The sequence below is a fragment of the Triticum urartu genome, chromosome 5, assembly GCF_003073215.2.
Source record: "Triticum urartu cultivar G1812 chromosome 5, Tu2.1, whole genome shotgun sequence".
NCBI classification, from domain to species: domain Eukaryota; kingdom Viridiplantae; phylum Streptophyta; class Magnoliopsida; order Poales; family Poaceae; genus Triticum; species Triticum urartu.
The window spans coordinates 589642408-589714496 of record NC_053026.1 but is presented as its reverse complement, the minus strand read 5'-3'; the positions used below and the strand labels follow the sequence as shown (position 1 = coordinate 589714496).

Sequence of the window (72089 nt, the reverse complement as noted above, 5' to 3'; positions counted from 1 at the left end):
CTGCGCTCTGAAGAAGTTCAAGAAGCTCCGGAAAAAAGGATGAGGAGGCTGAGAGAATCCACGATCGATATGGGTGGCGAGGAGGAAGCACTCACCATCAAGAGGCTGGGGTTCGACTTCTTTCCCCGGGAGGCACGCAGATTCGTGGGGAATGAATCCCCCTCGACCAGATCATCGAGATCATCCTGCCGAATCACCGACGGCATCCAGTCGCCCTGGATCCAATCCTTGGGCAGAGCAGTCCTCGAGGAAGATCCGACCCGAGCGGACTTCTTCCCCTTCCCCTGCACCGCCGCCTTCTTCGCGCGCTCCAGAGCCGACGTCTTCTCCTTCACCATCGTCGCCGGCGAAGCTCGAACAGACCTACGGCACCAAGGTGGGAGCGGAGGTGGCGGAGGATCTTGTGAAGGAAGGGGGAAAAGTGAAGGCGCACTGTTCGGGGGTCCTGAGCCGGCAGCTTATAAGAGGTCGCTTCCGAGTGGCTGACTGGTAGGCCCAGGCAATCCCGTCAAATCCCGCAACAGGCGCGCGCGCGGTACGTGGCGAAAAAGGTGGCACGGGGATCGAGGAGCTTCCGTCCTCCCATCCGATTACTGCGGCCGCCCCCGTCCCGCGCGCTTCCCGAAATTCAAATCCCGCAAAATCCGCGGGCCGCAGAACAACTCGTCAAACAGAAGATCCCTTTCACACCGTCACTCGGAACTTCACAAGTAAAGAAATTCACTCGACAAGAGGCCAAGAATGGATCAAGGCGACTGAAATAAGTTGACAATGTCATCCGTGACAATTGATCCAAAACAAGACGTTCATATAACATGAAGAACCAGTCGAAAAGATCCCCAACTCCTTCCCCACTCGAACCTCGATCCATTCGGGGGCTAATGATGAAGCTATGTACCTAGGATAGGGGCATGGACCTGTCCTAAGTACCCTACCCAAGGACATCCCTAGAAGAAGTCACCTTTCAATCGACTTGGAGGTATCCCACTCGACAGATTCGAGACACTCGACCACGAAGCAATCACTCGACCAAATTCCAACCACTCGACTGCTAGGAGATCTAAAGTCACCCTGCACGCAAACGGTCGGTCATTAAGTAGCTTTTATGGTCATCATAGCACTTTATTAGGGGCGTTACCAGTAACCCCCAGTCTTAATGTACTTCAAACCTTGCATTACTGAGGGCTGAAGGGGCCTGGCGAACTCTATATAAGCCACCCCCCTCCTCAGTATCAAGGGTTGGCACCCCTGTTATTCATACACACATAATTCAGTCAACCGCCTCCGGGCACCGAGACGTAGGGCTGTTACTTCCTTCGAGAAGGGCCTGAACTCGTAATCCTCGTGTGCTTACAACTCCTCCATAGCTAAGATCTAGCCTCTCCATACATACCCCCCTACATCACTGTCAGAGTTAGAACCACGACAGCGCCCCCCACCCTCATGACCTCCTCTTTGACTCCTTGGAGTAGGGTCCAAGTCTCCTGGATCACGTTCGGTGAGAAAATCACGTTCCCGAAGGTTTTATTTGTTGGGTTTTGTAGTAATTTCAAAAAAAAAATCCTACGCACACGCAAGATCATGGTGATGCATAGCAACGAGAGGGGGGGAGTGTGATCTACGTACCCTTGTAGATCGACAACGGAAGTGTTAACTTGGTTGATGTAGTCGTACGTCTCCACGGCCCGACCGATCAAGCACCGAAACTACGGCACCTCCGAGTTCTAGCACACGTTCAGCTCGAGACGATCCCCGGACTCCGATCCAGCAAAGTGTCGGGGAAGAGTTCCGTGAGCACGACGGCGTGGTGACGATCTTGATGATCTATCGTCACAGGGCTTCGCCTAAGCACCGCTACAATATTATCGAGGACTATGGTGGAAGGGGCACCGCACACGGCTAAGAATATAATCATGCGGATCAACTTGTGTCTCTAGGGGTGCCCCTTGCCTCCGTATATAAAGGCTCAAAGGGGGGCTGGCCGGCCAATAGGAGGCGCGCCAGGAGGAGTCCTACTCCCTCCGGGAGTAGGACTCCCCCCTTTCCTAGTTGGAATAGGATTCGCGGAGGGGGGGGAAGAGGAGAGAGAGGAGGAAGGGGGGCCGGCCCCCTCTCCTTGTCCTATTCGGACCAAGGGGGGGAGGGGCGCGCGGCCCATCTATGGCCACCTCTCCTCTCTTCCACTAAGGCCCACTAAGGCCCATATACCTCCCGGGGGGTTCCGGTAACCTCCCGGTACTCCGGTAAAATCCCGATTTCACCCGGAACACTTCCGATATCCAAACATAGGCTTCCAATATATCAATCTTTATGTCTCGACCATTTCGAGACTCCTCGTCATGTCCGTGATCACATATGGGACTCCGAACAACCTTCGGTACATCAAAATGCATAAACTCATAATATAACTGTCATCGTAACCTTAAGCGTGCGGACCCTACGAGTTCGAGAACAATGTAGACATGACCGAGACACGTCTCCGGTCAATAACCAATAGCGGAACCTGGATGCTCATATTGGCTCCTACATATTCTACGAAGATCTTTTATCGGTCAGACCGCATAACAACATACGTTGTTCCCTTTGTCATCGGTATGTTACTTGCCCGAGATTCGATCGTCGGTATCCCATACCTAGTTCAATCTCGTTACTGGCAAGTCTCTTTACTCGTTCCGTAATACATCATCCCGCAACTAACTCATTAGTTGCAATGCTTGCAAGGCTTCAGTGATGTGCATTACCGAGAGGGCCCAGAGATACCTCTCCGACAATCGGAGTGACAAATCCTAATCTCGAAATACGCCAACCCAACATGTACCTTTGGAGACACCTGTAGATCACCTTTATAATCACCCAGTTACGTTGTGACGTTTGGTAGCACACAAAGTGTTCCTCCGGCAAATGGGAGTTGCATAATCTCATAGTCATAGGAACATGTATAAGTCATGAAGGAAGCAATAGCAACATACTAAATGATCGGGTGCTAAGCTAATGGAATGGGTCATGTCAATCAGATCATTCAACTAATGATGTGATCCCGTTAATCAAATGACAACTCTTTGTCCATGGTTAGGAAACATAACCATCTTTGATTAACGAGCTAGTCAAGTAGAGGCATACTAGTGACACTCTGTTTGTCTATGTATTCACACATGTATTATGTTTCCGGTTAATACAATTCTAGCATGAATAATAAACTTTTATCATGATATAAGGAAATAAATAATAACTTTATTATTGCCTCTAGGGCATATTTCCTTCAGTCTCCCACTTGCACTAGAGTCAATAATCTAGATTATACTGTAATGATTCTAACACCCATGGAGCCTTGGTGCTGATCATGTTTTGCTCGTGGAAGAGGCTTAGTCAACGGGTCTGCTACATTCAGATCCGTATGTATCTTGCAAATCTCTATGTCTCCCACCTGGACTAGATCCCGGATGGAATTGAAGCGTCTTTTGATGTGCTTGGTTCTTTTGTGAAATCTGGATTCCTTCCCAAGGCAATTGCACCAGTATTGTTACAAAAGATTTTCATTGGACCCGATGCACTAGGTATGACACCTAGATCGGATATGAACTCCTTCATCCAGGCTCCTTCGTTTGCTGCTTCCGAAGCAGCTATGTACTCCGCTTCACATGTAGATCCCGCCACGACGCTTTGTTTAGAACTGCACCAACTGACAGCTCCACCGTTTAATGTAAACACGTATCTGGTTTGCGATTTAGAATCGTCCGGATCAGTGTCAAATCTTGCATCAACGTAACCGTTTACGATGATCTCTTTGTCACCTCCATATACGAGAAACATATCCTTAGTCCTTTTAAGGTACTTCAGGATGTTCTTGACCGCTGTCTAGTGATCCACTCCTAGATTACTTTGGTACCTCCCTGCTAGACTTATAGCAAGGCACACATCAGGTCTGGTACACAGCATTGCATACATGATAGAGCCTATGGCTGAAGCATAGGGAACATCTTTCATTTTCTCTCTATCTTCTGCAGTGGTCGGGCATTGAGTCTTACTCAACTTCACACCTTGTAACACAGGCAAGAACCCTTTCTTTGCTTGATCCATTTTGAACTTCTTCAAAACTTTGTCAAGGTATGTGCTCTGTGAAAGTCCAATTAAGCATCTTGATCTATCTCTATAGATCTTAATGCCTAATATGTAAGCAGCTTCACCGAGGTCTTTCATTGAAAAACTCTTATTCAAGTATCCCTTTATGCTATCCAGAAATTCTATATCATTTCCAATCAGTAATATGTCATCCACATATAATATCAGAAATGCTACAGAGCTCCCACTCACTTTCTTGTAAATACAGGCTTCTCCAAAAGTCTGTATAAAACCAAATGCTTTAATCACACTATCAAAACGTTTATTCCAACTCCGAGAGGCTTGCACCAGTCCATAAATGGATCGCTGGAGCTTGCACACTTTGTTAGCTCCCTTTGGATCGACAAAACCTTGCGGTTGCATCATATACAACTCTTCTTCCAGAAATCCATTCAGGAATGCAGTTTTGACATCCATCTGCCAAATTTCATAATCATAAAATGCGGCAATTGCTAACATGATTTGGACAGACTTAAGCATCGCTACGGGTGAGAAGGTCTCATCGTAGTCAACCCCTTGAACTTGTCGAAAACCTTTTGCGACAAGTCGAGCTTTGTAGACAGTAATATTACCGTCAGCGTCAGTCTTCTTCTTGAAGATCCATTTATTCTCAATTGCTTGCCGATCATCGGGCAAGTCAACCAAAGTCCATACTTTGTTCTCATACATGGATCCCATCTCAGATTTCATGGCTTCAAGCCATTTTTCGGAATCTGGGCTCACCATCGCTTCTTCATAGTTCGTAGGTTCATCATGATCTAGTAGCATGACTTCCAGAACAGGATTACCGTACCACTCTGGTGCGGATCTTACTCTGGTTGATCTACGAGGTTCAGTAGTATCTTGTTCTGAAGTTTCATGATCATTATCATTAGCTTCCTCACTAATTGGTGTAGGCGTCACAGAAACAGGTTTCTGTGATGTACTACTTTCCAATAAGGGAGCAGGTACAGTTACCTCGTCAAGTTCTACTTTCCTCCCACTCACTTCTTTCGAGAGAAACTCCTTCTCTAGAAAGTTTCCGAACTTAGCAACAAAAGTCTTGCCTTTGGATCTGTGATAGAAGGTGTATCCAATAGTCTCCTTTGGATATCCTATGAAGACACATTTCTCCTATTTGGGTTCGAGCTTATCAGGTTGAAACTTTTTCACATAAGCATCGCAGCCCCAAACTTTCAGAAATGACAACTTTGGTTTCTTGCCAAACCATAGTTCATAAGGCGTCGTCTCAACGGATTTTGATGGTGCCCTATTTAACGTGAATGCGGCCGTCTCCAAAGCATAACCCCAAAATGATAGCGGTAAATCAGTAAGAGACATCATAGATCGCACCATATCTAGTAAAGTATGATTACGACGTTCGGACACACCATTACGCTGTGGTGTTCCGGGTGGCGTGAGTTGCGAAACTATTCCGCATTGTTTCAAATGTACACCAAACTCGTAACTCAAATATTCTCCTCCACGATCAGATCGTAGAAACTTTATTTTCTTGTTACGATGATTTTCAACTTCACTCTAAAATTCTTTGAACTTTTCAAACGTTTCAGACTTATGTTTCATTAAGTAGATATACCCATATCTGCTTAAGTCATCTGTGAAGGTGAGAAATAACAATATCCGCCACGAGCCTCAATATTCATCGGACCACATACATTTGTATGTATGATTTCCAACAAATCTGTTGCTCTCTCCATAGTACCGGAGAACGGTGTTTTAGTCATCTTGCCCATGAGGCACGGTTCGCAAGTACCAAGTGATTCATAATCAAGTGGTTCCAAAAGTCCATCAGTATGGAGTTTCTTCATGCGCTTTACACCGATATGACCTAAACTGCGGTGCCACAAATAAGTTGCACTATCATTATCAACTCTGCCACAAATAAGTGCCACGAATAGACCACTCTTTAAGGGTGCATGACCATAAAAGATATTACTCATATAAATAGAACAACCATTATTCTCAGATTTAAATGAATAACCGTCTCGCATCAAACAAGATCCAGATATAATGTTCATGCTTAACGCTGGCACCAAATAACAATTATTTAGGTCTAATATTAATCCCGAAGGTAGATGTAGAGGTAGCGTGCCGACTGCGATCACATCAACTTTAGAACCATTTCCCACGCGCATCGTCACCTCGTCCTTTGCCAGTGTTCGCTTAATCCGTAGTCCCTGTTTCGAGTTGCAAATATTAGCAACAGAACCAGTATCAAATACCCAGGTGCTACTGCGAGCTCTAGTAAGGTACACATCAATAACATGTATATCACATATACCTTTGTTCACCTTGCCATCCTTCTTATCCGCCAAATACTTGGGGCAGTTCCGCTTCCAGTGACCAGTCTGCTTGCAGTAGAAGCACTCAGTTTCAGGCTTCGGTCCAGACTTGGGTTTCTTCTCTCGAGCAGCAACTTGCTTGCTGTTCTTCTTGAAGTTCCCCTTCTTCTTCCCTTTGCCCTTTTTCTTGAAACTAGTGGTCTTGTTGACCATCAACACTTGATGCTCCTTCTTGATTTCTACCTCCGCAGCTTTCAGCATTGCGAAGAGCTCAGAAATAGTCTTATTCATCCCTTGCATATTATAGTTCATCACGAAGCTCTTGTAGCTTGGTGGAAGTGACTGGAGAATTCTGTCAATGACGCTATCATCCGGAAGATTAACTCCCAGTTGAATCAAGTGATTACAATACCCAGACATCTTGAGTATATGCTCACTGACAGAACTGTTCTCCTCCATCTTGCAGCTATAGAACTTATTGGAGACTTCATATCTCTCAATCCGGGCATTTGCTTGAAATATTAACTTCAACTCCTGGAACATCTCATATGCCCCATGACGTTCAAAACGTCGTTGAAGTCCCGGTTCTAAGCCATAAAGCATGGCACATTGAACTATCGAGTAGTCATCAGCTTTGCTCTGCCAGACGTTCATAACATCTAGTGTTGCTCCAGCAGCAGGCCTGGCACCTAGCGGTGCTTCCAGGACGTAATTCTTCTGTGCAGCAATGAGGATAATCCTCAAGTTACGGACCCAGTCCGTGTAATTGCTACCATCATCTTTCAACTTTGCTTTCTCAAGGAACGCATTAAAATTCAACGGAACAACAGCACGGGCCATCTATCTACAATCAAACATACATAAGCAAGATACTATTAGGTACTAAGTTCATGATAAATTTAGGTTCAATTAATCATATTACTTAAAGAACTCCCACTTAGATAGACATCCCTCTAATCCTCTAAGTGATTACGTGATCCAAGTCAACTAAACCATGTCCGATCATCACGTGAGATGGAGTAGTTTCGTTGGTGAACATCACTATGTTGATCATATCTACTATATGATTCACGCTCGACCTTTCGGTCTCCGTGTTCCGAGGCCATGTCTGTATATGCTTGGCTCATCAAGTATAACCTGAGTATTCCACGTGTGCAACTGTTTTGCACCCGTTGTATTTGAACATAGAGCCTATCACACCCGATCATCACATGGTGTCTCAGCACGAAGAACTTTCGCAACGGTGCATACTCAGGGAGAACACTTCTTGATAATTAGTGAGAGATCATCTTATAATGCTACCGTCAATCAAAGCAAGATAAGATGCATAAAAGATAAACATCACATGCAATCAATATAAGTGATATGATATGGCCATCATCATCTTGTGCTTGTGATCTCCATCCTCGAAGCACCGTTGTGATCACCACCGTCACCGGCGCGACACATTGATCTCCATCGTAGCATCGTTGTCGTCTCGCCAATCTCATGCTTCCACGACTATCGCTACCGCTTAGTGATAAAGTAAAGCATTACAGCGCGATTGCATTGCATACAATAAAGCGACAACCATATGGCTCCTGCCAGTTGCCGATAACTCAGTTACAAAACATGATCATCTCATACAATAAAATTTAGCATCATGTCTTGACCATATCACATCACAACATGCCCTGCAAAAACAAGTTAGACGTCCTCTACTTTGTTGTTGCAAGTTTTACGTGGCTGCTACGGGCTTAAGCAAGAACCAATCTTACCTACGCATCAAAACCACAACGATAGTTTGTCAAGTTGGTGTTGTTTTAACCTTCGCAAGGACCGGGCGTAGCCACACTCGGTTCAACTAAAGTTGGGGAAACTGTCACCCGCTAGCCACCTTTGTGCAAAGCACGTCGGGAGAACCGGTCTCGCATAAGCGTACGCGTAATGTCGGTCCGGGCCGCTTCGTCCAACAATACCGCCGAACCAAAGTATGACATGCTGGTAAGCAGTATGACTTATATCACCCACAACTCACTTGTGTTCTACTCGTGCATATAACATCAACACATAAAACCTAGGCTCTGATACCACTGTTGGGTTTTGTAGTAATTTCAAAAAAAATTCCTACGCACACGCAAGATCATGGTGATGCATAGCAACGAGAGGGGGAGAGTGTGATCTACATAGCCTTGTAGATCGACAACGGAAGCGTTAACTTGGTTGATGTAGTCGTACGTCTCCACGGCCCGACCGATCACGCACCGAAACTACGGCACCTCCGAGTTCTAGCACACGTTCAGCTCGATGACGATCTCCGGACTCCGATCCAGCAAAGTGTCGGGGAAGAGTTCCGTCAACACGACGGCGTGGTGACGATCTTGATGTTCTATCGTCGCAGGGCTTCGCCTAAGCACCGCTACAATATTATCGAGGACTATGGTGGAAGGGGCACCGCACACGGCTAAGAATATGATCACGTGGATCAACTTGTGTCTCTAGGGGTGCCCCTTGCCTCCGTATATAAAGGCTCAAAGGGGGGGCTGGCTGGCCAAGAGGAGGCGCGCCAGGAGGAGTCCTACTTGTTGGGGAACGTTGCAGAAAACAAAAAATTTCCTACTCGTTTCACCAAGATCCATCTAGGAGTTCATCTAGCAACGAGTCATCGGATGCATCTACATACCTTTGTAGATCGCGTGCGGAAGCGTTCAAAGAACGGCGATGATGTAGTCGAACACGACGTGATTCAAATCACTGATGACCAAGCGCCGAACGGACGGCACCTCCGCGTTCAACACACGTACGGGACGGGAGACGTCTCCTCCTTCTTGATCCAGCAAGGGGAAGGAGAGGTTGATGAAGATCCAGCAGCACGACGGCGTGGTGGTGGATGCAGGGCGTCACAGTAGCAGGGCTTCGCCTATACTACGAGAGAGAGACGTAACGGGGAGAGAGGGAGGCGCCAGGGGCTGGTGTATCAAGTCCCTCCTCTCCCCCACTATATATAGGGGTGCCATGGGGGGGCGGCGGCCCTAGTAGATGGAATCTACTAGGGGGGGCGGCGGCCAAGGGTGGGGGCTTGCCCCCCAAGCAAGGGGGCGCCCCCTTTAGGGTTTCCCCCCCAACCCTAGGCGCATGGGCCCTTGGGGGGTGGCGCCCCAGCCCACTTTGGGCTGGGACCCTTCCCACTTCAGCCCATGGGGCCCCCCGGGATAGGTGTCCCCACCCGGTGGACCCCCGGGACCCTTCCGGTGGTCCCGGTACAATACCGGTGACCCCGAAACTTGTCCCGATGGCCCAAACAGCACTTCCTATATATAATTCTTTACCTCCGGACCATTCCGGAACTCCTCGTGACGTCCGGGATCTCATCCGGGACTCCGAACAACATTCGGGTTACTGCATATACATATCTTCACAACCCTAGCGTCACCGAACCTTAAGTGTGTAGACCCTACGGGTTCGGGAGACAAGCAGACATGACCGAGACGACTCTCCGCTCAATAACCAACAGCGGGATCTGGATACCCATGTTGGCTCCCACATGCTCCACGATGATCTCATCGGATGAACCACGATGTCGAGGATTCAATCAACCCCGTACGCAATTCCCTTTGTCAATCGATATGTCACTTGCCCGAGATTCGATCGTCGATATCCCAATACCTCGTTCAATCTCGTTACCGGCAAGTCACTTTACTCGTACCGTAATGCATGATCCCGTGACCAGACACTTGGTCACTCTGAGCTCATTATGATGATGCATTACCGAGTGGGCCCAGTGATACCTCTCCGTCATACGGAGTGACAAATCCCAGTCTTGATCCATGTCAACCCAACAGACACTTTCGGAGATACCCGTAGTCTACCTTTATAGTCACCCAGTTACGTTGTGACGTTTGGTATACCCAAAGCACTCCTACGGTATCCGGGAGTTACACGATCTCATGGTCTAAGGAAAAGATACTTGACATTGGAAAACTCTAGCAAACGAACTATACGATCTTGTGCTATGTTTAGGATTGGGTCTTGTCCATCACATCATTCTCCTAATGATGTGATCTCGTTATCAATGACATCCAGTGTCCATAGTCAGGAAACCATGACTATCTGTTGATCAACGAGCTAGTCAACTAGAGGCTTACTAGGGACATGTTGGTGTCTGTTATTCACACATGTATTACGATTTCCGGATAACACAATTATAGCATGAATAAAGACAATTATCATGAATAAGGAAATATAATAATAATGCTTTTATTATTGCCTCTAGGGCATATTTCCAACAGTCTCCCACTTGCACTAGAGTCAATAATCTAGTTACATTGTGATGAATCGAACACCCATGGAATTCTGGTGTTGATCATGTTTTGCTCTAGGGAGAGGTTTAGTCAACGGATCCGCTACATTCAGGTCCGTATGTACTTTACAAATCTCTATGTCTCCATCTTGAACATTTTCACGAATGGAGTTGAAGCGACGCTTGATGTGCCTTGTCTTCTTGTGAAACCTGGGCTCCTTGGCAAGTGCAATAGCTCCAGTGTTGTCACAGAAAAGTTTGATTGGCCCCGACGCATTGGGTATGACTCCTAGGTCGGTGATGAACTCCTTCACCCATATTGCTTCTTGTGCTGCCTCCGAGGCTGCCATGTACTCCGCTTCACATGTAGATCCCGCCACGACGCTTTGCTTGCAACTGCACCAGCTTACTGCCCCACCATTCAAAATATACACGTATCCGGTTTGTGACTTAGAGTCATCCAGATCTGTGTCGAAGCTAGCGTCGACGTAATCCTTTACGACGAGCTCTTCGTCACCTCCATAAACGAGAAACATTTCCTTAGTCCTCTTCAGGTACTTCAGGATATTCTTGACCGCTGTCCAGTGTTCCTTGCCGGGATTACTTTGGTACCTTCCTACCAAACTTACGGCAAGGTTTACATCAGGTCTGGTACACATCATGGCATACATAATAGAACCTATGGCTGATGCATAGGGGATGACGCTCATCTCTTCTATATCTTCTGCCGTGGTCGGACATTGAGCTGAGCTCAATTTCATACCTTGTAACACAGGCAAGAACCCCTTCTTAGATTGATCCATATTGAACTTCTTCAATATCTTATCAAGGTATGTGCTTTGTGAAAGATCTACGAGGCGTCTCGATCTATCTCTATAGATTTTGATGCCTAATATATAAGCAGCTTCTCCAAGGTCCTTCATTGAAAAACTCTTATTCAAGTAGGCCTTGATGCTATCCAAGAGTTCTATATCATTTCCCATCAATAGTATGTCATCTACATATAATATGAGAAATGCTACAGAGCTCCCACTCACTTTCTTGTAAACGCAGGCTTCTCCATAAGTCTGCGTAAACCCAAACGCTTTGATCATCTCATCAAAGCGAATGTTCCAACTCCGAGATGCTTGCACCAGCCCATAAATCGAGCGTTGGAGCTTGCACACCTTGTCAGCATTCTTCGGGTCGACAAAACCTTCCGGCTGCATCATATACAATTCTTCCTTAAGGAAACCATTAAGGAATGCCGTTTTGACGTCCATTTGCCATATCTCATAATCGTAGAATGCGGCAATTGCTAACATGATTCGGACGGACTTTAGCTTCACTACTGGTGAGAAAATCTCATCGTAGTCAACCCCTTGAACTTGTCGATAACCCTTAGCGACAAGTCGAGCTTTATAGATGGTCACATTACCATCCGCGTCTGTCTTCTTCTTAAAGATCCATTTATTTTCTATGGCTCGCCGTTCAACGGGCAAGTCAGTCAAAGTCCATACTTCATTTTCATACATGGATCCTATCTCAGATTTCATGGCTTCTAGCCATTTGTCGGAATCCGGGCCCGCCATCGCTTCTTCATAGTTCGAAGGTTCACTGTTGTCCAACAACATGATCTCCAAGACAGGGTTGCCGTACCACTCTAGTGCGGAACGTGTCCTTGTGGACCTTCGAATTTCAGTAGGGGCTTGATCTGAAGTATCTTGATCATTATCATTAACTTCCTCTCTAGTCGGTGCAGGCACCTCAGGAACATTTTCTTGAGTTGCGCCATTTTCCGGTTCAAGAGGTAATACTTCATCAAGCTCTACTTTCCTCCCACTTACTTCTTTCGAGAGAAAATCTTGCTCTAGAAAGGACCCATTCTTGGCAACAAAGATCTTGCCTTCGGATCTGAGGTAGAAGGTGTACCCAATAGTTTCTTTTGGGTATCCTATGAAGACGCATTTTTCCGACTTGGGTTCGAGCTTTTCAGGTTGAAGTTTCTTGACATAAGCATCGCATCCCCAAACTTTTAGAAACGACAGCTTAGGTTTCTCCCCAAACCATAATTCATACGGTGTCGTCTCAACAGATTTCAATGGAGCCCTATTTAAAGTGAATGCGGCAGTCTCTAAAGCATAGCCCCAAAAAGATAGCGGTAAATCGGTAAGAGACATCATAGATCGCACCATATCTAATAGAGTTCGATTACGACGTTCGGACACACCGTTACGCTGAGGTGTTCCAGGCGGCGTGAGTTGTGAAACTATTCCACATTTTCTTAAGTGTGTGCCAAAATTGTGACTCAAGTATTCTCCTCCACGATCTGATCGTAGAAACTTGATTTTCCTGTCATGTTGATTCTCAACCTCACTCTAAAATTCCTTGAACTTTTCAAAGGTTTCAGACTTGTGTTTCATTAAGTAGACATACCCATATCTACTCAAATCATCAGTGAGGGTGAGAACATAACGATAGCCACCGCGAGCCTCAACACTCATTGGACCGCACACATCAGTATGTATGATTTCCAATAAGTTGGTTGCTCGCTCCATTGTTCCTAAGAACGGAGTCTTGGTCATCTTACCCATGAGGCATGGTTCGCACGTGTCAAATGATTCATAATCAAGAGACTCTAAAAGTCCATCTGCATGGAGCTTCTTCATGCGTTTGACACCTATGTGACCAAGGCGGCAGTGCCACAAATATGTGGGACTATCATTGTCAACCTTACATCTTTTGGTACTCACACTATGAATATGTGTAGCATTACGCTCGAGATTCATTAAGAATAAACCATTCACCATAGGAGCATGACCATAAAACATATCTCTCATATAAATGGAACAACCATTATTCTCGGATTTAAATGAGTAGCCATCTCGAATTAAACGAGATCCCGATACAATGTTCATGCTCAAAGCTGGCACTAAATAACAATTATTAAGGTTTAAAACTAATCCCGAAGGTAGATATAGAGGTAGCGTGCCGACGGCGATCACATTGACCTTGGAACCATTCCCGACGCGCATCGTCACCTCGTCCTTTGCCAGTTTCCGCTTATTCCGCAGCCCCTGCTTTGAGTTACAAATGTGAGCAACTGCACCGGTATCAAATACCCAGGAGCTACTACGAACACTAGTAAGGTACACATCAATTACATGTATATCACATATACCTTTTGTTTTGCCGGCCTTCTTGTCTGCTAAGTATTTAGGGCAGTTCCGCTTCAAGTGACCGCTTCCCTTGCAATAAAAGCACTCAGTCTCGGGCTTGGGTCCATTCTTTGGCTTCTTCCCGGCAGCTTGCTTGCCGGGCGCGTCAACCTCCTTGCCGTCCTTCTTGAAGTTCTTTTTACCCTTGCCTTTCTTGAACTTAGTGGTTTTATTGACCATCAACACTTGATGTTCCTTCTTGACTTCTACCTCTGCTAATTTCAGCATCGAGGACAACTCAGGAATGGTCTTTTGCATCCCCTGCATGTTGAAGTTTATCACAAAGCTCTTGTAGCTTGGTGGAAGCGACTGGAGGATTCTGTCAATGACCGCATCATCCGGGAGATTAACTCCCAGCTGAGACAAGCGGTTATGTAACCCAGACATAGTGAGTATGTGCTCACTGACAGAACTATTTTCCTCCATCTTACAGCTGAAGAACTTATCGGAGACTTCATATCTCTCGATCCGGGCATGAGCTTGAAAAACCATTTTCAGCTCTTCGAACATCTCATATGCTCCATGTCTCTCAAAACGCTTTTGGAGCCCCGGCTCTAAGCTGTAAAGCATGCCGCACTGAATGAGGGAGTAGTCGTCAACACGTGTCTGCCAAGCGTTCATAACGTCTTGGTTCTGTGGGACGGGAGCTTCACCTAGCGGTGCTTGTAGGACATAATCTTTCTTGGCAGCTATGAGGATGATCCTCAGGTTCCGGACCTAGTCCTTATAGTTGCTGCCATCGTCTTTCAGCTTGGTTTTCTCTAGGAACGCGTTGAAGTTGAGGACTACGTTGGCCATTTGATCTACAAGACATATTGTAAAGATTTTAGACTAAGTTCATGATAATTAAGTTCATCTAATCAAATTATTAAATGAACTCCCACTTAGATTAGACATCCCTCTAGTCATCTAAGTATTACATGATCCGAGTTAACTAGGCCGTGTCCGATCATCACGTGAGACGGACTAGTCAACATCGATGAACATCTTCATGTTGATCGTATCTTCTATATGACTCATGCTCGACCTTTCGGTCTTCTGTGTTCCGAGGCCATGTCTGTACATGCTAGGCTCGTCAAGTCAACCTAAGTGTTTGCATGTGTAAATCTGTCTTACACCCGTTGTATGTGAACGTCTGAATAAAACACCCGATCATCACGTGGTGTTTTGAAACAGCGAACTATCGCAACGGTGCACAGTTAGGGGGAACACTTCTTGAAATTATTATGAGGGATCATCTTATTTACTACCGTCGTTCTAAGTAAACAAGATGCAAAACATGATAAACATCACATGCAATCAAATAATAAACGTGACATGATATGGCCAATATCACATAGCTCCTTTGATCTCCATCTTGGGGCTCCATGATCATCTTGTCACCGGCTTGACACCATGATCTCCATCATCGTGTCTCCATGAAGTTGCTCGCCAATTATTACTTCTACTACTATGGCTAACGCGTTTAGCAATAAAGTAAAGTAATTTACATGGCGTTTCTCAATGACACGCAGGTCATACAAAAAATAAAGACAACTCCTATGGCTCCTGCCGGTTGTCATACTCATCGACATGCAAGTCGTGATTCCTATTACAATAGCATGAACATCTCATACATCACATATAGATCATTCATCATTCATCACAACTTTGGCCATATCATATCACAAACCACTTGCTGCAAAAACAAGTTAGACATCCTCTAATTGTTGTTGCAAGTTTTTACGTGGCTGAATTAGGGCTCTAGCAAGAACGTATTCTTACCTACGTTAAAGCCACAACGTGATTTGTCAACTTCTATTTACCCTTCATAAGGACCCTGTTCATCGAATCCGCTCCAACTAAAGTGGGAGAGACAGACACCCGCCAGCCACCTTATGCAACTAGTGCATGTTAGTCGGTGGAACCGGTCTCACGTAAGCGTACGTGTAAGGTTGGTCCGGGCCGCTTCATCCCACAATGCCGCTGAAGCAAGAAAACACTAGTAGCGGCAAGAAAGTTGACAAATCTACGCCCACAACAAATTGTGTTCTATTCGCGCAAGAAGAACTACGCATAGACCTAGCTCATGATGCCACTGTTGGGGAACGTTGCAGAAAACAAAAATTTTCCTACTCGTTTCACCAAGATCCATATAGGAGTTCATCTAGCAACGAGTCATCGGATGCATCTACATACCTTTGTAGATCGCGTGCGGAAGCGTTCAAAGAACGGTGATGATGTAGTCGAACAGGACGTGATTCAAATCACCCATGACCAAGTGCCGAACAGACGGCACCTCCGCGTTCAACACACGTACGGGACGGGAGATGTCTCCTCCTTCTTGATCCAGCAAAGGGAAGGAGAGGTTGATGAAGATCCAGCAGCACGACGGCGTGGTGGTGGATGCAGGGCGTCACAGTAGCAGGGTTCGCCTATACTACGAGAGAGAGACGTAACGGGGAGAGAGGGAGGCGCCAAGGGCTGGTGTATCAAGTCCCTCCTCTCCCCCACTATATATAGGGGTGCCATGGGGGGGCGCCGGCCCTAGTAGATGGAATCTACTAGGGGGGGCGGCGGCCAACGGTGGGGGGCTTGCCCCCCAAGCAAGGGGGCGCCCCCTTTAGGGTTTCCCCCCCCCCAACCCTAGGCGCATGGGCCCTTGGGGGGTGGCGCCCCAGCCCACTTTGGGTTGGGTCCCTTCCCACTTCAGCCCATGGGGCCCCCCGGGATAGGTGTCCCCACCCGGTGGACCCCCGGGACCCTTCCGGTGGTCCCGGTACAATACCGGTGACCCCGAAACTTATCCCGATGGCCCAAACAGCACTTCCTATATATAATTCTTTACCTCCTGACCATTCCGGAACTCCTCGTGACGTCCGAGATCTCATCCGGGACTCCGAACAACATTCGGGGTTACTGCATATACATATCTTCACAACCCTAGCGTCACCGAACCTTAAGTGTGTAGACCCTACGGGTTCGGGAGACAAGCAGACATGACCGAGACGACTCTCCGGTCAATAACCAACAGCGGGATCTGGATACCCATGTTGTCTCCCACATGCTCCACGATGATCTCATCGGATGAACCACGATGTCGAGGATTCAATCAACCCCATACGCAATTCCCTTTGTCAATCGATATGTCACTTGCCCGAGATTCGATCGTCGGTATCCCAATACCTCGTTCAATCTCGTTACCGGCAAGTCACTTTACTCGTACCGTAATGCATGATCCCATGACCAGACACTTGGTCACTTTGAGCTCATTATGATGATGCATTACCGAGTGGGCCCAGTGATACCTCTCCGTCATACGGAGTGACAAATCCCAGTCTTGATCCATGTCAACCCAATAGACACTTTCGGAGATACCCGTAGTCTACTTTTATAGTCACCCAGTTACGTTGTGACGTTTGGTATACCCAAAGCACTCCTACGGTATCCGGGAGTTACACGATCTCATGGTCTAAGGAAAAGATACTTGACATTGGAAAACTCTAGCAAACGAACTATACGATCTTGTGCTATGTTTAGGATTGGGTCTTGTCCATCACATCATTCTCCTAATGATGTGATCTCGTTATCAATGACATCCAATGTCCATAGTCAGGAAACCATGACTATCTGTTGATCAACGAGCTAGTCAACTAGAGGCTTACTAGGGACATGTTGGTGTCTGTTATTCACACATGTATTACGATTTCTGGATAACACAATTATAGCATGAATAAAGACAATTATCATGAATAAGGAAATATAATAATAATGCTTTTATTATTGCCTCTAGGGCATATTTCCAACACTACTCCCTCCGGGAGTAGGACTCCCCCCCTTTCCTAGTTGGAATAGGATTCGCGGAGGGGGGGGGAAGAGGAGAGAGAGGAGGAAGGGGGGCCGGCCCCCTCTCCTTGTCCTATTCGGACCAAGGGGGGAGGGGCACGCGGCCCATCTATGGCCACCTCTCCTCTCTTCCACTAAGGCCCACTAAGGCCCATATACCTCCCGGGGGGTTCCGGTAACCTCCCGGTACTCCAATAAAATCCCGATTTCACCCGGAACACTTCCGATATCCAAACATAGGCTTCCAATATACCAATATTTATGTCTCGACCATTTCGAGACTCCTCGTCATGTCCGTGATCACATCCGGGACTCCAAACAACCTTCGGTACATCAAAATGCATAAACTCATAATATAACTGTCATCGTAACCTTAAGCGTGCGGACCCTACAGGTTCGAGAACAATGTAGACATGACCAAGACACATCTCCGGTCAATAACCAATAGCGGAACCTGGATGCTCATATTGGCTCCTACATATTCTACAAAGATCTTTTATCGGTCAGACCGCATAACAACATACGTTGTTCCCTTTGTCATCGGTATGTTACTTGCCCGAGATTCGATCGTCGGTATCCCATACCTAGTTCAATCTCATTACCGGCAAGTCTCTTTACTCGTTCCGTAATACATCATCCCGCAACTGACTCATTAGTTGCAATGCTTGCAAGGCTTCAGTGATGTGCATTACCGAGAGGGCCCAGAGATACCTCTCCGACAATCCGAGTGACAAATCCTAATCTCGAAATACGCCAACCCAACATGTACCTTTGGAGACACCTGTAGAGCACCTTTATAATCACCCAGTTACGTTGTGACGTTTGGTAGCACACAAAGTGTTCCTCCGGCAAATGGGAGTTGCATAATCTCATAGTCATAGGAACATGTGTAAGTCATGAAGAAAGCAATAGCAACATACTAAACGATCGGGTGCTAAGCTAATGGAATGGGTCATGTCAATCAGATCATTCAACTAATGATGTGATCCCGTTAATCAAATGACAACTCTTTGTCCATGGTTAGGAAACATAACCATCTTTGATTAACGAGCTAGTCAAGTAGAGGCATACTAGTGACACTCTGTTTGTCTATGTATTCACACATGTATTATGTTTCCGGTTAATACAATTCTAGCATGAATAATAAACTTTTATCATGATATAAGGAAATAAATAATAACTTTATTATTGCCTCTAGGGCATATTTCCTTCATTATTCCGTTTGGACTCCGTTTGATATTCTGTTTCTCCGAAACACTGAAATAGGCAAAAAACAACAATTCTGGGTTGGGCCTCCGGTTAATAGGTTAGTCCCAAAGATAATATAAAAGTGGAAAGTAAAGCCCAATATAGTCCAAAACAGTAGATAATGTAGCATGGAGCAATCAAAAATTATAGATACGTTGGAGACGTATCAATTACTTAAGCAATACAGTTTTACAATCATCGGTAATGATAACGCTAATCTCCTGGGGAGCATTTGCAAGCCAACAAGCTGTGCGATGTTGTCCACGACCAATTGCCGCCATTGCATGCCCAGCTTTATTTTGCCCACGACTAATTTTATGGATTTCAGTGTGGCGTTCGTTGAGCGGATGCACTATCTCAGTAACTTGGTGCATATTTCTGGGTCGATCACCCCGCCCAGCTTTTACAAGGGTGATGATCTCAGCACAATCCGTCTCATCCTGAAGTGGGGCTTGAGACCAATGCAGAGCTAGAAGGAGACCTTCCTCACAAGCTGCTAGTTCTGCTTCTAGGGGTCCCTCGCAATCAAACAACCATCTGCAGGCAGCAAAGATAACCTGCCCTTCATGGTCCCGTAGAATCATTCCGGCACCCGCAACACCATTTTCTGCCACAAATGAGCCATCAAAATTAAGCTTCACATGTCCTGCTGGTGGGGGTTCCCATTTAACTTCAGGTTTTGGATGGGTCACAGTATGAACTACTGTTGTGGTATTTGCACTGAGGTTAGCAGGAACCTTGCCTTTAGTGAAATCAGCGTGTGGATAGTGTGTGATCATTAGTAGATGGTCTGCATACCCACACAAGAATTTCTTGGAAGCTTCAACAGGAATCAATGGCTTGTCATGTGTTAGCTCATTGTGCACATGCCACACCCGCCAGAGTACCATGAGAAGGAGCATGCATTGTGTGTCATTGAGCTGCTGGATTAGCATGAGCAACCAATCAGGTTCAAAGTTCCATAGTGCTTCATATGATGGGAGATCCCACACAAATTTCATTGCATCCCATAGGTGCCTAGCATGAGGACATAGTAGGAGTGCATGGTGTGTCGTCTCTTCCTCTAGCCCACAGATCATACATATACCATCAGGTTCCATGTGCCTACGCTGCATGTTGCTCCGAGTGGCTAATGCTTCGCGCACAGCTTTCCAAGCAAAGATACGTACTTTAGGTGGTGCTCCACATTTCCACAGGAGGTTCCATGCTGGTCTGAATCCATCAGGTCTTGTGCTGGACTCACCGACACACTGCCGGGCCATGATATTATCTCTGATCATGTTATACGCTGAGCGCACTGAGAAGCACCCATGTTTGTCTGGTTGCCATGCGATAACATCATCCCCTAACCGCTTAGATGCCTTGATTTTCAGTATATTTGCGACGTCTATTGGGAAAAAGTGTTGCCTGAGGATTGGAACATTCCATGTGCCATCCGCGTTCAGAAGTTCGGCCACCCATTTGAGTCTGCAGCGGCGCTTAGGCGTGATCGGTTTGAAAGGTGCACCATTTGGGATCCGGGGGTCACGCCATATTCTGATGTTTGCTCCATTTCCAACGCGCCATATATACCCTTGCTTTACCAGTTCCAAGCCATGTTCAATAGCCAGCCAAGTGCTTGACCCATTACCTGTAAAAACTGTATCTGTAATATTGCCAGATGGGTAGTACTTCGCACGGAGAACCTGAGCACAAAGGCTATCCGGAAATTCTATGAGACGCCATGCTTGACGTGCTAACAAAGATTGATTAAACAACCGAAGATCCTTGAAGCCCATACCACCTCTTCCTTTAGGTCGTAGCATGTTGTCCCAACTGACCCAGTGGGTCTTGCGTTTTCCTTTCTCTGCTCCCCACCAATACCGACGGATCATCTGTGTTAAATCATCGCATAGGCCAACTGGGAGTTTGAAGACACTCATAATATACACTGGTAGTGCTTGCGCCACAGCCTTGATTTTTATCTCCTTCCCGGCCATGTATACATGATTATCACCCCATTCCATTAGGCTCTTTGCTAGCTTCTCCTATAGGCTTTTTAGTTTCCCTTTGCTCAACCTGCCATCGCGTGTTGGTAGGCCAAGATATTTGGCTTCGAAGGCGGTTTGTGTGACTTGCAAGATGCTCCTAATACCCTCCTGAATTCCTTGCCGACATGCCGGGCTGAACAAGATTGAGCACTTTTGTGGATTTATCATTTGTCCCGTACCTTTAGCATACACTTCCAGAACATGCTTCACTCTATGTGCTTGCCCCACTTCTGCTTTAAAGAACAAAAGTGTGTCATCGGCAAAAAGCAAGTGTAATATACCTGGTGCTCGCCGGCATACCTTAAGAGGAGTTATTGTGCCTTGTGTTGCTTCACGTTACATCATTGCAGAGAGACCATCAGCAACAAACAAGAACAAAAACGGAGACAGTGGATCACCTTGGCAAAGACCTCGAGTTGGGGAAAACGAATCAAGCAGGGTTCCATTGAATTTTACGGAATAGCTCACCGAGGTCACGCAGGACATGATCCAATCTACCCATTGGGGAGCAAAACCCAAGCTTTGCATCATTCTTCTAAGAAAATCCCAGTCAACTCTGTCATACGCCTTTGATAGATCCAGCTTGTACGCACAGAAGGAGTCTTGTTGTTTCTTGCAGTGTTCAATAGTGTGAAAACATTCAAATGTCACCAGTGCATTATCAGTCATCATACGTCCCGGAACGAAGGCACTCTGGTTTAAGGAGACAATCTCACCCAACAATGGACGCAGTCTGTTCACCAGGCATTTGGCGACGATCTTGTACAACACCGAGCACAAACTGATGGGCCGGAAGTCCTTCAATGTCTCTGGTTGATCCGACTTGGGGATCAAGACAATAGCGGTTGCATTTGTTTCGGATGGCATGTGTCCAGTTGTGAAAAATAGCCTTACCGCAGCAACCACAGAATCCTTCAAAACAGCCCAATTTCTTTGATAAAACCTACCTGGGAACCCATCTGGTCCTGGGGCCTTCAGTGGTCCTATTTGGAACAGTGCATCTGCGATTTCTGTCTCCGAGAACTCCTTGCATAATGTCTCATTCATCTCATCTGTCACCTTCTTCTCTATGAGACCAACAATCTCATCAGCATTTAGAGAGGGGTCATGTGTGAATAATTCCTTAAAAAAGGATGAAGCCATTAGTTCCATAACTGACGGAGTAGACTGCCAAACACCATCGTCATTTTTTAGTTTTGAGATTTTATTTCTGCGTGCTCGCCAAACCGATCTGTTATGGAAGAACTTGGTGTTACGGCCCCCCTCTTTTAGCCAATCTATGCGTGAACGTTATAGCTAGAGGAGTTCTTCCTGGTAGAGCAGCTCGTTCATGTTATCAGACAATTTTCTTATTTCATGTTGGTCACCATCAGTTTGCAACAGATGATCCAGTTTCCTACGTGTTTTCTCAAGCTCACGTATTACATTACCAAATCTCCTTCGGCTCCAACCTTGTAGATTTTGCATGACCGCATGTAGACCAGCCGTAACAGATGCTAGATTGCCACTAGTCTGGGTGGCTGCCCACGCTTTCTCCACTAGCTCAGGTAGCTCTCCAGCACGTTCCCAGAGTATCTCATATTGGCTTGTTCGCCGACGCACCGGGGTGCGCTCTTCCCTTTGCATGCGCACTAAAATTGGCAAGTGATCCAAGCACGGCGATACTAGGTGTACCACATGAGCATCAGAGAAGATATCTCACCATCTCTCATCAGCCAAGGCCCTGTCCAATCTTACTTTCACATTTGCTCCACCTCTCCTCTTATTATCATATGTGAACGGTGCCCCAGAAAAACCAAGGTCATGCAGTTCACAATCTTGCACCACTTCCCGAAAAGCAGTTATCTGATTGGCCGGTCGAGGAGTTGTAGACAAATGCTCACATTGCCATAAGGCCTCATTAAAATCCCCCATGAGTATACCTGGCCATACCTCGGGCCGGGCCTAGCCAAGCCCGATGCAAAAAACCCAGGCCCAGGCCTGGCCCGGCCATCGGGCATGTTTTCTGGGCCCGAGCCCGGCCCGACCTTCAGGAAAATGCAAAAGCGATGGGCCCGGGCCCGTCCCGGCCCGGCCATCGGGCTCAAAATCCAGGCCCAAGCCCGGCCCAGGAGCAGCGTCGGGCCGGGCCGGGTCGGGCTTTTTTGGGCCAGGCTGGCCGGGCCGACCTTCCCATGGCCAGGTATACCCATGAGCATCCATGGAAGGTTACTGTTCGCCCGTAGGTCTGAGATTATGGACCGCATCCGATGCCGGTTTTCAGTACGGGGTTCCCCATAAACACAAGTAAGATGCCACTCTGGATTAGACGGGGAGGCACGAACATAAGCATCAATCATTCTATTGTTCTTATCTTTAATCTCAACTGATAACTGATCATTTCAGAACAGAGCTAAACCACCACTCTGACCTTCACTGTCGACACCGCAAAAGCCACGCAGACCTAAGCGGTGACACAAACGACAAACTCTTTCAGACTTTTGCCTAGTTTCACACAAAAACACGAACTGCGGGCGGTGAGTTTGAACGAGGCCGGTGAGATCACGAACTGTCGAGGCGCCTCCGATTCCTTGGCAATTCCAACTCAGGCCTATCATTGCTCCTGACGGGGCGCAACACGCGTCCCCGTCAGGTTGCCGGCAGCCCCGTGGCCGGTCGCTTCCATAGGTGTCTGCTGGTCCCTAAACTCTGCGTTCATCTGCATGCATGTTCTCCTCCACCCTTCCCCTCTTCATATCACCTCCAGTAGCCCCTTCTGCAAATATCAACACTTCTTCTTGTGCCTTAGGACAATCTGACAGTATCCTCATGTTCGCAATGACGAGCGCGCGCGCGTCGGGGTTTGCCGCCAGGAGTGCTTCGGTTCCCTCGCCGGACGGCTTCGGGCGGGCAACATCCACGAAGGGAGCCCCATGATCGCCCCCACCGCCCTTCGAGATCAGCCGTGCAGTGGAGGCTGTGGAGCGCAACGGCGTCTGCAACATCTGGGGAAGGGATCGATCAGGTGGATCACATAAGTTCAGGTGCCTCCCCGGACAGCCCCTTGGGCTTGATTTGAATCCATCTACATGAAGTATCTTGGCGGAGGAGCTGTAGAGCGAATCCATCCCGGACTTGTAGCCTGAACCAGGTGGAAATCTAGACTGGGTCATTCCATAGCAGTAGACAGCGGGATCGCTTCCGCCCTGAGGGCCGAGCGATGCGGGAGCGGACGCAGCCGCAACAGGGCCACCATGGCGCGGAGGCGCACATGCGGCAACGGTGCCGGCCACTGGCAGGCCGAAGCCGGACGGCGGCGGCGGGGGCGGGGCCCCATGGTCGCCATACTCCTGAAACCCTAGTGTCATAATGAGGACACCTTGCCATTATTCTGATTCCAATCAACTTCATCTTCAACGAAAACCCCCTCTTTCTGTAGTCTCGTCAGATCATTCATTCGTTTGTGAAGTTCATCCTCGTATATATCTCTTCCTCGCACTCAGATTTCTTGTTTTGATTTGGGATTAGAAAATAGGAACTTGGATTTTTGCTGATGACTCGCAAGCAGCAGCAAAATTAGAACAATTTCTAATTTTCTAGCCATATTTTTTATTTCATTAGCATTGTTACATGCCTTTCTTGGCATTTTTTTATTTCATTAGCACTGTTCTTTTCTTAGTTTAAGCACCACTGTTCTTAATTTCTTGTATCATATGTGTGTGGTCTAATTAGCAAAATTATTGTTAATTGAGAAACAAGTTAGCTAGAAATTATCCATAAAAAAGGAAAACATATGTACGAATTGATTGAGTTCCAGAAAGGAGATATTGATATTTTTCTTAAACATATATAAGTATTTCTTTTTTTTTTGCGAATGAATTCTTTCATTACTCAAGTATCAGAGAATACAATTCGTCCTACAAGTGCCAAAACATCATCCGGACCAGAGCCTAGCCAAACCAAAGTTTGGCGTTTCACCCTACCAAAAATTGCCAAGACATGACTAACCCTATTACAGCTCCGACGAATATGAGTAATGCAAGAATTCCTTTCTCCCAAACTACTAATGATCTCCCTGATAATGAAAGCATATTTAGATTTGTTGCTATTCCCTGTCTTAATCATATTGACAGCCTCTAAACAATCAGATTCCACATCTATTGGTAAGATGCTCCACTGAAGGGCCAAAGAAATTCCCTCCCTTATTACAAGTAACTCTGCCTCCAGCACATCATCACATGCATAGAGAAGTCTGCAAGCACTAAAACAACTTCTCCTTCGTGATCCCTTAAGATCATTCCGGCTCCCGCCGTAGAGCCCAGGACCGAGGCATCCGTGTTGAGTTTGACTTTGCCCACTGCTGGAGCGGACCAAGAACCACCCACTTCATCAACTCTGTATATGTCCTGATCGGGAATTTGAAGACATGCAGCTGACATTTTTCCTTTCACTAAAGCATCACTTGAGCATATATGAATAGAGTTTAGGGATGACAGATAGCTGGACAGGAAGCGCACAGAAACATCCACGGGCGGTGGCTGTTTTGCATGCACAATTTCGTTACGCACATACCAGATTCGCCAGAATAACATCATAATCCTAGCTCTCTCCTCTTCATGCAGTTTCGACAGAAGATGAAGGAACCAATCACGCCCAACATGTACGATGCTTAGACGGTCCGGCAATGTCCATTCCTTCGCCATGGCCTTCCATAGGAACACAGCATGATTACAGGTGCAAAACACATGGAACGAGTCCTCCTCCTCCATACCACACACAGGGCATGTACCTGAGACTTCCAAGTTCCTTTTCGCTTTATTTGTCCAATTTGCTAGCGAATCTGTAGCTAACCTCCAAGCAAAAGACTGAACCTTTGGTGGTATAGAACTTTGCCATATAAATTTCCATGCTTCTCTTGTTCCATCCGGCCGGGAACTTGTAGAGACCTCATTAGGATTTGAGCATTCATCACTAGCCAGTTTATACGCACTACGTACAGTAAAAACTCCACTTTTTTCAGGCCCCCAAGCAACAAAGTCTTCCTCTAGCCGAGCAGATGGTTTTATTTTCTGAATTTCAACAATGTCGACCGGGAGAAAGAACTGATTTATTTTGTCAAAGTCCCAATTACCATGGATATTCAGAAGCTCCGAGACCCACTTTAGGCGGCACCTACCACGCTGTGAAATCAAGCCTCCGGTTGGCTCGCGTGCTATCCATCGATCTCTTCATATATGTACACTCTGACCATTTCCGATTCTCCAGACCACGCCTTTTTTCAGAAGTTCGAGACCATAGGCAATGGCCTGCCATGTAGGTGATGGGTTACTAGTGAACACCGTATCCAGTAGGCGCCCATTTGGGAAATACTTCGCTTTAAAGAGCCTTGAGCATAAACTGTTTGGGAACTCTAATATTCGCCACGCCTGACGAGCAAGGAGCGCTTGGTTAAATAGACGAAAGTCTTTAAAACCAAGGCCGCCTTGTTTCCTTGGCCTAGTCATTTTCTCCCATGCGTACCAATGTGTTTTCCTCTTCCCTTTCTCTGCACCCCAAAAATAGTTCCTAACCATGCGGTTTAGATCATCACATACCTCCAGCGGGAGCTTGAACACACTCATAATATAAGTAGGGATAGATTGAGCAACAGCACGGATTAACACTTCCTTTCCCGCTTGAGTAGGGTGCCCATCATAAGCAAACAATCGATTTGAAAGTTTTACTTGCAGGTTCTGAAATTTTCCTTTTGACATACGGCCATCCGGAGTGGGCAGTCCCAAATATTTCTCTTCAAACCTATATATAAGTATTTCTACTGCTAGGAATTCCAGTGTTGAAGAACAGCCTATACTGAAAAATTATACGATGATAATAATTTGAGTAGGCACGAAAGTGTTACTAATTCACCTAATACAAAGGAAATATGTGTAGATTGACAAGTGCGACCAAGTTTCACAATGTGGCCCCGGTTTTTTAGATAGTTGAGGTGATAAGAAACCACAAGAGTGAAAAGAGTTCTTATTTGCACTTCAAATCAGAAAAATGTGACCTTAGGGCCCTTTGTGTTTTCTTGCCCCGGGCCCCCGAAATCTCAGGACCGGCCCTGGCTGCACGCACGGCGGTCAGCCCGTCCGCCCACCCGCACCAGCACCGCACGCCCATGATGCCCACCAACACGCCGCTCGCGATGGCTCGCCCGCGCCTACGACGGCAACCAGCACGGCCGCTTCAGCTAGCCCGCACCTGTGTGCCCCCGACGCCAGTCAGCACGTACGTCCGCTCTCCCGCGGCGGCTGCACGCACGGCGATCCGCACAACCAACACGCTCGCTCTCCTGCGGCGGCTCACCCGCTCCTGCGGCGGCAGCCAGCACGCTCGCCTGCCCTCGCCTGCAGTGCTAGGAAGCACGCGTGCCCGCCCATGATGCCAGCCCGCACGCCCGCGCCGGCTGCACGCGGCGGCATTGACCAGAACGAGGCAGCAACTTTGGCGACCAGCACACACGCCAGCGCCCCGCAGGCGGCCTCCTACGCCCACCCCTGTTGGCGTCGTTGTATGCTTCCTGCAAGAGAGATGAAAGGAAGAAGTACTGGGTCGCTGCAGGTGGGACCGAGCGGGCGTGACCGGGCAGCCTCATATTGACCCTATATTTGAGATGAGTTTGAGGTACGCCGGTCAATTCAGACGTTTAGGGGCAAAGTGGGGGATCCGATTGGGTCAACCTTTTTGACCGAACACTAACCGGCAGACATTTTGAACGTTTAGGAAAGAAATAGGGGGTCCGGTTGTAAATGCTCTTAGATCACTAAAGTAGTGGTCTACAACACTCTAGTGATCTAAAACGCTCTTATATTTTTGTACAGAGGGAGTATTAATTAAGATGAATCAACGTGTGGTTGGATGGTTAGGAAGACAGTGTTATCCCCGATTCACTAGAGTTCTGGTCCTAAACTTGAAATTGATGCTCGCATTTTACTGGATTTATTTTAGACCTTTCGGCGATCTGTGTTCAGTTAGAGCAGACGTTTCCGTCGACTACAAAGATGTCTATGGCTATGCATTTGTACCATATTAGAAAAAAACTAGCTAATTAAGCAATAAATCAATAAATACTAACGAATCCTTCACGTTAGAATAAAAGGTACATCGCATGTGTATTCACTAATCGTTTTGTATCACTTTGATAATTGGATGATGTTGTACTCAGAAAGATTCATCATCATCTGGTGTAAAGCTCAGCCGAGATCGGCTCATATGTATAAAAATGAATTGTACGAAATATTATACTTTATCTATTGGCCTAGATTTAGAAGTTCATAGAGCTTATATTTAGTTTTTTTGACTTGTTATACATTTGTATTTAGGTTTCTTCTAGTCGAGAAGCCTTCTCAAGTTCATCCTCTGGGACGGACTAGATGATGCTCCGGCGTAGATTCTTATCAGCTCCTCAGGGCGGCGAGATTAGAGTTTCTCGTCGTGCGTACACAACGGTGATATTTGATGTCAAATTCTTCAGACCGATTTAAGGATTCAATAACGATGACTGCGGCTCTGGGATGCTGGTCTTTAGAGAAACGTGCACGAAGACTTCCCAACTCTCATCAACAAGGTCAGGTCGGCTCCAGTATGGGACCGGCGATAGCGGCTCGTTCCGGCGGCGACAATGCTCGTTTGGTGGTCATGAACCTCGATATCCTTTTTATTATGTTTGGCGTGTTTTGTACTTTTGCTAAACCTTTATAATATAGATCTGATATTTAAAAAAAATAAAGAACTCGTACATATTTTTCTATTTAGAAAAAGCAGAATTTTATTATCGGTCTGTTTTTAATGTTTTTTTTGACTTGAAAGTCTTTTTTTGAGTGAATTGAGTTTTTTTTAACATTAGTACATACACAAGCGCTCATATACACGCACATACACTCATCCCTATAAATGCACACACGCACACCGTACTCCTATGAGTACCTTTGAAAGATTGAGCCGGCATATCATCTTAGATTTACAAAGTCACCGTAGGCGCCTCGTCATCGACAAAAACGTCTCCTCCCATTAAATACGCACCGCTGAAAATTTTAAAATAAATCCAAAAATAAATGCAAGCACCAGGATTTAAATCCTAATAAGCTGATGATATCACGGTAATCATTCAACCACAGGTTGGTTCGCTTGAATGAATTGAGTTGAAGGTCTGTTCTTTTGTTGTCCGTTAACCGGAAAACCGACCTAGTCCCGCACCGCCTCAGCCCAGCCCATCTACTTGGCCTGCTAACCCTTCAATCTCACCTCACCCCTCCTCCCCTCCCCGCCGCCGCAGGCCACCACCAGTGCGCCACGCCGCCACAACACCGCATCGCCGCTCGCCGGCGCCCGAGCCCGGTCCTCTGCCGCACACCTCGCGGCCTTGCCGGCGCGCATCGACCTCCTATCCCAGCCAGCCGGCCACTCACCATCCCCGGCGCGGCAGCGACCAGGCACCGTCTCCGCCCCCTCGCCTTCGCCCTCACCGCCGGGTCCGCCCTCGCCTTCGCTGCCAGCCGCCGCACCCCGCACCTCGCCTTCGCCCCGCAGCGCCGCACACCCCTTTGTCGGCGTCGCCCCGTCCGGCCGCCCCTCCTCCTCCTACCAAACCCTAGACCTGCCCCTCCTCAAACCCTAGGAGGGACCAGGAGGCCTCGCCGGAGCCGCCGGCGGGGGCGGCGCGGAAGCGGAACCCGGGAGGCCCTCTGCGGAGGAGAAGAGATCTAGGAGGCCGAGCGAGGCGACGAGGGGGAGGCAAGATGAGGATCATGATCAAGGGCGGGGTGTGGAAGAACACCGAGGACGAGATCCTCAAGGCGGCCGTGATGAAGTACGGCAAGAACCAGTGGGCGCGCATCTCCTCGCTGCTCGTCCGCAAGTCCGCCAAGCAGTGCAAGGCCCGCTGGTACGAGTGGCTCGACCCCTCCATCAAGAAGGTAATGCCCCACCCTAACCCTCGTAAATTTTGCGATAGCTTAGTGTTTGGTTAGCAATTGGATGCTGTTATGCATGGGTTATGATAGATGATCTGTAATTGTGATAGTGCAGTGAGTAGAAATTAGAGGATCCGTGATTATCATGTGGCGTTTTTGAGATGCTACACTGTGTACTGTTTTGAGGGAATGCTATTTGGTTTGTACTCCCTCCATCCCATATCATGGGACGGATGGAGTACTATCTAGTGTACATATTTCCTGTAAATTGCTGCACATGTTTTTGAAATGCCTCATATTTAACAACCTACAGATTGGTTTTTAGGTTATATTATCTCTCTTCCTGTCATACCATGCTAAAATCCTATGCACTGACTGTGACATGTACGTTATTGTCTTTGTGCAGTGTATTCTTTTTTGTTAGAAAAAGTAATATAATGAACTTATGGTTTTGCCTTGGCTTTAATAAAAGTTGGGGCGGGGGGAAACCCCTTTCATTAAAAAAAAGTAATATAATGAACACATAATGTCATCTTCGTGTTGGCGTCATTTACTTATTTTCTGGTTATGAATATTTTATGCCTTGCATGATGTTATGCTGTTCACGCCTTTTGTATGATGTCATTGAAATATGAACCTAGCTTGTTAAAGCTATAAAACAGATTTCCCACAAAGAAAAAGATCTATAGAACAGATTTTAATAAACCTTTGTTGAGAACTCTGAATTGGATGTTTAATGCTTCATTAATAAAAACCAAGTAAACCTAACTGAACTGTATTCTAGTTTGTGTGATTTACATGCTAATTGAATTGACTTGTCCAAAATCACCGTCAATCTTTACCTGTCATATGATGCTGCATACTTCTTTTAGTTGGTTATCTGCTCTATTATGACATAGATATCCCCATTTTCTGTTTTCAGTTATCTTTGGAATAATATATTTGTTGTTTATATCACTTAACTAACCCTATGTGTATTGATTCTAGACTGAGTGGACAAGGGAAGAGGATGAGAAGCTGCTCCATCTTGCTAAGCTCATGCCTACTCAATGGAGGACTATTGCACCTATCGTGGGTCGAACACCATCCCAGTGCCTCGAGCGTTATGAAAAATTGCTCGATGCTGCCTGTGCAAAGGATGAGAATTATGAGCCTAATGATGACCCAAGAAAGTTGCGACCTGGGGAGATTGATCCAAACCCCGAGTCAAAACCTGCACGTCCGGATCCTGTTGACATGGATGAAGATGAAAAGGAAATGCTTTCTGAGGCAAGGGCTCGCTTGGCTAACACCAGGGGTAAAAAGGCAAAACGGAAGGCAAGAGAGAAACAGCTTGAAGAGGCGAGGCGGCTTGCATCACTGCAAAAAAGGAGAGAACTGAAGGCAGCTGGTATTGACAACCGGCACAAGAAAAGGAAGAGAAAGGGAATTGACTATAATGCTGAGATCCCTTTTGAAAAGAGACCCCCTCCAGGCTTTTATGATACAGTGGGTGAGGACAGGCCACTTGAGCTTGTGCAGTTTCCAACTACCATCGAGGAGCTTGAAGGGAGGAGACGAGTGGATGTAGAGGCTCAGTTAAGAAAGCAAGACATTGCCAAGAACAAGATTCTGCAGAGGCAGGATGCCCCTGCCGCAATAATGCAAGCAAATAAACTCAATGACCCAGAAGCTGTCACAAGAAGGTCCAAACTAATGCTTCCACCACCCCAAATTTCTGATATTGAATTGGAGGAGATTGCTAAGATGGGCAATGCTGGCGATCCTGCTCTAGCCGAGGAGCTTGGTGAAGGAAGTACTGCTACTAGGACACTGCTTGCAAATTATTCCCAGACTCCAAGGCTTGGTATGACACCATTGCGAACCCCGCAACGAACGCCAGGTGGGAAAGGTGATGCTATTATGATGGAGGCAGAGAATCTTGCACGTCTAAGGGAATCACAAACACCTCTTTTAGGAGGCGATAACCCAGAGCTTCATCCATCAGATTTCTCTGGCGTTACACCACGTAAGAAAGAGATGCAGACTCCAAATCCCATGGCAACACCTCTGGCTAGCCCTGGCCCTGGTGTTACCCCAAGGATTGGTATGACACCGTCCAGAGATGGAAATTCCTTTGGGTTAACTCCAAAAGGGACCCCCTTCAGGGATGAGCTTCACATAAATGAAGAGGTGGAAATGCAAGACAGCGCACAGCTTGAGCTTCGTCGGCAAGCAGAGTTAAGAAAAGGTCTGCGATCTGGTTTTGCTTCTATTCCACAGCCTAAGAATGAGTACCAGATAGTTATGCCACCTATCACAGAGGAGAACGAAGAATCTGAAGAGAAAATTGAGGAAGATATGTCAGACAGGTTAGCACGAGAAAGGGCCGAGGAACAAGCAAGGCAGGAGGCATTGCTCAGAAAGAGGTCCAAAGTGTTGCAGAGGAGTTTGCCTAGGCCACCTGCGGCTTCAGTGGAGATTCTCCGGCAGTCTCTGATTAAAGGTGGTGAAAGCAGAAGTACCTTTGTGCCTCCTACATCACTTGAACAAGCTGTTGAGCTAATAAATGAGGAGCTCCTTAGGCTCCTTGAGCATGATAATGCTAAATATCCGCTTGATGAACAGATTCAGAGAGATAAAAAGAAAGGAAGCAAGCGTCAGGCAAACACAGCAGCTTTCGTCCCTGAAATCGAAGGTTTCGATGAGCATGAACTAAAAGAGGTATGCTTCTTTTCCGCCCTTATTGTATTATTGGTATTTGATGTTGAACTGTATATCCATTTGCTGATAACGTATATTCTGAATTTCGTATAGCATCAGGTGCATTAATATTTACTTGCTGTGGGTTCATAATCGTATATACTCGTGAGCATAACACAGTTATATGGTATATAGCACCCATATGAGTGCAGCAGGTCTAAACTATTCCTGTACCAACCATATGAGTCACTTCTGATTGCCCATGTTTGCTATAGCTAATCCACTGGCATTGAATACTATCCTGGGGATGGCAAGGGAGGGGAACATATATTTTTATAGTGCCCCTCTGAGAGTGTAAAGGATGTTATCATCTACAAGTAATGTGTTAGTTAGAATTGTTATGTTATGCTCAGGGGCACACGGGCACATGGCCACACACGCACTGTAGAGATCTGTGCAGTATTTCTTCACAATAGTATTGACAAAGTTTGAGATGTGTATTCTTTCTAGTCAGATATGCATTTATTGGATTACTGATGAAACACTTTCTCAATGTAGTAATCACTTATAGCCATCTGTTCCTTTTCGTTTAACCGTATACAGAGTTCATTTCTTGCCAAATCTTTATTTACATGTTTATGTTTGTTATTACTGTTCTTTGTGTCAATCCTATTTGCATCGTTTAGTTTAATGTACTGGAGAAGTTTTTTAAATCGCTTAATTTCTCTGTCGACAGGCAAGTTCTATGGTTGAGGAGGAGATTCAGTATCTTCGTGTGGCCATGGGCCATGAAAATGAATCTTTTGAGGATTTTGTAAAGTCACATGATGCATGCCAAGAGGACCTTATGTTTTTCCCTACTAACAACAGCTATGGTCTTGCTAGTGTTGCTGGAAATACTGATAAAATTTCTGCCTTGCAACATGAGTTTGAAATGGTGAAGAAGAGAATGGATGACGAAGCAAAGAAGGCTTCTCGGCTTGAGCAGAAGATCAAGCTGCTGACACAAGGTTACCAGGTTAGTTGGGGATGATGTGTCATCTTCTTTCTGGCATGTCTATATCAATTTTAACTTCTATTCAGGCAATCATTTTATACAGTCTGGCTATGCTAAATGCTTCTCTTTAGTTGGTTTAAGGACGCCTCTTTAACATTTGCCTCATTGATGTTCGCTTTCATTTAAAAATTCATTGTGGAAGCCAACCCAGAATTTGAAAGATTATCCTGTTGCCCGAAACCGAACTTGCATAATTTGCAAAGAGATACACCACTGTAGTGGTAGCTTCTGATTTTGCTTTTCATTTGATATATACTGAAAAAGAGTACTGTATGGTGACGATTTTATATTGTTTCTTGCTTTTCCATGTTGATTTGCAATGCTGATGGTTTGCTTCACTTCCTATTTGATTTGTTAGGCGCGGGCTGCAAAATTGGGGTCACAGATCCAGGACACCTTCAAGCAGATGAATACTGCGGCAACAGAACTTGAATGCTTCCAAGAGTTGCAGAAACAAGAACAGATGGCTGGTGCCTATCGTGTGAGAAATTTGGCTGAAGAAGTGAATAAACAGAAGGCACTGGAACAGACTCTCCAAAGCCGCTATGGTGATCTGTTGTCTGGTTACCAGAGCATCCAAGGACAACTTGAGGAGCACAAGAGGCTACTTAACCTACAGAAGGAGGCAATAGAGGCAGAAAACCGTGCCAAGGAGGAGGAAGCTGCAGCTCAAAATCGCGCCAAGGAAGAGGAAGCTGCAGCTCAAAGTCGTGCCAAGGAGGAAGCTGCAGCTCAAAATCGCGCCAAGGAGGAGGAAGCTGCAGCTCTAAATTGCGGCAAGGTGGAGGAAGCTTCAGCTCAAGATGGTGCTGCTGAGGAAGAAAATGAGAGGAAGAATCACGGCATTGAAGAGGAATCAGGACAGACCAGGGTTGCCAATGAAGAAGCTGCAGGAAGCAAAGAAATCATCGGGGATCAGATGGATGTGGACAACGCAGATGCAGCTGGAGAACTTGTAGGTCCGATTCCTCCTCTGCCGGATGCTCAAGTGGATAATGATGGAGCTTCAGTTGAACAGAGTACTTCTAACGCTAAGAGTGGTGAGAACGTTGCCATGAATGAGGGAGCTGTTGACAAGGTTGATTCGTCCAAATTAGATGGTCAAGACAATACCAATGGTAGCATGGATGTTGATGCTGGTAGCCAGGAAGAGGGAAACAATGTTCCTGCCGCTCCTGATGCTACAATTGTAGATGTAGGGAACACACCTGTATCTTCAGATCAAGCTGTCTCGAATGAAGAGAGTGACGTGGTCCCTGAATGAAACATCTTCCACATACCTCATCTGCGGCGCATGTCACAAGCATGATGAGGAAGGTAACTAGAAACAGGATGCAGTTGCAAAGTGTGAAACTGTATGTGTTGGTAAAATTGTGGATGGAAGCAAATTGGATGTTCAAGGCTGTAGACTATTACTTTTCACTCCTTCCGAACACGCTTGTGTGCCATGTTTATTTTGTCATTTTTCGTCAGGCATTTTTCAGTTTCTGTTGGTCTGAAAATTTATTTGGAAGGTAGAAACCTGACATTTGCATTTTTCTGTTGAAAATATGAACTTGAGGAAAAAAAGAGAATATGCAAATATTGGATATTTGTGCCAGCCGGTTATCTGAGCTTCATGAAAACTGCATGCAGCCCGAAGCCTTATTCAAGAATTTGTTCCGAGTGAACCAGCTGCCACTGTGCCACAGGACAGTCCAAATCTCTGAACATTCTCAGTTGAATGGATAATTATGCAGAACCGAGGCTAAATTCCCAGTGGTGGAACTCATCTAGGCTTCGTTATAATCACCCGAACTCTTATGAGATATGGAAAGCATTACGCAAGCCCGTAGCTTGGAGTTGCAAAGTTTCTAACCTTTTTTTTTTTTGCATAAGAACCACTACAGTTCACAAAATTTGAGTGATCACTGCTAGTAATTCCCTCTAAGTTCACAACCTTAATTTGAGTGATCACTGATAGTAATTCCCTCTACGTTCACAACCTTAAGCACTGACACCGCAACACTTCTATCCTAGTACTGTACATGTATTTAAAATACCATCAAATACCAGTAATAGTACCCCCAATACTGAAGCTCTGAATACATTGGTTGCTGCTGCATAGCACCGTAAGAGCACTAGACCCTGTATAATGCCACGACCCGCAAAATAACCGTCAGTCCGTGCGTAAAATGCTGCCCCATCAAACATTGTAAACACATCGGACCCGCAAAAAAAATTGAGGGGTGCGGTAAAATCTCACCTCCAACCAACGAAAACACAGGTTTCTCCCTCGACCCGACGGTGCCCCGTATTCCAGAAAAGCGGTTGGCGGGAGGGACATTTCAACCCGCGCCCTTTTCCCACCCCTTCCGCAGCAGCCAGCCATTGGTTCCGCCCGTCTGCCGCCGGCGATTCCGGCCAAATCCGCGGGACGGAATCCCGCCGTGGGGGCGCCCCTCACCCTGATCCACCTAGCCGCTTCATTGGCTTCCGGATCCGCCGAGCCGAGCCGCCCCTAGTCGCCGTCGCTGCCCCGGGATCCACCGCCGTAGAGCTACCGCCCAAGCCGCCGGTGAGTACTTGTGCTTGTGCTTTGGGATGTGCTATGCATAGTTGGTTCATGTAGCGTTCGTATTTGTGAATTTAGATGGAATTGAGCCCCTGTGAGAAGTTTTTGTTCGAGGATTCGTCCGATTCGGACGGCTCGGATGTTGAGACGCTGCTTGTGAACTATCGGCAGCAGACGTTGGTGATGGCCCTCACCGTGAAGGAGCACGAAGATGAGAACCGAAAGAGACGGCAAGGATCGACCATCGGCCATCTTTGGATTCCTCGAAACCGCCATCTCGGGAACGAGATGTTGATGCAAGACTACTTCGCGGACAATCCAACATATCCGCCGCACCTCTTCCGAAGAAGGTACCGAATGCGCCGATCCCTCTTTGTAAAAATAGTGCAAGCTTGCGAGACCAATTGTCGGTATTTTACTCAAAGAAGAAATGCCGCGAGCTTGAAGGAATTTAGTGCATATCAAAAAATCTCGGCAGCTATGCAGGTAATTGCATATGGCATTCCGGCTGACTACGCCGATGAGTACCTTCGCATCGGTGAAGATACTACAATTGAGTCAGTGTGTAGATTTGCCAAAGTGATCATCCGTGTGTTTGGTCCTGAATATCTTCGGGCACCCAATGAGGAAGATACAAAAAAGTTGATTGCATAAAGTGAGAGAAGAGGTTGGCCTGGCATGCTAGGAAGCATTGATTGTATGCATTGGACTTGGAAAAACTGTCCGAAGGCATGGCAGGGAATGTATTGTGGCAAGTCTCGTGATGCAGCAATTGTGCTAGAGGCCGTAGCATCCGAGGATTTATGGATTTGACATTGCTTTTTGGGTATGCCGGGTACTCTCAATGATATTAATGTGTTGCAACGGTCTCATTTGTTTGTTAGGCTTTCTAGTGGTGATGCTCCTGCTTGCAACTACACTATCAATGGACCTAAATACACAAAGGGGTACTATCTTGCAGATGATATCTATCCTTCTTGGTGCACATTTTTCAAGAGCATCAAAGACCCCCAAACTAGGAAACAATGTAAATTTGCAAGGGTACAAGAGGCAGCCCGAAAAGACATTGAAAGAGCATTAGGGGTTTTGCAATCTAGGTTTGCCATTGTTCGTGGTCCTGCTTGTTTTTGGGACAGACGATCCTTGAAAAACATCATAACATGCTGCGTTATTCTTCACAATATGATTCTCAAAGATGAAAGGGGCATGAACTTGGAGTTCTTCTACGACAATGTGGGTAGCCGTGTCAAACCAGCTAGAGACCCTAACCACATTAGAGCATTTCTTCACACCTACAAGGAGATTGAAAATGCAAACACCCACTTTCAGCTTCAGGAGGATTTCATTGAGCACCATTAGCAAAGGGCTGGGCAACAACACAATCCAGTTTTCCATTCATTTCATTTAATTCATGTGTGATTTGTATCCAGGACAAGTTTTGTATTGAATTATTTAGTTTGCTTCGATGATTTCAATAATTATTGTAATTTGGATGATTGTTGTATTGTAATATTGATATTTTTTCTTATATTGAATTAGTAATTCTAAATATGTGGCATATGTGTCAAATTCAGATAAAAACCCATCTGATATGAGGGCCGACGCGGGCGGATATTCTGTTTTACAGTTCCGCTATGCGGTGTCTGCTCTGCCGGCACCCGCACCAGCCCGCAGAACCGTTTTTCCGCGAACTGTAAACGAGTTTTGCGGGTCGGATATACGGGGTCTGCTAGAGATGCTCTAATCCATACACAGACTGTCGCAGAGCTAATCACATATCCTAAAGGGCAGTTTGGTCCTTTCAAGTACCTAGAACGGAAACGAAGAAGAAAATCAAGAAAAGAGAAAATAAGCACACAAGCTAGGTGGCAATATTTCAAAGTCAATCTTGATTTTGCAAAATCAGATATTGTGGATGACAAGTCCACCACCCTCGATCTCCATCGCCACACAACTTATCATCCCCAAATTGCATAGGACAATACTATTGGGTGTGTTAACATGTTGAACCTCTATAGGAATCTCTATGTGTGGCACCCTTGAACACCACTTTAAAGCATGGGAGGTGGGCCGAAGCACTCGTGTAGCAGTCTAGGACACATGTGGGTTGGAGAAAAAAGCAGGAGACACTTCATATTGTGTAACACGTGATACTAGAGCCTAGATGCCCGGATACAAATCTTAGTGGACTCACTGGTGGTCGGTCATAGTTGGTGGATTGAAACACTTGCCTTTCTTTTAGATTTGGAATGTTGGTGTTAGCAGGGACATAATGCTTGATGTTCGACTGATAGATTTGTTGGGTTTAGTGCTACTTTGGTTGTGGGATGGAGGACATCATAACTTGCAAGGGCGAAAGTGGCCCGTCCTATCATCCTATCATGCTAATCCATCCAAATGAGGGCCCATAACCTATTAAAATGTGGCCATCAACAATAATCATCACAACTCGGTGAAATGAGAAAGGAAACCGTAGTTGCCGAATCATCCGCTCTTGGATCCGAAGGAGCCAAATTGCTCGTCGAACAGACGAGGGAGGTTCCAAAATATTTCCCTGTGCCTTCTAATCCTAGGCAACCCATCCACATACGTGATCTCTTCTCTTTGGATGTACACATAGATGACCTATAATGGTTATCACTAGAGAAAGTGGGATAAAAAGAAGCTTGAGAAGCTAGGATCTAGGCGTTAATGCTAGCGCTACTGATGTGAACAAGCTCTGCCCGATTCATCATATTTATCATATTGTATGGTCATGAAGCTATCAGATTCTCCAATTTCAACACACACATTGCTCTTTTCTGGTTAGCTTTTATTCTGAACTCTACATCCACCTATGGCTCAAGAAGTCATGTGTCATTAATTATATGAGATTAGCACCACCTGGTTAGGAAAACTGTGCACACTTCATAATAATAAAGAGATCATGCACATGGCATGGATAACCATGGTCGACTCAAAATCTCAGCCCACCCGGCATGACCAAATCCTCTTTTACCTAACTTTTGTATTATATCGCCAGTCCTTCTGCACCTAACCAAATTTTGTTGTGTCATAGACTCGCATGCATTTCATAAGGTTGCATATGTCTTGAATGCTGACTCTATATTTATTAAATTAGGAGATTCATTGAATCTTGAGACAAAGAGCGAGCGAGAGAGAGAGAGAGGACCTCAATGCTATAGAGAGATCATCTCTGTGTGTTCTTTATATATCTTTCTCAACCGACCTTTGATCGTAATAAAATTCTTTGATAATGCAAGCTTGAGAAAGTGATTATTTTGCAGTCAGTTGATATATTTTTTCTTTCTCGGCGATCACTTTTCCCTCCTTCGCCCGACCTACATCTAATGGAACCACACCCTCTTCCTCCTCTGATGCGGCCATGATTGAGGTTGATGATGTAGCAAAGTATGTGATACCAGCTAGGCGTCGGGTGAATGACACCGGCGCAACTGACACAATGCAGATCATACCAGCAAAGAAAGTGAAGCCCACATTCAGGACTCCATGCCAATTTTTGACAGTGGGGAAAATTCAACTGAAACTGAATTGAACTGAATTTCAACATACAAGTATTGTGTGTCCTTTTTATTTCTAGGTTCAGTACTAGTAGATGTGTGCCATCTACTGTCAAGTGTTTTATCTAGTACTAGTACGTGCATGTGCTAGTTACAAAAGTCAAAGTAGTAGTAGTACAAGCTACGGTCAGCTTGAGAGTCCAATTAGTAATAAGAGTCCTAGTCGTACAAGTCTAGCCGAGTCAAGTGCCTGCGCGCACTATTTATAGGGCCGAACCGGCCGTGTATCAGGGGAGTTAGTTTTACGTAAGATAAACCAGAAACTCGCTATGTTTCTGTGGCCAAGTTCTGCTTGTTTTTTTGGAGAATCCATCTAGGGTTCGTGTTTGCTTGGCGTGGAGGATTGGAGCCTGTGACTTCTAATCTGCTACGTGAGTCCAAAGGGCTCGTCCATGTGATTCCGGCGTCTCGCAGGGTTTGCATGTTGTTTAATTAGATTTGCATCTAGTAAGTCTAGTTCTGGAGTAGTCTGGATCGTTGTTACGCCGGTTTGCAGATTGATTTGCTGCCGCTTATTCGGATAGGGGAACGATTGAAGATTAAGGAGAAATACTGATTGCAACTGAATTGTGCCGTGAAAGATCAGGAAAAGTTATTCGCACTGTAGTTTTTCTGTCGAAGGACGCATCAAGTGGTATTCAGAGCAAGGTTGATCACGGTACAATTTTTTTCTTGCTATTTGATTCAACTGTTTGAAAGATGGTGAACTCGCAGCATGACAAATCTGATCATGAGGAGGTCGATGAGCTTCCAGAGGGTTTGGAGATAAGTGATGATTTGCGTATCCATCTGATGGCGATCAAGGGAGCCAACAAGAAGCTTGGGACAAGGGTTGAGGAATTGTCTGCAAATATTGTAGGCATCGAGGACAGGTTGAACGAACGTTTGACTGCCAGCGACCGACAATGCACTGATAGTCTACAGGTGGTGACTGAGAGTCTTAATCGGCTCACCGCAGCAGTTCAGTGCCTTCAGGCGAGAGATGTGGCACCCTGACAGTCCCGCTCACCTCGACAACGTCGTGACCGCGACAACGATGATGATGGTGATTTTTCTGAGGATTCTGATGCCCGTGGATGCTTACCTCACCGACCACGGCATGATGCTGAGGCTCACCGCCATGCTGGGCGGCGCCGTGACTATGGCGGCAATGGTGCCCACGACGATGATGGTTTGGGTCGAATCAAGATAACCATACCTGAATTCTCTGGACGTTGTGCTGACCCGGAGAAATATTTGGAGTGAGAGATGCACGTAAATCAGATTTTTGACAGTCACAACTACTCCGAAGAGAAAAAGGTTCGTGTTGCATCTATGGAATTTACAGAGTATGCTCTTGTATGGTGGGATAATAAGAACCGTACTCACGAGCGACCAGCGACATGGGCTGACATTAAGCGAATTATGAGGGAACGTTTTGTGCCTGCTTACTACACTCGCCAGCTTCATAGTAGACTGCGTCGTCTAGTGCAAGGTACAAAATCAGTTGATGAATACTACAAGGAGATGCAAGTTTTGATGATCCGTACAGCTGTGCGTGAGTCTATGGAGGCGACCATGGTACGTTTCTTTGAGGGGTTAGAAGAAAAGATTCGTGACCGTGTTGATTTAATGCAATATAATGATATTCATGAGTTGCTTCATCAAGCGGAGCGTGCTGAACATTGGGTATTGGAGAAGCAAGCTTCAGAGACTCGTCCAACTTACAACAATGGGCGACGTGGTTCTTCTCCTATTGATGGTGGGTTTAGTGCTAAACCGACTCCTTCTTATAAGTCGGGAAGCATTGAACAGAGCAAAGTGGCGGCTGCGCCTAAGGAGGTTTCTCAGGATTCATCTAGTGCGACGTCATCTCATCATCGCAATATTATTTGCCACAAGTGTGGAGGGCGTGGACACATGAAGCATGAATGTTCCAATCAACGAAGGGTTCTGCTAGTTGATGCGGAATATATTTCAGAATCTGAAGATGAGACGCCTAAGTTAGAGGATGGAATTGAAAGAGGTCATGGTGATACCATATTATGTTATCCTCAAGATGATCCTGATATGGAGAGTTTGCTAGCACATAAGGTCCAGCGAGATGACAAGACCATTGTTGAACAAGGACAACGACGGAGTATTTTTCAAACTGCATGTACCATCAAGGGAGAAGTTTGCAAACTGGTAATTGATGGTGGCAGTGCTAGCAACATGATTAGGAAGGATGTGGTGGAGTCTCTTGTGTTGCCAACATGGGAGCACCCAAGGCCATACTATATGAAGTGGATAAATGATGTTGGTAAAGTGAAGGTAACTCACAGGGTGAAGGTTCCTTTTTCTGTTGATGGCTATGTTGATAAGGTGGAATGCGACGTTATGCCACTACATGTTTGTCACCTTATTTTGGGGCGTCCGTGGCAGCATGATGTTAACGCTCTTCATCATGGATGAACAAATAGGTACACTTTTATGCACAGGGGTGTGTTTCATGCTATGCTTCCCAAAGATGCAAAGGATATAAGGTGTACTGTTGAAGTGTTTAAGAAAAAAATCTGCAAGGTATAGGTCGAAACCGAGGACAGTTTCCTATGAAGGGAGGGAGGATGATGCGGCCATGATTGAGGTTGATGATGTAGCAAAGTATGTGGTACCAGCTAGGCGTCGGGTGAATGACACCGGCGCAACTGACACAATGCAGATCATACCAGCAAAGAAAGTGAAGCCCACATTCAGGACTCCATGCCAATTTTTGACAGTGGGGAAAATTCAACTAAAACTGAATTGAACTGAATTTCAACATACAAGTATTGTGTGTCCTTTTTATTTCTAGGTTCAGTACTAGTAGATGCGTGCCATCTACTGTCAAGTGTTTTATCTAGTACTAGTACGTGCATGTGCTAGTTACAAAAGTCAAAGTAGTAGTAGTACAAGCTACGGTCAGCCTGAGAGTCCAATTAGTAATAAGAATCCTAGTCGTACAAGTCTAGCCGAGTCAAGTGCCCGCACGCACTATTTATAGGGCCGAACCAGCCGTGTATCAGGGGAGTTAGTTTTACGTAAGATAAACCAGAAACTCGCTATGTTCCTGTGGCCAAGTTCTGCTTGTTTTTTTGGAGAATCCATCTAGGGTTCGTGTTTGCTTGGCGTGGAGGATTGGAGCCTGTGACTTCTAATCTGCTACGTGAGTCCAAAGGGCTCGTCCATGTGATTCCGGCGTCTCGCAGGGTTTGCATGTTGTTTAATTAGATTTGCATCTAGTAAGTCTAGTTCTGGAGTAGTCTGGATCGTTGTTACGCCGGTTTGCAGATTGATTTGCTGCCGCTTATTCGGATAGGGGAACGATTGAAGATTAAGGAGAAATACTGATTGCAACTAAATTGTGCCGTGAAAGATCAGGAAAAGTTATTCGCACTGTAGTTTTTCTGTCGAAGGACGCATCAAGTGGTATTCAGAGCAAGGTTGATCACGGTACAATTTTTTTCTTGCTATTTGATTCAACTGTTTGAAAGGTGGTGAACTCGCAGCATGACAAATCTGATCATGAGGAGGTCGATGAGCTTCCAGAGGGTTTGGAGATAAGTGATGATTTGCGTATCCATCTGATGGCGATCAAGGGAGCCAACAAGAAGCTTGGGACAAGGGTTGAGGAATTGTCTGCAAATATTGTAGGCGTCGAGGACAGGTTGAACGAACATTTGACTGCCAGCGACCGACAACGCACTGATAGTCTACAGGTGGTGACTGAGAGTCTTAATCGGCTCACCGCAGCAGTTCAGCGCCTTCAGGCGAGAGATGTGGCACCCTAATAGTCCCGCTCACCTCAACAACGTCGTGACCGCGACAACGATGATGATGGTGATTTTTCTGAGGATTCTGATGCCCGTGGAGGCTTACCTCACCGACCACGGCATGATGCTGAGGCTCACCGCCATGCTGGGCGGCGCCGTGACTATGGCGGCAATGGTGCCCACGACGATGATGGTTTGGGTCGAATCAAGATAACTATACTTGAATTCTCTGGACGTTGTGCTGACCCGGAGAAATATTTGGAGTGGGAGATGCGCATAAATCAGATTTTTGACAGTCACAACTACTCTGAAGAGAAAAAGGTTCGTGTTGCATCTATGGAATTTACAGAGTATGCTCTTGTATGGTGGGATAATAAGAACCGTACTCACGAGTGACCAGCGACATGGGCTGACATGAAGCGAATTATGAGGGAACGTTTTGTGCCTGCTTACTACACTCGCCAGCTTCATAGTAGACTGCGTCGTCTAGTGCAAGGTACAAAATCAGTTGATGAATACTACAAGGAGATGCAAGTTTTGATGATCCGTACAGCTGTGCGTGAGTCTGTGGAGGCGACCATGGTACGTTTCTTTGAGTGGTTAGAAGAAAAGATTCGTGACCGTGTTGATTTAATGCAATATAATGATATTCATGAGTTACTTCATCAAGCGGAGCGTGCTGACCACTGGGTATTGGAGAAGCAAGCTGCAGAGACTCGTCCAACTTACAACAATGGGCGGCGTGGTTCTTCTCCTATTGATGGTGGGTTTAGTGCTAAACCGACTCCTTCTTATAAGTCGGGAAGCATTGAACAGAGCAAAGTGGCGGCTGCGCCTAAGGAGGTTTCTCAGGTTTCATCTAGTGCGACGTCATCTCATCATCGCAATATTATTTGCCACAAGTGTGGAGGACGTGGACACATGAAGCATGAATGTTCCAATCAACGAAGGGTTCTGCTAGTTGATGCGGAATATATTTCAGAATCTGAAGATGAGACACCTAAGTTAGAGGGGGTAATTGATGGTGGCAGTGCTAGCAACATGATTAGGAAGGATGTGGTGGAGTCTCTTGTGTTGCCAACATGGGAGCACCCAAGGCCATACTATATGAAGTGGATAAATGATGTTGGTAAAGTGAAGGTAACTCACAGGGTGAAGGTTCCTTTTTCTGTTGATGGCTATGTTGATAAGGTGGAATGCGACGTTATGCCACTACATGTTTGTCACCTTATTTTGGGGCGTCCGTGGCAGCATGATGTTAACGCTCTTCATCATGGACGAACAAATAGGTACCCTTTTATGCACAGGGGTGTGTTTCATGCTATGCTTCCCAAAGATGCAAAGGATATAAGGTGTACTATTGAAGTGTTTAAGAAAAAAACTGCAAGGTATAGGTCGAAACCGAGGACAGTTTCCTATGAAGGGAGGGAGGATGATTCGGCCATGATTGAGGTTGATGATGTAGCAAAGTATGTGGTACCAGCTAGGCGTCGGGTGAATGACACCGGCGCAACTGACACAATGCAGATCATACCAGCAAAGAAAGTGAAGCCCACATTCAGGACTCCATGCCAATTTTTGACAGTGGGGAAAATTCAACTGAAACTGAATTGAACTGAATTTCAACATACAAGTATTGTGTATCCTTTTTATTTCTAGGTTCAGTACTAGTAGATGCGTGCCATCTACTGTCAAGTGTTTTATCTAGTACTAGTACGTGCATGTGCTAGTTACAAAAGTCAAAGTAGTAGTAGTACAAGCTACGGTCAGCCTGAGAGTCCAATTAGTAATAAGAGTCCTAGTCGTACAAGTCTAGCTGAGTCAAGTGCCCGCGCGCACTATTTATAGGGCCGAACCGGCCGTGTATCAGGGGAGTTAGTTTTACGTAAGATAAACCAGAAACTCGCTATGTTCCCGTGGCCAAGTTCTGCTTGTTTTTTTGGAGAATCCATCTAGGGTTCGTGTTTGCTTGGCGTGGAGGATTGGAGCCTGTGACTTCTAATCTGCAACGTGAGTCCAAAGGGCTCGTCCATGTGATTCCGGCGTCTCGCAGGGTTTGCATGTTGTTTAATTAGATTTGCATCTAGTAAGTCTAGTTCTGGAGTAGTCTGGATCGTTGTTACGCCAGTTTGCAGATTGATTTGCTGCCGCTTATTCGGATAGGGGAACGATTGAAGATTAAGGAGAAATACTGATTGCAACTGAATTGTGCCGTGAAAGATCAGGAAAAGTTATTCGCACTGTAGTTTTTCTGTCGAAGGGCGCATCATCCTCACTCGCCCCTGTAGCTTGGAATCATTATGCAAGCTGTAGCCGGGACTTGCAAAGTTTCTATCTTTTTTGATTGAGAACCCCATCATTCTATGTGGTGATCTTCTACAAAGGCCTATCAATGATCATTTTAAATTTTGGTTTGAAATCTGCATCATTAAGCACTGACACAACCACAATTGGTGCACTAATATCGTAATATGTATCAAAAAACTATTAAATGCTAGTAATACGTTGGCTGCTGCCGCACAACACCATAATGCATATACCTTGTCACATAACTAACAAAGTTAGATGTAGCCACTTTTCTTAGATAAATGGGCTTGTTCCATGAATATTTTCTGAAATTCCTAAACTAATCTAAAAAGTCCATGAATAAATGGTAAAAGCTGGTGCAACTGTTTAGTACCATACCACTGGTGGAGGATGTGTGAGACCTCTTTAAATAGTGGGTTCCCCGCTACACTAAGTGATCAACATGAGGAGAGAAATAGAGCATGACACGCATGCGCTCGCCTTGCTTGACCCGGTCAGAGGGCATGTGCAGGCGACATGCGTTGGATGGGCGATAGAGCTAGTAATCTTATGTGTGTTTGAAATTTTCAGTATGCTTGAATGGATAATATGTATAACTGAGGCTAAATTACTAGTGGTGGAACACTGGAACTTGTATAGGTTTTGTTAAAATCTCCCAAACTCTTACTTATGAGTTATGAGATATGGAAAGCATTATGCAAGCCCGTAGCTCGGAGTTGCAAAGTTTCTAACCTTTTTGCACGAGAACCCCGTCATTCGATGTTGTGAACTTATATAGAGGGAAATGCTATTAATGGTCATTTTAAATTTTGGTCTGACATCTGCATTATTAAGTACTAACATGGCGACAATTCTATCCTAGTATATGTATCAAAATACCATCAAATACCGGCAACATTACCTCAATATTCAAGCTCTGAATATGTTGGACACTACTGCATAACACCATAATGCATACACACATTGTCGTAGAACCAACAAACTTAGATGCAACCGCTTCTCCCTCAGCCCAGATGACCCTCCTTTGGTGGAAATAACAACCACATAACGAAAGGGGCAGTTTGGTCCTTTCAGGGAAGTAGGAAGGAAAAACGAAAAGGAAATCAAGAGAAGAGAAAATGGCAAGCCCACAAGATGGTTGGCAATTTTCTAGAGCCAATCTTGATTTTGCGGAGTCGGATTTTGTGGATGACAAATATCCAAATTTCTTGACTCTATGTTCCTCGTGAGACCGTTCGATCCATCCAATCAGAAGAGGAACACCCTCGACCACCACCACCATGAAGCTTCCCAACTCCCTGAACTGCATAGGATAATTCTATTGCGAGGATTAACACCTAGATCATCTGTATGAGTTCTGTATATGTGGCACCCTCGAACACAATTTCAAACCATGCAAGTGTACAACCTGAAAGTGTTAGTACCACCTCATTTTCCGTGCAAGAATAATTCGAGGATATGTACACGCTAAAGTGGAGTTGGCGATGGAGCCCAATTTGGATTCTGGATGATATATATCAACTGTATTGGAGACATTCCCACTAGCCAGCAAATTCCTTGTGATGTATAATATAATTATGCATTTGAGTTTGTCTCCACACCGGTTATTGAAGGAGAGGTTAGAACACAAATTATAGTCTTATACAAAGTTTAGGGTTGTTCCTCCTATTAGACTATTCCTTTGTGGGGAGAGGGACGGAGACCTCCTATAAGGGTATGTTGCTCTCTGGTTGGGTAACCAAAACACTTGTGTAGCGGGGCCAGACGCACGTGGGTCAGAGACAATGGCATGATGTATTTCAGATTGCGTAATAAGTGGTACTAGAGCCTGCATGTGTGGATACAAATCTAAGTGGACTGACTGGTGGCTGTTCATGGTTGGTGGGTTGAAACACTTGTGCTTTTTAATTTGGAATTCTCGTGTTTATGGGCCCATAATGATTGATGCCAAAGGGAGAGATTTGTTAGGTTTAATCATGTTTTGGTTGTGGAAAGGAGGAGATCATAGCTTATAAGGGTGAAAGTGTCCCATCCTACCAGGCTAATATTTTTAGTGGAGATGGCCCAAACAATGGCCCATAACCTATTATAGTGTCATTTTGTTCTCTAGGTTGCCTTGGTAGAGAGAGATAGAGAGAGAACACAATGAATAATATGTGAAAGATCGTGGATGTCGCCTAGAGGGGGGGGGGTGAATAGGCGCTTTAAAATAATTACGGTTTAGGCTTGAACAAATGCGGAATAAACCTAGTGGTTAATTTGACAAGCACAAAACCTAAAACAACTAGGCTCACCTATGTGCACCAACAACTTATGCTAAGCAAGATAAGCAACTATGTGATAGCAAGATATATGACCAAGAACACTATGGCTATCACAAAGTAAAGTGCATAAGTAAAGGGCTCGGGTAAGAGATAACCGAGGCACGCGGAGATGACGATGTATCCCGAAGTTCACACCCTTGCAGATGCTAATCTCTGTTTGGAGCGGTGTGGAGGCACAATGCTCCCCGAGAAGCCACTAGGGCCACAGTAATCTCCTCACGCCCTCGCATAATGCAAGATGCCATGATTCCACTAAGGGACCCTTGAGGGCGGTCACTGAGGGAGTCCTGGACTAAGGGGTCCTCGAGCGTCCGGCCTGTTATCCGTGGGCCGGACTGATGGGCTGTGAAGACACGAAGACTGAAGACTATACCCGTGTCCGGATTGGACTCTACTTGGCCTGGAAGGCAAGCTAGGCGACTGATTATGAAGATTCCCTCTTATGTAACCGACCTCATGTAACCCTAGATCTCTCCGGTGTCTATATAAACCGGAGAGCATAGTCCGGATAAGACATATTCATTACCATATACTCATAGGCTAGTCTTCTAGGGTTTAGCCATTACGATCTCGTGGTAGATCAACTCTTGTAATACTCATATTCATCAAGATCAATCAAGCAGGAAGTAGGGTATTACCTCCATAGTGAGGGCCCGAACCTGGGTAAACATCGTGTCCCCCGTTACCATCAATCCTAGACGCACAGTTCGGGACCCCCTACCCGAGATCCGCCGGCTTTGACACCGACATTGGTGCTTTCATTGAGAGTTCCACTGTGCCATCGATGAAAGGTTTGATGGCCCCTTCAATCTTCAGTTATGACGTGGTCCAGGGAGAAATCTTCCTCCCCGAACAGATCTTTGTATTCGGCGGCTTCGTACTGCGGGCCAACTCGCTCGATCATCTGGAGTAGATCGATAGCTACGCCCCTGGCTATCAGGTCAGATTCGGAAGCCTGAACTACATCGTGGACATCCATGGAGACTTGATCTTCGATGGATTCGAGACCGCGGCAACCACTCCCCTTCGCCCCAATGAACATGGCTTAAACCTGTCATCGGGCCGCATCCAGAAGATAGCTCCTGTAACCACTCTGGCCTTAGATCTGGAGCATACCAAGTCGCCCGAAGATGGGAAACTCAACCCCATCGCGAGGGCTACCAATTCGGTGGCGTTGGAGCCGCATGCAGATTCCACTTCGTATGATACTTGCATCAACGGAACCCCGGACTTGTTTCCGGCATCGAGTTCCAAACCCTGCGAGCTCGCAGATACCGAACTCGATCGGCTATCGATCTCCAAGTTCAGCGCCGTGGATATCTTCTGACACTCGCCCATGGGCGATGATACGTCCATTTTGCATCATGCTTTTATATCAATATTTATTGCATTATGGGCTGTTATTACACATTATGTCACAATACTTATGCCTATTCTCTCTTATTTTACAAGGTTTACATAAAGAGGGAGAATGCCTGCAGCTGGGATTCTGGGCTGGAAAAGGAGCAAATATTAGAGACCTATTCTGCACTGCTCCAAAAGTCCTAAAACTTCACGGATGATGTTTTCCAAATATATTAAAAGTACTGAGCACAAGAACCTCACCAGGGGGCCACACCCTTCCCACGAGGGTGGGGGGCGCGCCCCCTACCTCGTGGGCCCCCTGGTGGCCCTACAGTGGCCATCTTCTGCTATGTGGAGTCTTTCGATGGAAAAAAAATCATAAGCCACCTTCTCAGACGAAACTCCCCCGCCACGAGGCGGGGCCTTGGCGGAATCAATCTAGGGCTCTGGCGGAGCTGTTCTGCCGGGGAAACATCCCTCCCGGAGGGGGAAATCATCGCCATCGTCATCACCAACGCTCCTCTCATCGGGAGAGGGCAATCTCCATCAACATCTTCATCAGCACCATCTCATCTCAAAACCCTAGTTCATCTCTTGTATCCAATTCTTGTCTCCAAGTCCGGGATTGGTGCTAGTAGGTTGCTAGAAGTGTTAATTACTCCTTGTAGTTGATGCTAGTTGGTTTAATTGGTGGAAGATCATATGTTCAGATCCTATATGCATATTAATACCCCTCTGATTATGAACATGTTTATGCTTTGTGAGTAGTTACTTTTGTTCCTGAGGACATGGGAGAAGTATTGCTATTAGTAGTCATGTGAATTTGGTATTCGTTCGATATTTTGATGAGATGTGTGTTGTCTCTCCTCTAGTGGTGTTATGTGAACGTCGACTACATGACACTTCACCATTATTTGGGCCTAGAGGAAGGCATTGGGAAGTAATAAGTAGATGATGGGTTGCGAGAGTGACAGAAGCTTAAACCCTAGTTTATGCGTTGCTTCGTAAGGGGCTGACTTGGATCCATATGTTTCATGCTATGGTTAGGTTTACCTTAATACTTTTGTTGTATTTGCGGATGCTTGCAATAGAGGTTAATCATAAGTGGGATGCTTGTCCAAGTAAGGGCAGCACCCAAGCACCGTTCCACCCACATACCAAATTTTCAAAGTACTGAACGCGAATCATATGAATGTGATGAAAACTAGCTTGACGATATTCCCATGTGTCCTCGGGAGCGCTTTACATCTTATAAGAGTTTGTCCAGGCTTGTCCTTTACTACAAAAAGGATTGGGCCACCTTGCTGCACCTTATTTACTTTTGTTACTTGTTGCTCGTTACAAATTATCTTATCACAAAACTATCTATTACCACTTATTTCAGTACTTGCAGAGAATACCTTGTTGGAAACCGCTTATCATTTCCTTCTGCTCCTCGTTGGGTTCGACACTCTTACTTATTGAAAGGACTACGATAGATCCCCTATACTTGTGCGTCATCAAGACTCTTTTCTGGCGCCGTTGCCGGGGAGTGAAGCGCCTTTGGTAGGTGGAATTTGGTAAGGAAAAATTTATATAGTGTGCTGAAATTTACTGTCACTTGTTACTATGGAAAGTAATCCTCTGAGGGGCTTGTTCGGGGTATCTTCAACCCGACCAGTAGAGCAAAGAGTTGCTCCTCAACCTACTGAACCTACTGCAAATGAAAATGAAAATGCTTGCTTTGAAGTTCCTTCGGGTATGATAGAAAAACTGCTAGCTACTCCTTTTCTAGGAGATGGAACAAAACATCCTGATGAACATATGATATATGTGGATCAAGTTTGTGGATTATTTAAGCTTGCAGGTGTACCCAGAGATGTTGTTAAGAAGAAGGTCTTTCCCTTATCTTTGAGGGGAGACACATCGACATGGTGTAGGCTATCTGATGATATGAGGTCTTGGAATTACAAACGATTGAAATTAGAATTTCATCAGAAGTTTTGTCCTATGCATCTTATTCATCGTGATCGCAATTATATATATAATTTTTGGCCTCGCGAAGGAGAAAGCATCGCTCAAGCTTGGGGGAGGCTTAAGTCAATGTTATATTCATGCCCCAATCATGAGCTCTCAAGAGAAATGATTATCCAAAAAATTTATGCTCGGCTTTCTGGTAACAATCGCACCATGCTTGATACTTCTTGTGTTGGCTCTTTTATGATGAAGACTATTGAATTCAAATGGAATTTATTGGAAAGGATTAAACGCAACTCTGAAGATTGGGACCTCAACAATGGTAAGGAGTCAGGTATGACACCTAGTTTTGATTGTGTTAAATCTTTTATGGATACCGATATTTTTCATAAATTTAGCACTAAATATGGACTTGACTCTGAGATAGTAGCTTCTTTCTGTGAATCTTTTGCTACTTATGTTGATCTCCCCAAGGAGAAGTGGTTTAAATATCATCCCCCATAGAAGTAAAAGTAGCTGCACCTATTAAAGTTGAAGAAAAGACTATCACTTATAATGATCCTATTGTTCCTACTTCTTATGTTGAGAAACCCCCTTTCCCTGTGAGGATAAAGGATCATGCTAAAGCTTCAACTGAGGTTCGTAAAAGCAATATTAAAACATATACACCTCCTGAGCAAGTTAAAGTTGAACCTAATATTGCTATTGTTAAAGATCTCTTGTCTAATAATATTGATGGGCATGTTATTTATTTCTGTAATGAAACTGCTAGAATTGCTAAACCCCGTGATAAAGATAAACCTAGACCTGTGGTAGGCATGCCTGTTATTTCTGTTAAAATAGGAGATCATTGTTATCATGGCTTATGTGATATGGGTGCTAGTGCTAGCGCAATACCTCATTCCTTATACAAAGAAATTATGCATGATATTGCACCTGCTGAGATAGAAGATATTGATGTCACAATTAAACTTGCCAATAGAGATACTATTTCACCAATGGGAATTGTTAGAGATGTTGAAGTCTTGTGTGGGAAAACTAAATATCCTGTTGATTTTTTTGTTCCCGGTTTCCCAGAAGATAGCTTTTGTCCCATTATATTTGCTAGACCCTTCTTAAATACTGTTAATGCTACCATAGATTGCAAAAGAGATGTTGTTACTGTCGGTTTAGATGATATGACTCATGAATTTAATTTTTCTAAATTTATTAGACAACACCGTGAAGAAGAATTACCTAGTAAGGATGAAATTATTGGTCTTGCTTCTATTGCCGTACCTCCTAGTGATCCTTTAGAACAATATTTGCTAGACCATGAAAATGATATGTTTATGAATGAAAGAAGGGAATTAGATGAAGTATTCTTTAAGCAGGAACCTATGCTGAAAAACAATTTATCTGTTGAAATCCTAGGGGATCCTCCTCCACCCAAGGGTGATCCCATGTTTGAGCTTAAACAGTTACCTGATACTCTTAAATATGCTTATCTTGATGAGAAAAAGATATATCATGTTATTATTGTTGCTAACCTTTCAGAACATGAAGAAGAGAGATTATTGGAAACTTTGAAGAAGCACCGTGCTGCTATTGGGTATACTCTTGATGATCTTAAGGGCATTAGTCCCACTCTATGTCAACATAAAATTAATTTTGAAGAAGATGCTAAACCAGTTCATGATCATCAACGCCGGCTGAATCCTAAAATGAAAGAAGTGGTAAGAAAGGAGATACTAAAGCTCCTTGAGGCAGGTATAATTTATCACGTTGCTGATAGTCAGTGGGTAAGCCCTGTCCATTGTGTCCCTAAGAAGGGAGGTATTACTATTGTTCCTAATGATAAAGATGAATTGATTCCTCAAAGAATTATTACAGGTTATAGGATGGTAATTGATTTCCGCAAATTAAATAAGGCCACTAAAAAAGATCATTACCCCTTACCTTTTATCGATCAAATGCTAGAAAGATTATCTAAACATACACATTTTTGCTTTCTAGATGGTTATTCTGGTTTCTCTCAAATACCTGTGTCAGCCAAAGATCAATCAAAGACTACTTTTACATGCCCTTTTGGTACTTTTGCTTATAGATGTATGCCTTTTGGTTTATGTAATGCACCTGCTACCTTTCAAAGATGCATGATGGCTATATTCTCTGACTTTTGTGAAAAGATTTGTGAGGTTTTCATGGACGATTTTTCCGTCTATGGATCTTCTTTTGATGATTGCTTGAGCAATCTTGATTGAGTTTTGCAGAGATGTGAAGAAAATAATCTTGTCTTGAATTGGGAAAAGTGTCACTTTATGATTAATGAAGGTATAGTGTTAGGGCATAAAGTTTCTGAAAGAGGTATTGAAGTTGATAAAGCCAAGGTTGATGCTATTGAAAAGATGCCATGTCCCAAGGACATCAAAGGTATAAGAAGTTTCCTTGGTCATGCCGGTTTTTATAGGAGGTTCATTAAGGACTTCTCAAAAATCTCTCGGCCTCTGACTAATTTATTACAAAAAGATATACCATTTGTCTGTGCTGATGATTGTGTAGAAGCATTTGAAATACTTAAGAAAGCATTGATCTCGGAACCTATTGTTCAGCCACCTGATTAGAATTTACCCTTTGAAATTATGTGTAATGCTAGTGATTATGCTGTAGGTGCTATTCTAGGACAAAGAGTTGATAAAAAATTAAATGTTATTCAATATGCTAGTAAAACCCTAGACAATGCTCAAAGAAATAATGCTACTACTGAAAAAGAATTCTTAGCAGTTGTATTTGCTTGTGATAAGTTTAGACCTTATATTGTTGATTCTAAAGTAACTATTCACACTGATCATGCTGCTATTAAATATCTTATGGAAAAGAAAGATGCTAAACCTAGACTTATTAGATGGGTTCTCTTGCTACAAGAATTTGATTTGCATATTGTTGATAGAAAAGGAGCTGAGAACCCCGTTGCAGATAACTTGTCTAGGTTAGAAAATGCACTTGATGACCCACTACCTATTGATGATAGCTTTCCCGATGAGCAATTAAATGTCATAAATGCTTCTCATACTGCTCCATGGTATGCTGATTATGCTAATTACATTGTTGCTAAGTTTATACCACCTAGTTTCACATACCAGCAAAAGAAAAAGTTCTTCTATGATTTGAGGCATTACTTTTGGGATGACCCACATCTTTATAAAGAAGGAGTAGATGGTGTTATTAGACGTTGTGTACCTGAGCATGAACAGGCACAGATCCTATGCAAGTGTCACTCCGAAGCTTATGGAGGACACCATGCTGGAGATAGGACTGCACATAAGGTACTAGAATCTGGTTTTTATTGGCCTACTCTCTTCAAGGATGCCCGTAAGTTTGTCTTATCTTGTGATGAATGTCAAAGAATTGGTAATATTAGTAGACGTCAAGAAATGCCTATGAATTATTCACTTGTTATTGAACCATTTGATGTTTGGGGCTTTGACTATATGGGACCTTTTCCTTCCTCTAATGGTTATACACATATTTTAGTTGATGTTGATTACGTTACTAAGTGGGTAGAAGCTATTCCAACTAGTAGTGCTGATCACAACACTTCTATTAAAATGCTTAAAGAAGTTATTTTTCCAAGATTTGGAGTCCCTAGATATTTAATGACTGATGGTGGTTCACATTTTATTCATGGTGCTTTCCGTAAAATGCTTGCTAAATATGATGTTAATCATAGAATTGCATCTCCTTATCACCCTCAGTCTAGTGGTCAAGTAGAGTTGAGTAATAAAGAGCTCAAATTAATTTTGCAAAAGACTATTAATAGGTCTAGAAAGAATTGGTCCAAGAAACTTGATGATGCATTATGGGCCTATAGAACTGCATATAAAAATCCTATGGGTATGTCTCCGTATAAAATGGTCTATGGAAAAGCATGTCACTTACCTCTCGAACTAGAACACAAGGCTTATTGGGCTATTAAAGAACTTAATTATGATTTTAAACTTGCCGGTGAGAAGAGGTTATTTGATATTAGCTCACTTGATGAATGGAGAACCCAAGCCTACGAAAATGCCAAGTTTTTTAAAGAAAAAGTTAAAAGATGGCATGAAAAGGATACAAAAGCGTGAGTTTAATGTAGGTGATTATGTATTGCTATACAACTCTCGTTTAAGATTTTTTGCAGGAAAACTTCTCTCTAAATGGGAAGGTCCTTACATTATCGAGGAGGTCTACCGTTCCGGTGCCATAAAAATTAACAACTTCGAAGGCACAAATCCGAAGGTGGTGAACGGTCAAAGAATCAAACACTATATCTCAGGTAATCCCATAAATGTTGAAACCAATGTTATTGAAACCGTAACCCCGGAGGAATTCATAAGGGACACTTTCCGGAACGTTTCAGACTCCGAAAAGGAATAGGTATGTGGTACGGTAAGTAAACCGACTACAAAACAGTTTTTAAGGTAATATTTCTCCGTTTTGGAATATTTAGAAAAATAGAAAAATAAGTAGCAGTCCGGGAAGGACACGAGGGCTCCACGAGGGTGGAGGGCGCGCCCTACCCTACTGGGCGCCCCCCTACCTCATGGGCACCTCGTGTGCTCTCCGGACTCCGTTTTCATACACGACACGTATTTTGGTCGGTAAAAATTCATTATATAATCTCCCAAAGGTTTTGACTCCCGTATCACGCAATTATCTCTTGTTTGTGTTTCGAGTTGTTGCTGCTGCAGATTCGAGCAGGATGTCTTTGCAAGAGTCAGTCGGGGAGAGCCGGGTATCTCATCCGGCACCGAGATCAACGACAAACGATCATGTTGACCCCTTTGGGCCAGCAACGGAGGAAGAGATGGAGGCTGGTTTGAAGAGGATAGATGCCATGGAAGAGGATCAAGAAGTCACTTCCCGCCTCCAAGCTGGATCCACAATGGGAGAACTGCAGAGCTCAGCTATTCCAAACTCGGTTATCCCTTCCAATGTTAGATTTCTTTCTTATGAGAATATGAAAAAGAGTGTCACTGGTTCTCCCGCAGCTATGCAGCACCCTTGGGTGCAGGGAGCTTTGGCTGTTACAGGAAAACTCCGAAAGGAAATAATGGACCTCAAGCAGCAAGTCAACAAGCTTGAGGAGGAGAACCGTATCTTGAGGGGCATCATCGCCAAGAATATCACATCACCATCCCCGAAAAGAGAGACATAATCACATGGGTATGGGCACTCCACTTGGCAACTTCCAAGCTTGGGGGAGTGCCCCGGTATCGTGTCATCATCACCTTTATATTTATCGTTTTCCTTAGTTCGATCCTTTTGATAATATCTTGATCTAGTAGAATAAAAGTTCTTAGTATGATTTAGTTGTGAGTTTTGCTTTATTATCCTTCTATGTAATCGAGTCCGTGAGCTATATAATAAAGATTAGTGTTGAGTCAAGGGCTTGATTATTTTGCCATGATCCTAAGTGAATAAAAGAAAAGAGAAAGAAATAAAGAGATCATGTGAGTCTTATGGAGAGTAATGAGCTCACATAGAAAGAGTATGATGAATAAAAGTTATTGAGGGTTGACAAACACAGTTTTGGTCATCGTTGCAATTAATAGGAAGTAATAAATAAAGAGAGGTCTTCACATATAAATATACTATCTTGGACATCTTTTATGATTGTGAGCACTCATTAAAATATGAAATGCTAAAGAGTTGACATTGGACAAGGAAGACAACATAATGGGTTATGTTTTCTTACATCTGAGATAAATTATATTGTCTTGGATCTTCCAACATGATGAGCTTGCCTTTCCCCCTCATGATAGACAAATTCATTGCACCAAGTAGAGATACTAGTTGTGCTTCCAAATACCCTTAAACCAGTTTTGCCATAAGAGTCCACCATATCTACCTATGGATTGAGTAAGATCCATCAAGTAAGTTGTCATCGGTGGAAGCAATAAAAATTGCTCTCTAAATATGTATGATTGATTGGTGTGGAGGAAATAAGATTTATACGAGCGTGTGATATGGAAGTAATAAAAGCGACATACTGCATAATAAAGGTCCATATCACAAGTGGCAATATAAAGTGACGTTCTTTCGCATTAAGATTTTTTGCATCCAACCCATAAAAGCGGATGACAACCTCTGCTTCCCTCTGCGAAGGGCCTATCTTTTACTTTTATCTCCTACATTGCATAAGAGTCATGGTGATTTTCACCCTTCTTTTTTACACTTTATCCTTTGGCAAGCACAATATGTTGGAAAGATCCTGGTATATATGGCTAATTGGATGTGAGTTTTCATGAACTATTACTGCTGACATTACCCTTGAGGTAAAACGTTGGGAGGCAAAACTATAAGCCCCTATCTTTCTCTGTGTCCGATTAAAACTCCATACCCATAAGTATTGCGTGAGTGTCAGCAATTGTGAAAGATTATATGATAGTTGAGTATGTGGACTTGCTGAAAAGCTCTTATACATTGAATCTTTCCTATGTTATGATAAATTGCAATTGCTTCAATGAATGAGATTGTAGTTTGTTAGTTTTCAATGAAGTTTACGATTCATACTTGATATTGTGATTGAATTATTACTCTAGCATCAGATATTATATGGCAAAGAATTATGTAAGTTGATGTTCTAAGAATGATCATGATGCCCTCATGTCCGTATTTTATTTTTATCGACACCTCCATCTCTAAACATGTGGACATATTTTTCGATTTCGGCTTTTCGCTTGAGGACAAGCGAGGTCTAAGCTTGGGGGATTTGATACGTCCATTTTGCATCATGCTTTTATATCAATATTTATTGCATTATGGGCTGTTATTACACATTATGTCACAATACTTATGCCCATTCTCTCTTATTTTACAAGGTTTACATAAAGAGGGAGAATGTCGGCAGCTGGGATTCTGGGCTGGAAAAGGAGCAAATATTAGAGACCTATTCTGCACTGCTCCAAAAGTCCTGAAACTTCACGGATGATGTTTTCCAAATATATAAAAATACTGAGCGCAAGAACCTCACCAGGGGGCCACACCCTTCCCACAAGGGTGGGGGCGCGCCCTACCCCCTGGGCGCACCCCCCTACCTCGTGGGCCCCCTGGTGGCCCACCGGTGGCCATCTTCTGCTATATGGAGTCTTTCGATAGGAAAAAATCATAAGCCATCTTCTCAGAAGAAACTCCGCCGCCACGAGGCGAAACCTTGGCGGAATCAATCTAGGGCTCTGGCGGAGCTGTTCTACCGGGGAAACTTCCCTCCCGGAGGGGGAAATCATCGCCATTGTCATCACCAACGCTCCTCTCATGGGGACAGGGCAATCTCCATCAACATCTTCATCAGCACCATCTCATCTCAAAACCCTAGTTCATCTCTTGTATCCAATTCTTGTCTCCAAGTCCGGGATTGGTGCTAGTAGGTTGCTAGCAGTGTTAATTACTCCTTGTAGTTGATGCTAGTTGGTTTAATTTGTGGAAGATCATATGTTCAGATCCTATATGCATATTATCCCCTCTGATTATGAACATGTTTATGCTTTGTGAGTAGTTACTTTTGTTCCTGAGGACATGGAGAAGTATTGCTATTAGTAGTCATGTGAATTTGGTATTCGTTCGATATTTTGATGAGATGTGTGTTGTCTCTCCTCTAGTGGTGTTATGTGAACGTCGACTACATGACACTTCACCATTATTTGGGCCTAGAGGAAGGCATTGGGAAGTAATAAGTAGATGATGGGTTGCTAGAGTGACAGAAGCTTAAACCCTAGTTTATGCGTTGCTTCATAAGGGGCTGATTTGGATCCATATATTTCATGCTATGGTTAGGTTTACCTTAATAATTTTGTTGTATTTGTGGATGCTTGCAATAGAGGTTAATCATAAGTGGGATGCTTGTCCAAGTAAGGGCAGCACCCAAGCACCGGTCCACCCACATACCAAATTATCAAAGTACCGAACGCGAATCATATGAACGTGATGAAAACTAGCTTGACGGTATTCCCATGTGTCCTCGGGAGCGCTTTACATCTTATAAGAGTTTGTCCAGGCTTGTCCTTTGCTACAAAAAGGATTGGGCCACCTTGCTGCACCTTATTTACTTTTGTTACTTGTTGCTCGTTACAAATTATCTTATCACAAAACTATCTGTTACCACTTATTTCAGTACTTGTAGAGAATACCTTGTTGGAAACCGCTTATCATTTCCTTCTGCTCCTCATTGGGTTGGACACTCTTACTTATCGAAAGGACTATGATAGATCCCCTATACTTGTGGGTCATCAGGCGACCTACTAATATCACTAAAAAACCTATCCCTGGTAGACGGTTCGCCGCCGAACTATGTTTGGTTCGACCTTACGGCGGATAATGGAGAATTTTGCTCCCCACCCGCCACCCACTTCATAGCCATCGTCAATGACCCAACCAACACGCCTGACCCCTGCTTCGAAGACATCGACGGTCTGGACAACGATGAAGGGCAAAGCCAGAGCTTACTATCCGCTAGACACGGGGCGACCACTTCCTGGTATGACGTGTGTATGGTAGACACACCCAACGACAATCTCGATGATGACAAGGAGGATCCAGTCGAGGATAAGCCTCCTGGTACACAGCCCGAGCACTGGCACCCCCGGCACCACCCTCAGCTACGTCACTCAAGAGAAAGCAATACTAGCATCGGGGGTGATAATACTCCGGACAACGAAGACCCTGTTGAGACAGGATCCGAACAGGAGGACCAGGAAAGCAGGCAGGATAGCCCTTATGAACAGGCCACATACGGAGGATCGGAGGATAGTAATTATCTTCCAGTTTTCAAGAAAGAAGAGAGCCTCAGCAACGAGGAATTCATCGTGCCCGAGGAACCTCTAGAACAGGAGCGCTTTAAACGCCAGCTCATAGCCACTGCAAGGAGCCTAAGGAGTTAACAACTGCAGCTCCAAGTGAGCCAAGATTTGCTCAACGATAGATGGACCGAGGTCCTGGCCACTGAAGAATACGGCCTTAGCGTCCCAGACAAAATCCACCACAACAGCAGGTGGCTCCCTCAATACGATGGCAAGGCTTTGGAGCCCACATCACCATCGACTAAGCCGGTAGGCCGACCACAGTTCGGTCTAGGCAAAGCAGCAGCCCCAGCAGAGCACCATTCCAACCCATCCGGCCGTCCAAGCAAGAATAAAGGAGCTTGGGGGAACACTCGCGACATCCAACAAGACCCGGAGGGTAGAACAGGACACACAAAATCGATACACAGATCGCGGAGACATGCCCCAGCCAGTAATAACGGTTATCTATTCGGACACAACAGACCCGAGCACGCTCGGTCCGAAAATCGTAAGCGGAGTCCGCCGGAGGTGCTTCACAGTGTGGCCCAACATAGAGGAGCCACACACCCTCTTTGCTTCACCAATGAGGTAATGGAGCAGGAATTTCCAGACGGGTTTAAACCCATCAACATCGAATCATATGATGGAACAACAGATCCCGCAGTATGGATTGATGAATTCCTCCTCCATATCCACTTGGCTCACGGAGACAACCTTCATGCCATTAAATACCTACCTCTCAAGCTTAAGGGGCCAGCACGGTACTAGCTAAACAGTTTGCCAGAAAAATCTATTGGCAGCTGGGGAGATCTGGAAGACGCCTTTCGTGACAACTTCCAAGGAACATATGTCCGGCCACCAGATGCCGATGACTTAAGTCATATTGTCCAACAGCCCGGCGAGTCAGCCAGGGAACTCTAGACCAGGTTCTTAGTCAAAAAGAACCAAATTATCGACTGTCTAGACGCGGAAGCCCTAGCGGCCTTCAAACATAGCGTCCGGGACGAATGGCTAGCACGTCACCTCGGCCAGGAAGGACCTAAATCCATGACAGCCCTTACCACTCTAATGACCCGCTTTTGTGCGGGAGAAGACAACTGGCTCGCTCGTAAAAGCAACAACACCAGCGACCCGGGCACTTCCGAAGTCCAAGACGGCAACGGCAAGCCACGACTCAACGAGCGTAACAGTCGCAGCCATAACGAAAGGTTGCGTGACACGACGGTCAACACCGGATTTCACAATCCGAAACCCGGTCAATGGAAGAAGCCATCTAAGGCTAAACAGGACGAACCATCTGCCCTTAACAGGATATTGGACCGACCCTGTCAGATTCACGGCCACCCTGATAAGCCAGCTAATCATACCAACAGAAACTATTGGGTCTTCAAGCAGGCAGGCAAGCTTAATGCCGAATACAAAGGGAGAAGGCCACCAAGAGATAAAGATGACGGCAAGGCTCGCCAGCCGAACACCGGGGGCCAGAAGCAGTTTCCCTCCGATGTTCGACCACTACCGGAGCGGAAATAGCAGTTCGGCTTCCATCACCAACCCACTATGATGGCAGGATTTACACCACGCATACATCACTACGCGCTCAAGATACCATGGGCATCAGCGGAAGCACAATACAGACAACCCTGCAAGCATTCCCGTAACGTTTTTATCCATTTTTCGTTATTTTTCTTTACTATAAACAGGTGACCGACGGGACTTCATATACAACGGACTCCGTCGGAGTTCGGATCCGCACACTCACCTAAGGGGCCACTTCCGTTAAGAACCCCCCTCCCCGAGGACGGGCGGCGCAGACGTGCGAGAGGAGGTCCAAAACAGCTTTTTTGTAGACCGCACTCTTTATTTTGAGACTGTACTATGCCTTTTTCCTCCGTTCCCGACCCCGAGCATGTCAAATAGCCGGGTTGTGGTTTTTCTCTTCTTTATATATATATATATATATGAATTTATCATTGGCTTGTTGCTCCACTCCCAGTAAACTTCATCCGAACTAATCTCCTATACTCTTTTTTAACTGAGTACGGCCGTAACGGTGGTGTTACAAGATGCACCTCTGCATAACCCGCTAGGGGCTCGGTATGGGAACAAATGAGTCGCCAATAAAAGTCCGAACAGCTCTATAGCGTACTTCAACGTCGCAAGTTTGGCCTTATATGCATCAGCTCCGAATCATTGTCTTTGGTCAATAGTTGGGTTGCCCGACTCCTGTGCTTGCTACCCTATGTTCCGCTCTATCGGCTAGGGTAGTAAAGGGAGAACTACTGCGATTGTGCCCTGGCTTTGACCGGATGAGCACCTCAGTAGAGACAGCCGAAAACTGACTATCATGATGCGGCGAGAGCTGGTCAACCACTTGACGACTTATCCGAATCTTTAGTGATTCTCCGTGGCACACGAAGGATCTTTTTTAGATCAAAACATGTAAGGCACAATATTACGATACGCCGCATACATACCAGGGCTATGTCATAGCCCCACCATAAAACTCCTATGGCTAAGTGAAAGTGTTAACGCCCTATAGTCCGATTGCCTGGTTCGCCGCATTATCACCTCCTTTATGGACCAAGACGTTGGATAAAGAGTGATTCAATGCTTTTCCGAACACCCCCGTATTTCCTACGAGGGGGCTGAAGCCAACGACTGGAAAACTTTCAAATTATATTAAAACACCCGCACAGGAGGAATACAAGCTTTTGAAAAAATATTGATTAACTATAAAGTTGTCTGTTACAACCCTTGTACACATCACTCGAATATTATGTCTTTCAAGCACTGACCCCCTATCAAGCGGGCGGCCTCTAGGACGTCTCCAAAATAATGCTCCGGTTCCGGACGGTCCTTGCCTTCGGGTGGACTCTTCGTCGCAATATTGATGGCCTTCATCTTCCCCCAGAATGTCTTGACTCGGGCGAAGGCCATCCGTGCACCTTCAATGCACGCCGATCGCTTCACAGCGTCGATACGCGGCACTGCGTCAGCAAGCCGCTGCACCAGGCCGAAGTAACTACTCGGAACAAGTTTAGTCGGCCACAAATGGACTACGACATTCTTCATGGCAGCACCGAATATCCTATGCAGCTCGGCCCACTAGGACATCTGTTCATTCAGCAACAGAGGGCGCTTCGACGCGCCGAATTGCGACCAGAAAAGCTTCTCCGTTGCACACCCCTCTTGCGCCTGATGAAACCGTGCCGCATCGGAAGAACTCTTCGGCAAGTCTAAAACTTTGTCCGGAGAACTCCATACTTGGTTAAGCCGAGCATATTTTGGATCGCCGAATTTAGCTTGTAGAAAAAAGGGTTTGCCAGCCACAATCTCCCCAGCTTGCCGAATCTCCTCACGGGCTGCTCTGGATTTAGACTGCGCCTTTTTTGCCTCTCGTAAGGCCTTGTCAAGATCAACCATTTTGGCTTCATTCTCCTTCTCAAGAAGTGTACAGCGGCTACCCGCATTCTCTAACTCGTGCACCATGGTGGACATCTTCTCCTTGTCTTGGGGACGCGCAACTTGCTCGGCCTTCAACTCAGCCGATGCCTTTTCGGCCGCTGCATCACTAAACCGGGCCTTCTCCTTGACCCAGGCCAGCTCCGCCCGAAGAGCTTCCACGGTGGCGGCACCATCTGCATTCATGCACATTTCATATAAAACTCTTTCTCAGAGTCAGGCTTCAATTACAAGCACATGGGTGTAAGGAATACTCGAAATATATACCTTGCGAGTCGTCAAGACGCCTGTTGATCAAAGCAATGTCATCTTCCGCAATATCGAGCTTTCGCTTGAGCTCGGTAACCTCCGAATTCCAGGCAGTGGCAGGAGGGGAGACACCTTGCATTCCAAGTTAAACCAAGGTTAGCACTTGAAGATCTCTTTTCGATCCTCTGATCACTTCCTTTGAAGGCGATCCGAGTCTCAGGGGCTACTGCATACACAACAGGTGCATTCTGTCAACATTATTCCATTGAAAAAATTACATCACAAACCTCAAAACCCCTTAGAAGGCTCATGAAGGCCTCATTCAACCCACTCTTCATGGAGAAAACCTTTTCGACCATTGTAGCCATTAAGGCACGGTTCTCCTCTAAAACGGACGCCTGTCGTAGCATGTCCGTCAGTGTCTCCGGCACTCCTGGGTCTTTGGACGCCATTGCCGGAGCACGACATTCCTTTAAAGGAATCCGCCTACCCGCCTCCAGAATCATCTCCGATTGTAAGCCGGACAGTTTGGGGCCGCCATTCTTGACCCCCGAACCCAGAGTGACAGAGGCACCACCTTCGGGTAACTCCTTCTTCGTTTCCTATGCTACTTGCCGGACGGGAGGGGCCCTCCGGGACGACACCTCAAGATCATCCGCCCTATTGGGCAAGGAGGCCGGAGAAGGCGTGTCACTCTCCATCATCTCTGGAAGAAGGTCCCCCGAGGAGGAGGACGATTGAGAAACACCAGGCGTTAACCTGCGAGGACGTGCACATGTCACAGAACTACTTCAGTAATAAGAAAAGAATGAGGTATGGTTAAAGTACCCTGCTTCACTTACGGTCTGGCCGGAGGTTCGTCCTCAGCATCAAGCTCTACATCGGCATCGCTTGTCCGGCTCAAGCCGATCGACGATGGCATTTTTCCTTTCTTGGAAAGTTTCCCCTCCTGGCCTCTAGAAGCAGCACACTTCTTGTCGTGGCATGCATCTCCTTTGGGCTCCCCGCTCTCACCCCCCTCTGCAGACACCCGGTACGGTGTCGGAACTAACATCCGCGTCAGCAAGGGGACGCGGGATCTTTGGGAAGGGGTGCCAGACTCCAGATTAATACCGCTTTCTTTATCTAGTCCTGTAGGGACGGATTGCTCAGTATCTTGTCAAAAGATGTTGGAATAAAAGGTGTTGAATACTTACCGAAGTGCCAGGATGATTGCAGTCGAGGCCAACATCTTCGGTGGTGTCCGGCCATTGCTCTTGCTCCCTGAAATATAATTTCCACATTCCTTCGTGCGTAGTACCGAAGAAGTGCCAAAGAGTCTGCCGCCCTTCTGGATTGAACTCCCACATATGGAGAGGCCGTCGTTGACACGGCAGGATCCGGCGGACCAGCATTACCTAAACGACGTTCACAAGATCGATGCCCTTCTCGGTAAGGCTTCGGATGCGACCTTGCAGAGTCTGCACCTCATTAGCGGATCCCCAGTCCAACCCCTTGTTGATCCATGAGGCAAGCTGAGTCGGAGGGCCGATGGAACACAGGCGTTGCCGCCCACTTGGAGCCCCGCGGCTCGTTAACATAAAACCACCTCTGCTGCCATAGTTCGGAAGACTAGTTCGGAAGACTCGACGAAGGATCCTTCAAACCAAACTGCGCTGGCAAGCTTGTTTATTACAATGCTGCCGCACTCTGCCTGCTCCCCCTCTGTCACTCGCGGCCTCACATCAAAAGTCTTGAGCCACAAACCAAAGTGCGGAGGGGTCCGGAGGAAGGCCTCACACGTGACAATAAATGCCGAGATGAGAAGAATGGCGTCCGGGGCCAGATCGTGAAAATCTAGCCCATAGTAGAACATGAGCCCCCAGTCAAAGGGGCTAAGCGCGAACCCTAGCCCACGAAGGAAGTGGGACACAAATACTACCCTCTCGCCGGATTTGGGGGTGGGAATAATCTGCCCCTCGGCGGGAAGCGATGAAAAATTTCTGGGGTCAGGTACCTCGCTACGCGGAGCTTCGCAATATCCTCCTCCGTGACGGAAGAGGCCACCCACCGGCCTGAACGGCTGGGCCCAGATATGATTGGGGCTGGTGGTGATTGGGACTCGAGGGATAGAACTCAAGGTGGCTGGGGTTGAGGAAGAAGCAAGCGCAGAAGAGAAAGACAAGTCCGGGTCCCTATATAAAGGCCCAGAATATCGAGCGTCCCCTCCTGGGTCTCGAAACTTACCTATCCTCAAGGAGTTGTACCCAGAGGACGGTTGGGTTACCCATGCCAGCATTATTGAAAATCCCGTGAATAAGGGGGCACAATCTCTGCTTTGACAAGACATGCCAATAAAACCACTTCCCGAGACGTGGGGCGACATTCTAGCCAACGGTTGGAAATAATAATCGGGCAAGCATAATACAGTGCCATAAAAAATTGCCTGCAGATTGGCCTCGTGGAGTATTGTATTTCCTGCAATTATATACACAGGTCCGGATACAATCATCATCTGACTATATTGTAGTTCGGACGAAGGGGAACCCGCCTTGCAATGCTGAAGACAATCTGCACACCGGACTCCTCGTCATTGAAGCCAGGTTCATGGGCTACTGAGGGAGTCCTGGACTAAGGGGTCCTCGAGCGTCCGGCCTGTTATCCATGGGCCGGACTGGTGGGCTGTGAAGACACGAGGACCGAAGACTATACCCATGTCCGGATTGGACTCTACTTGGCGTGGAAGGCAAGCTAGGCGACTGATTATGAAGATTCCCTCTTATGTAACCGACCTCATGTAACCCTAGATCTCTTGGTGTCTATATAAACCGGAGAGCATAGTCCGGATAAGACAGATTCATTACCATATACTCATAGGCTAGACTTCTAGGGTTTAGCCATTATGATCTCATGGTAGATCAACTCTTGTAATACTCATATTCATCAAGATCAATCAAGCAGGAAGTAGGGTATTACCTCCATAGAGAGGGCCCGAACCTGGGTAAACATCGTGTCCCCCGTCTCCTGTTACCATCGATCCTAGACGCACAGTTCGGTACCCCCTACCCGAAATCCGCCGGTTTTGACACCGACAGTCACCGAACCCGTACAAATGGCAACCCTTGGGGGCGGTCACCGAACCCGTACACTTTGGCAACCCTTGGGGGCGGTCACCGGTACTCATCAAATTGCTCAGGGCGATCTCCACAACCTAATTGGAAACCCCGACGCTTGCCCGGAGCTTTACACCATAATGATTGAGCTCTGAACACCACCAACCGTCTAGGGCGCCCAAGCACCCAAGGGGAACAAGCTCAAGGGTACCAAGCACTCAAGAGTAATAAGCTTCTCAACTTGTAACTTCCACGTATCATGTGGAGAACTCAAACCGATGCACCAAATGCAATGGCAAGAGCACACGGAGTGCCCAAGTCCTTCTCTCTCAAATCCCACCGAAGCAACTAATGCTAGGGAGGAAAATGAGAGGAAGAACAAGAAGGAGAACACCAAGAACTCCAAGATCTAGATCCAAGGGGTTCCCCTCACATAGAGGAGAAAGTGATTGGTGGAAATGTGGATCTAGATCTCCTCTCTCTTTTCCCTCAAAAACTAGCAAGAATCCATGGAGGGATTGAGAGTTAGCAAGATCGAAGAAGGTCAACAATGGGGGAAGAACATGAGCTCCAAGGATAAGGTTCATTGGGGAAGAAGAACCCCTTTTATAGGAGGGGAAAAATCCAACCGTTATGCTCACAGCCTGCACAGAGTGGTACTACCGCTCGTCCTCACGGTACTACCGCTAGGGGTAGCGGTACTACTGCTAAGGGTACTACTGCTTGCGAGCGGTACTAAAAAAATACATCCGTGCCTACCACCGCTGGACTTATGACGAGTTTTTGGTCCGGAGTGAAAGTAGCCACGGAAGTAGCCGCGGTAGTACCGCTCCAAGTGGTAGTACCGCTCCCATGGGCAGTAGTACCGCTGTAGCCTTTTTAAGGACACCAAAACTGACACAACTTCTGCAAACGGACTCTGAATTCAACGAAACCAAGTTTGTTGGAAAGCTAGAGACAAGAGCTAACACAAACTTGATAGAAATAAAAATAAGACGGAAATTAGAAAAGTACCAAGAGAAAATGGTGAGAACCCTTCCTTGAATAAGACCGATAAAATCTCCAACACCGAAAACGCAATAGAAGAAGCATGAGAGCTCCGTTTTCGATGAACTCAAGCTTGTCATTAAGATGAACATAAGACCTAAGAATCTCAAAGAGAACCAAACAAGAACCAAGAAAGATGATGGAAGGATGCAATGGTTTGAGCTCTCTGCAAACAATACGATCAAGCTACTCATCAAGAGCCCCCCTTGATAGTACGGCAATCCATCCTATAACCTGGTCTCCCAACTAGCACCATGAGATCGGTAAAATAGAAAACCTATCAAGGTCAAACCTTTGCCTAGCACAAAGTCCACTTGAGCTAGATGTAGACGATCTTGACTTCCTCAAGTTGGACCACCTTTCTTGATTGCATTGGCTTGGTGAAGACTAGTAGATTGCTCCCCCATACTCCACTATGGGCGAGCCACTCTTTGGCACATATTCACAAGTCCATTGTCACCTCAATGGACGGCAAGCTTCAAGCACTTGATCTATTCATGGTGCATCACTTGAACTTGCACATGGCAACGTAACCCCACAGAGAACTCTCACGAAAACCATGTGTTAGTACACAAAGCGTAATTGACAATGCTTACCATACCATGGGATCACTTGATCCCTCTCGGTACATCTTCTATGATTTGTGTGTCGATCAACTTGATTCACTCTTTGACTTAGTCTTGATCAACCTCTCACAAGACCAATCTTTAGGTAATTCCTTGAATAGCACCTTGGTCGACACAAACTCTCCTTGAAACCAACACATGTAATCCAAGAAAAGCCTATGGACAAAACTTTCAAATATAACTCAAGGCAACCATTAGTCCATAGAGATTGTCATCAATTACCAAAACCAAACATGGGGGCACCGCATGTTCTCTCAATCTCCCCCATTTTGGTAATTGATGGCAATCACTTTCAAGAGAGTTTATACAAGGAATTATGCATCACGATGCAATGCAACAACCAATAATGCATGCATATGAGGTGCAAACGCTTAGGAACACAACCAAAGCAAGAAAAGATGACTCTCTAAACGTCTCCACAAAACTCTCTGAAACTTCTCCCCCATTGGCATCGATTTCCAAAATGGGAGAAAAGCTTAAAAGGCCAATATACATTGTGTTTCTCCATAAATTGTGTATTTCTCCACAAGAGAGTGGAATGCAATACACATATCCAACGGTAAATACTTGGAGGAAGACAAACTATATTGAGGCCCAAAGATTGCAAAAGAAAGATATGCCACAAAGACATAACAAACAGAGAAACAAGCAATCAAGCAATCAAAAGATACCAATTGAAGCAAGCTATCAAAAGTTACCAATTGAACCAACTAGACCAAAGATCCTACGAGCCACATGAATAAAAGGTATTATGATATGAGCAAAGGATTGTTCTAGAGAAACTAGACAGGCTCCCCATGATTTGTGCATAATTTAGTTTTGTAATTGGATACAACGAGCACAAAATAGGATCGTCACTCCCCCAAGATCAATAGAACCTCACGACAAATGCAAGAGAGCAACAGAGTGTTCTAAAGACACTAGTGAAGCTCCCCATGATTTGTGCACTCCTTAGAATATTTGCATTAGGATACCAAGTGCACAAAAATAGGATCATCACTCCCCGAAAATCAATAGAAACTCACAACAAGTGCAAGTGGACAAGTAGGAAACAAAGCCTAGCACTTGCAACAGGCAAATGGTTGAGCAACATATAAAAGAGGCAACTTAAGAGTAGGCTCAACCAAAATGATGTGTGTGAGTCATGGCAAAGCACTTGAGAAGACTAATGTAAGGATGAGCATTAAGCATCAACATAGTCTAGAATAAATGAGATGCACGGTGCATGACATGTCCTCCCCACACACACCCAACAGGCAACTGGGTTCACAAGCTCACTAAAAAGTGAATTAACAACAAGGCTTGCGACCACCCATGGTGAAGATAGAAGATCAAATCCTCATCAAGACGAGGGATACCAATTAAGATGGAAAAAGCCTCGTAGAGACAAGCAAGAGGAAAATAATCTTCACCACAAAAGAGTGCATCAAGATGCAACGAGATAAGACCCGCACTCAAGGCAAAAGCTTTCACTGTCGTGGTTCTAAGTCTGACAGTTATGTAGGGGGGTAAGTATGGAGAGGCAAGATCTTAGCTATGGAGAAGTTGTAAGCACACGAGGTTTACGAGTTCAGGCCCTTCTCGGAGGAAGTAATAGCCCTACGTCTCGGAGCCCGGAGGCGGTCGACTGGATTATGCGTATATGGTTTACAGGGTGCGAACCCTTTACACTGAGGAGGGGGTGGCTTATATAGAGTTCGCCGGACCCCTCCGGCCCTCAGTTATGCAGGGTTTTAAATACATTAAGGTCGGGCGTTACTGGTAACGCCCCTAATAAAGTGCTATGATGGTCATAAAGGCTACTTAATAACCGACCGTTAGCATGCGGAGTGCCTTTAGGTCTCCTGGCCGTCGAGTGGTTTGGTCTTGGTCGAGTGTCTTCGAGTCTGTCGAGTGGAACACCTCCAAGTCGATTGAAAGGTGATTTCTTCTAGAGATGTCCTTGGGTAGGGTAGTTTGGACAGGTCCATGACCCTACCCTAGGTACATAGCTTCGTCATTAGCCCCCGAATGGATCGAGGTTTGAGTGGGGAAGGAGTTGAGAATTTTCCCGACTCATTTTTCATGCCATTAGCATATCTGGTTTCGGATCAATGAATCCTGAGTGATGACAGCAACTTCCTTTTCAGTCGCCTTGATCCATTCTTAGCTTTTTGTCGAGTGAGTTTCTTTACTTGAAAGGCTCCGAGTGACGGTGCGGAGGAGATCTTCGGTCTAACAAGTTGTTCTGCCGCCCGCAGATTTCGCGGGATCCAAATTTTGGGAAGCGCACGGGACGGGGGAAGCCGCAGTAATTGGATGGGATAGAGCGGAGCCGCCTCGATCCCCGCGCCACCTTTTTTGCCACGTATCACGCGTGCGATCGCTACAGGATTTGACAGGGCCGCCCAGGCCTACCCGTCAGCCACTCGGAAGCGGCCTCATATAAGGCGTCGGACCGGGGTCTCTTCAAACGGTGCGTCCCCATCATCTCTTCTCCTCTCCACGCTCCCTCGCCGCGCTCGCTCTCGCCCCAGCGCCACCGCTCCGTGCGCGTTTTGCCGGTGATGATGGGGAAGGAGAAGACGGCGGCTCTAGAGCGGGCGAAGAAGGCGACGGCGAGGTCGAAGGGGAAGGCGACCAGTCGGGGCGGATCCTCCTCGTGAACCGGCCTGCCGAAGGGCTGGATCCAGGGCGACTGGATCCGCTCAACGATCACCCAAGAAGACCTCGACGACCTAGCCGAAGGAGGGTTGATCCCCTATGAATCGGCACGGCTCCTGGGGAAGGAATCTGAGCCTCAACCTCGGGAGGGTGAGCGCGTTCTCCTTGCCACTCACGTCGACCGTGGATTTTCCTTGCCTCCTGTAACACCCCGGATGTAACTTTCCCAATTTGTACTCCAACTCTTGCCGTTTCCGGCGTTAAGTTATTTTATTTTCTTGGGTTCGGGTTCTTTGTCTCCGTGTGTTGTATCGTTGTCATGCATCTCATATCATGTCATCTTGTGCATTGCATTTGCATACGTGTTCATCTCATGCATTCGAGCATTTTCCCCGTTGTCCGTTTTGCATTCCGGCGCTTCGTTCTCCTCCGGTGGTCAATTCTACCTTTCTTTCATGTGTGGGGATTAAACATTTCCGGATTGAACGGAGACTTGCCAAGCGGCCTTGGTTTACTACCGGTAGACTGCCTGTCAAGTTTCGTATCATTTGGACTTCGTTTGGTACTCCAACGGTTAACCGAGGGACCGAAAAGGCCTCGTGTGTGTTGCAGCCCAACACCCCCCCCAATTTGGCCCAAACCCACCTAACTCTGCTCCATCTTCTAGAGTGTTCGATCACGATC

At 45.7% G+C, this 72089-nt stretch overlaps 1 protein-coding gene across 1 annotated transcript; it reads left to right on the top strand.

Moving 5' to 3' along the window:
* Positions 1-29221: 29221 nt before the first annotated feature.
* Positions 29222-35138, top strand: LOC125511010 (cell division cycle 5-like protein). The gene is made up of 4 exons (XM_048676293.1): positions 29222-29916; positions 30901-32616; positions 33332-33613; positions 34011-35138. The coding sequence occupies exons 1-4, from the start codon at positions 29740-29742 to the stop codon at positions 34914-34916; spliced, it is 3081 nt and encodes a 1026-aa protein (XP_048532250.1). The 5' UTR covers positions 29222-29739; the 3' UTR covers positions 34917-35138.
* Positions 35139-72089: the final 36951 nt, after the last annotated feature.

Bases quoted from the DNA above. Each gene is read 5' to 3' on its own strand.
- LOC125511010 (XM_048676293.1), top strand. From the start codon at position 29,740: ATGAGGATCATGATCAAGGGCGGGGTGTGGAAGAACACCGAGGACGAG. The intron at 29,917-30,900 runs GTAATGCCCCAC...TATTGATTCTAG, and splicing joins TCGACCCCTCCATCAAGAAG to ACTGAGTGGACAAGGGAAGA. The intron at 33,614-34,010 runs GTTAGTTGGGGA...TTGATTTGTTAG, and splicing joins TGCTGACACAAGGTTACCAG to GCGCGGGCTGCAAAATTGGG.